The following is a 71,422-nucleotide window of genomic DNA, read 5'->3' as shown; positions in this document are numbered from 1 at the left end:
CTTGTCTCGTGACTGCTAAATTCCGACATGTTAAAGCCCACCAGCTTGAAAACAACCTCACTGTGTGACTAATGGACTTTATATCGTTTTAAACTTTATTGCCTGCTAGCAGTCAACGTAAGTGGGGCAATGGAACTTTTTCAAGGTTAATGCTCATTATCAGCAGCGTTCACCATATACACTTACCTGTTCCAATATGAACTAGTGCCTGATGCTCCTCTCTCCGGGAACTGCAAGAAGAAATCTATTAAATCCACTTGGGCTAATGACCCTTGGCCAGTGTCTAAATGAATGCTGACCATTTTAATAATCCTCCATTCCAGGTCAATCCTCCAACCAGTGGCTTGTGAGCAAAGTGCTGCTCTCCACTCCCATTGATATTGTGCCCAGTGGCCTCATAGTAAATATGGAATTCCTGATTTAAATTAAAGTGTAGGAGGCATGAAGTTGAAGGTTTCCTCCAACAAAGCCTCCTGAAGGCTAGCAACCAACATGGGGTCACCAATAAGCCTATCACAGCCCTTATTTGCTATCCCCAAGGAATTTTGTCTTGCTTATGTGGCTCCCAGTTTTTATATTTGAGTGTGGCTCAGGGGTAAAAGGTTGTGGATCCCTGGTCTATATCAATAATAATGTCTCTTAAAAGACCAATGGTGGATGGCAGTTGAGATGCACCATAGAGCATTTAGGTTGCTTCCATTTTATGGAGATTTAGAAATATAAATTAGGGTTCTGCCCTATGTAGCGTACCCCCAGAGAGGTTACCTGCAGAAATGCTCTGAATTGTTATGAATACACAGCAGTTGGTCTCCTAAATCCTCATTATCCTCCACCTATGGTCTCCAGGCACCTTCTTGGGAAGCCAATTTGGGTGCTAGCTTAATAAAACTGAACTAAATAATCTACATGGTCTCAGAGGCTTCATGATATGAGGCATGGCATTGTTGTTTCATCTAGAAATAAAAAAAAAGGAACCAGTATTTCAGCTTCAATATTAATAAATAGAAATGTAGAAGTCAAAAACACTTTCTGAGCAGAATAACCAACGCCTGTGTGTTTTACTGAACATTTACAGAAAGACAAAACAACAACAGATCCTGTTAATAAATTGGGTATATTGGGTGTAAAGCCGAACACTTTATTCTGTATCGATGAAATATTTGCCTGTTTGTGAAAATGCAGCCAATGTAGTTTAAGATTACAGGTATGGGGTCCCTTATCCAGAAAGCTCCGAATTACAGGAAGACACCATTTTAATCAAATCATTCCAATTTTTACAAATGATTTCCTTTTTCTGTGTAATAATAAAACAGTCGCTTGAACTTGACCCCAACTAAGATATAATTAATCCTTATTGGAGGCAAAACCAGCCTATTGGGTCATATTTAAATGATATTTTAGTAGACTTAAAGGTATGGAGATACAAATACCTTATCCAGAAAACCCCAGGTCTCAAACATTCTGGATAAAAGGTCCCATACCTTTACTTTTCTGAAGACCCTTGTTGTGTCATTGAGGTTCTCTAAGATATCTGAAGCTATGGTGCTGACTGATGTTGAAATGCAGCTGAAGTCAGGACTCAAGCTCGGGAAAACTATTTGGCAGATGGCTGTTGTTGCAGCGCAGTTTACTCAGGCCTCTCTAGCCTACGTGTAATGTTTGGCAGGCTGCTGCTGTTGTTGAAATTCAGTTCAGTCTGGGCTCTGTAGGCCCTAGATACAGCTGGCCTTCAAACTACTATTATTAAAATGCAGTCAAGGCTCTAATGCTTGAACTGTGGTGCTCTCATCCCCAGTATGGTTTCCAGGTCCATAATGATGAAATAAAATGTCTCCTGGCATGTCACGGGTACTTGTTGATGATTGCTGTTGTCCATGTGTTGGACATTGTAGTTCTTAAATGGTGTAGAATAATAAGCAGGTTTAATGTTGACTTTTTACAGATGTGTTCTTGAGATGCCTTCACGTCACTGAAGGTGGAGTGAACTTCCCTGTAGTGCTATAGTTCACATCAACTTTCCTCCAGTGGAAACGGGGAGTGGAACAGTTCAGGCCTGAGTGTGGCCCAGGATAAGAATGAAATGATGGGTCTGCTTGTGTCGTTGAGTTCACTGCAGGGATTTGGTGAGATTTCCTTAGTGGGGGGGACCTGCCTCCCATCCGGAATGCAGTTTCAATTCTCTTATGGCTCTATTTCCATAAAGTTGTCCTTCTCAAGTCCTGGTGAGGGTTCCACCTCCCTATATATAGCCGGGCTGTGATTTTGGAACTTCATTGTAGCCCACTGGTGGGGACGATACTGCAAAGAAAATGTGAGTCATCACCAAGAACACGCTGTTTCTTAAAACATTTGTAGTCGAAAACAACCTTAAAAAACTATTTTAGGTCATGACAAGTAAAATGTTTTGCTGTTGCAAGGGAAGAAACTTATGAGACGGGTGTTTTTTTTTTTTTACGTTTTTATAGATGGAGTTATGAAGTGGAACCTTATCTCTGGAATGTAAAGCCTTCCATACACTTAAAGATCTGGATCATTGCCCGATTTTTAGCGAGGTCTCCGAAAGAGCAGATCTGGGTCTGATTTGGCCACCCATGCTCAGGGCCATATTGGGTTGATCTGATGAGATCATATACTGGGGCCTACACAAGCCAATGTGGCATGCACAATTTTATCCAATGTGCCTCTTAGATACTCCACTCACATTGTCCTCATTGATGATTCCTACTGGCAAGATGCATTGTAAAGGTGACACTTGATAGGTCAGAGCTGATGTGTGACTGGTCATGTGACCAGTGTGTTGTTGATTCCTAGTGCAGACCTATGGGGTATTTATCACCAAAGACACTATAGTTAATGGCACTGGAGAGCACACAATGACACACGTCAGCTGTGATACATAGAAGTCATGCCCCTGTGCCAAGTGCTTGTGCAGCATTTTTGAATTTACCTCCCCTTTGTGTCTCGGAAGAGTCTTCCATTGCCATGTTGTTCTCACCTGGGCACAGCAACGTCGCCCTTGTTTGCCTGAGTGACGGCTGATGTAAATCACAGCCAGAATGATAACGGCGATGAGCAACACGGCCAGTACAATACCCACTATTGTCCCTGAATGTACGGTGGAGGCTGGATGCATGGAGAGCTCCGGTCGCTCATCTGGAATAAGAAACCTGTGTTTAATTGTCTGTACTAACAAGATCCATCCCAGCCCAAGTCCTACAAACTCACCTTCTCCTAGACAAAGAGTCAATTTAGTGTCATCTGCAAAAGAAGAAATCAATCACTGAAGGTTTGGGTCTACAACAACCAAACAACAGAATACATTCCAGGCAGCGGCTAATGCTGTAGTACACAGAGTATGTTGCTGAGACCCTCATACGATGAGTAGGTCTGTAACTAGGGTTAGGCAGAAGAAGCATGTGCCTAGGGTGCAACAGTAGAGTGCTAGGCACGTACCTCCTTTATCTGCATACCCCTAGTCTTGGCCCTCAAGTTCTGTGGACTGTCCACCACCCAAACCCCTGCTCGTCAGGGGATAAGGCTGGTGTTGCCTAAGGCACTTGCCCACCTTGGCCCGGCCCTACTCCCCAATGGATAATCCAATTGATGGCCTTGGATCCAACAACTGGATCAGCTTTATTTGACTTGAATCTGGCCGTGTATGGCCACCTTCGTCTAATTTGTCTTTTTACTATATTTTAAAATACCACCGTTTAGATCTTCTGTTATTCTTTACTTCTAAAGGAGCAATCACAATATCTGAAGCTAAAAACATCTGAATTAGAACACATGCCCCCCTTCTAAAAAGAAAAGGCATTACAAACTTTAATGGAGAGCCATCTATGGGTAGCCTCAGCAAACAAAAATATCACTCCTCTCCCCTGAATCCCCTCTCTGCCTACCTTCAGTGGTAAGAACCTCAGAAAAAGTAGAGGGTGTTGGAGTCCATTGCTCCCCTTCTGAGGAGGTGGGTGGAGGGGACGCATTGGTCGGAGTATAAGGGTCCGGAAAGACCTCACATGATGTGGACTGGGACTTGCGGGAAATAATGAAAAACAAAACATTATTCTGAGTCATCATGTCAATAAAGAAGAAAATGAAGACTTGGCTAGTCCTCACCTGCTGAGCACAATCGTATGTGAGCCAGTCCTGTCGGTACCGATCAAATCCACTAGAACATCTGCACATAAAGAATTAACAGGCGCTGAAACCAATTAGTGATTAGTCAGCCAGAATATGAGTAATAGGGGGTGGCATTAACATTTGGATCTAATATTTGAGGCTCTCTCCCTTTTCTTAGAATTTGTAGGTTATAAGTAACTTCAAAGGAACAAGAGCTCATCCCAGGTATAAAAAAAAACTTATTCCCATGGAAATCACTTGAATCAGTGGCATAAATCTTATTCTCCCTGAAAGTCTGGAAAGAGACATTCCTCCAGCAAGTCTTCTTCTCCTTCCACCCACCACTGCCAAAGCCATTATGTCTCTGAAATCTTCTTCTGCTTGTTCGTTTTCTTGTCATCCCTCTCCCACAAGTGGGTTTCAGGATATCTCACTGCCCAAAACACACAGACATTTTCTTGATATGAACCTTTACTGTTCGTCTATCCAACTGGGATTTTCTCCAAAATGTCCACCTTTTTCCCAATCCACTTACATCTCTTACCACTGCCCATTATTCAGTGTATCACTTATGAATCCTCCCTTTCATATCACTTTAGTCAGTTGCATCTCCATACATCTCAGCCCTTATCTCTCCATACGTTTGTCTCTTCTCTGATCTTCTCATAATGATGGATTTGTGGTTCCTCGTACTTCCATCCTTCCCTCACACCTAATAGATCTGGAATTCCTTTTCACCTGCATCAGAACAGGTTCCCAATTAGATAGATGAAATGCAGGACTGTTCATCTGGAGGTTCATGGGCTTGATGTGTCCTTCTAAGGTATTTTTAAGGCCTCCAACTTGTACATCATTCTTTCCCGAAAATCCAGTCCATAAAATCGGGTATTTCATACAATCTGCCCACAACATCAAAGAAATTGGAGATCTCTATATTGGAGATCATGGTGGTAAAATGTTACACCTCCTCTTCCCTAGTGTGGAGCTCCTAATGGAACTATACCAACATTCATTCAGGTGTAATTTTAATAGCCCTGCCTACGAAGGTGTTCCATGACCATATAGTTGTTTGGATAAGGAAGGAATGACTTACCGGTTCAATACATGGCACCAACTGCAGTTGAAACTTGGCACAGAGCTCACACATTGCTCACAAGAGGTCTGCTGCAGGCAAGCTGTAAGAGGGATAAAACATCATTAAACATTTATCTCTGATCATAGAATTATTCCTTCATCTGCTTTGTACTCAGTAAGACAGTGCATCTAATCATTTTCCTTAGGGAACCCAAATTAATTGGGAACATCAGCAGCATGACCCAAATATTGGTTTAGAACTAGTTTTGCAGTTTGTATTCATTTCTATTATAAAGTAGGAGGCACTTTCAACTATTTGCAGGGTCGGGCTGGTCTGGTGGGACACTGGGAAAAAACCGGATGGGCTACAACCCCAATCTGCTTCCCACCAGCCCAGGTCCGCTCCTTGTTGGGATCTGAAGGTGCTCCCCCAGATCACAGCTGCTTGTAAGGAGGAGGGAAGAAGTAAAATGTACATGGTGCCAGGAGGGGGCGTGCTGGAGATCATGGGCAGGAGTTTGTGAGGGGTTGGTGGTAGTAGTTGACCCTTGAGATGGCAGCCCTGGTGGGCCTCAGTCCAACACTGTCATGACCCAACCTAAACAGCACCAGTACTGTTTTCGCATCCCTATCCAAAAGTTTATATAATTCCAAGTTTATATAATTCCAAGTTTAAATAATTCAGTTACTTCTGGTTTGTGTGGGCCCCACATGGTGGACTATACTTCCTTTCTGAGAATTTACAGAACTAAACATAAGAATTCCACCTTGAGGCTTTACAGGAACAAAACCATCACAAAACGTCATATAAAAATGCAATTTATCCAGACTATTTCTAAGAGGCCGTCATTTTCGTAAACAAAGTCTCATTCTTCGAGTGGGTTGGGCCCCTGATTGTTTGCATAGACTTTGACAACTGGCAATAACATCATGTCCAGGTCTTCATGAAACTTGTGAAATAGACATAAAGCCTGTTCAAACCACAGCTACCGCAGCATTTCGATTTGGCTTGGCTTGGACTTTTTGCTAGATTTAGCCCAATTTGAACCAATCATCTTATGAGAATAGAGGTGAGAAGTTGTTGTCTACCATGACACCGTGCTCAGATTCAGATATTTCAATTCATACTTGAATGGGGTTTGGTATTTGACGGCATCTTTTGCAAGGAATTTGGCTAAAAAATTATACACTTTGTGTTTCTAACTTGAACCAGTGTGACTTTAGACCCTAGTTTTATGGAAAGCCTATGGCTGTTGGGGTTGTAATAGTTCAACAAGGGATTGAACAGGCAACCCGGATATGCATCCCGTCTAATGTGATTTCCAGTGCTTTCTATTACTTGGCACAGGGATGAATTCCACGGCAGTCTGGCTACGGATCCTGCTAAGGTCCAGCTGCACCTTGTGATACTCATAAATGGCTCTTCTTCTGGATTCTGTGAACAGGAGACAGAGATTAATAGAGATGAACTCATTTACAGATCATCAGTAGAACAAATACAAATCTTCAAACGCACATACTCTACTCCCTACTTCCTACAAACATTTATCTGTTGTCTTCTGCTCTGCCAATTGTTTTGCCACCGTAAAATATTATACTTCTCTATTTACTTTCATATTAATATTTGGTCAATTACTACAGTCTTTTGAGCACCTAGGAGTAAGAGTCCAGTCTTTTCATTCATGTTTTTTTAAGATTTTAAGACATTTTTGAGGTTCATAATTCACTATGCTAGTGGGAGAAGCTCTTAACCGATGGTGACTTCTCTTAACTATTTACCATATAGAAAGTATCGTAATCTTTTTCAAGCAGAACGGTGGATTTACCAAAGTTTTGAGAGGTAAGGTTCCTGAGCGCTTACATTTTTTCATTTGGAAAATGATAATTATTTAACAATTTCCCGTTTGTCTCAGTCTTTGAAAAGCAAGCCGGTAAGTCTGAGAGTCAAATTTGGTTTCAAATTGATAATGTTTTCTTTATTTCATTGTCCTTTCTGTGGTTAAAGGATAAGTGAGCCTTTTTATTTTAAAATCCATAAAATGAGTATAAACAGCCCCAAACATGATACAACCTTTCTCCTGAGGCTGATGTCTGAGACATAAGGGATTTTTAAAATAAAATGTTTTTTATTCTTTAAGGGGATCAAGAAGACCACAAAGCATATCAAAACAAGAACCTTCCAAGAAGGGTTCACCTATGTAAAGATCTCCATAGAGAATTAAAATCCCATTTGAGATATTCAGTAACTTCAACAGTCTGACTCTAATGGGCAATGTATTGTTTAATAAATGTCCATCAAGAACCCAACTTGGAAGTAAAGGGCCATTCCTCTCCATATTTGCTTAACTATTTGACCCATTTTGATTTTCCATTCCCTACCTGGAACATCGGGGCTACTGTTCAATAACATAAAAGCATCGGAAAGACCAGCTTTCACTGGGTGCTGAGCGGAGCTAATGTTCTGGACCGGCAGAGGGATCTAAACAAGGAGCAAAAGTCCCATTATTTCTATGGCTTAAATGTTTAGCACAAGCATCTAATGACACAGCACATTATACAGTTCTTATTTGTGCCTGGAAGCAGTGATTTTCTAATGAGGAGGTAGAATAAATTGCTCTATGTTTGTAATATAATCTCATTTAAGGAGTGGGCTGCATGGATCCCTTATAAAACATTATCTCTCCACTAAAAGGCCTCAGTGTGAAAAGGCTATAAATCTCCTTGACTTTATGAATGGCAGACGGTGGAGCCAGTTGTAGTGGTGGAGAACAGCTCCTGGTACGAGGGGGTTGGTGGCAAAGGCAGCGCCAGTATCCGGCCCTGGTGAGTAATGTGCAACTACGTGAACAGCCTCATTCCTTGGCGCCAGGGATGACAGCAAACTCATTTATTGCATTGTAAAAAGGCTTAGAATTCTGACTGGTGTGGGGCATGGAAAGTTTTTTGGCACGGACAAGAAGCAATAGCTTTGTGATGGGAATGGCCCTACCATTGCTCAGACACCCACCTCCTTGTACCCAAACACAATGCGGCCATCTTTATGCAGGGCAGTCTGGAATGTGAATCCTCCGGCGTCCTCCTTCTCATGTAGAGGGACCTTGTCCCACTGAACAACGAACGACGTGCCTGTGGGTCACATTCATGGACAAGTTTGCTTTGTATGTGATCATTCCATTGATTGCATGCGTGTATATACCATATAGACGTTATGCATACGTGATTCTATATAGCAATATGTACCGTTGTCTCTGTAGCTGATTGTAGAATTCTTGGAGTAACTGGGGTTAAAGTTGGCCATTAAGGGGGCCACGTACTGCGTTGCTGTCAGCATGCGATGAAGAACATCCCCCATGAAGATAAACCCTGTGTGGGACACGTTAAAATCCTAATTATTTCAAAATCATGATGAAAAAAACAAAGACATTTCTGAAGTCAAGGATCTAACTAGCCGTACTGGCCTGACCTCCAGAACCTCTAATAATTATATGCAGGCAGTGCCAAATAGTATACATATGATAAAAATAAGAAAGGGTTGATGAAAAGTATCCTACATAGGAGCTCACTATGGCCTGGGCCCACCAAGAATCGTATGGCAGGTCCATTTGACCCTGACTATGGCATATTTAATTCAAATGTATAAAAAGTTGGAGAGCAACATAAACATGTATAAAGTTCCTGGGGAGGCTAAATATGTAATTGACTGTTGGTAGCCCCTATGTGGCCGGCAGCCTACAGGAGGCTCTGTTTGACAGTACATCTGGTTTTTATACAACCAAAACTTGCCTCCAAGCCTGGAATTGAAAAATAAGCACCTGCTATGAGGCCACTAACAGCAACATTCAGGGGTTTGGGAGGAACTGGTTGGAGATCCCAAAGCATTGACCCACTGTAGACTTCAAAGGGCAAACCAGGTGACATTTTTTAATAATTATCAATAATGGTGATATGGCCCTTAAGGACTCACCCCCCCCCCCAGCTTTCAGACTTACCTCCTGTGGCTACTGTGACCTGACGTAACGGATGTCCATAGAACGGGAAATCGAAGGATAGGATCAGTCTCTGTAAGTAAAGTAGAGAAAGGGGGTCATAAAATAGAGAAGGCAAAGGATAATAGTGAGCATGTAAAATGAGGGGAAGACATTCTGGGTGATACAGTAAAGTGCACTGTATAAATCCAGACAAGAAAGAAGAATATACAAGAGGAAACTGAAGAAGAGGTTGGAAGGAAGGTTGAGCTCCAGATGTCATGAAGACAAAGGAGAAGATAGAAAAGGAGAGAGCATGAGGAAGCTAGAAGGGAAAACATTATATAAGACCTTACATATTATACATTATATAAAAGCACAGGAATTAGTCTACAAAAAGAGGCACAGGAAACCTCTTTCTTTATAAACCATGGAAATGTAGTCATTTAAGAATTAGGAAACCTCATCCTGGCCTCATAACACATAGAAGTGACAGAACCGAGAAGGAAAATACCAGTCACAACATAACCAGAACATGCCAAAGGGTCAGATTCTCTTAATTCCCAAGCAACAAACAACACTGACTTCCAAAATGCTGCAATTGAGCAATAAAAAAAACCTTCAGCCCATCAGAACTGAAAGAATCCCTGGCCCAGGGGTCGGTCTCATAGGAAAAAAACATAAAACAACCTCATCCCAAGTCAACCGGTGATCAATAAAACAAACTCTTCCTGGGGAACTTACATCACAAAATGCCTTTGGAATGTAACAGCAGATCATACGCCCTGTCCTTTTTAATTATCAACATCTAAAGAAGAACCATGCCAGAGCCACGGCCTGACTTAGAGGTTCTACCACATGCTCCAATAAAAAGCCTCTCCTACATGTTTCCATTTCTGCTCCAGGAGATGCTTTGTTGGCACATAGAGTTCATGAATTTAATAGGCTGGCCCATAGGATGCCTCATGTCAACACTCTGGTCATTTGAGGACACATAGACTGATTCAATGATAAGGTTTGGTCTTTAAGGGGGTCATTCTCTCTCCCAGCACAGAGGAGGTCTCACCGAAGCTTGCCTGTGTGTGTTGGAGAGGATGCTGTGCACTCTGGTCTTATTGCCCTTCTCCCGATGTAAATCAACCCACAACTCCGTACCACCATGCTCCGACGGGCCAAACACCCTAGATGTGTAGTAACTGTAACTGTCCTCCTGTAGATGAGACAAAAAAAGGTCCATTATTGAAGGATGAGTAAATATCTCTCTTCCCTTTTAAGAATTCACCCAGTGTACCCATGTTTTTTCCATCAAGTTATTATTCTTATTATTAGTATCTCTTTAGACAATGATATAACCTCAGTCAACATGGTGGAAGAGCGAGCAACACAGTTGACTGTGGGCGATGAAAATACTGCAGGGAGGCAATCACCGTCCCATCAGTCTCCATGTTGACATGAATATGGATCCATATCACTTTCTAAAGCCTGTTGATAAGGGGAAAAAAGTATACTTTTATAAAGAGCTTCTTTTAAGTAGATTTAAGGTATGGTCATTCAAAGTAGGGAAAGATTCCTTATCCAGAAAACCTCAGCTCCCAAGCATTCCAGATTTATCATAACAGAAGAACATATCCAAGATCTGGTATATCATTGGACCCAAGAACATGGATTTCTATGGTACTATGATAAAGAGTCTATTCTTAGTGAATTTATTTACTTCTTTGTCTACTCTGCTACCTCCAATGTGTCCTTAAAGGGCAGAATTACCCACATTTTGTCTCTCTGTCTTCTTTAAACTAGACCTTGAAGAAGCAATAAGGAAACAAATGTGGGGCCGGTCCATACAAGAGCCGGGACAAGCTCTCCTGTTATACTTAAGGACAAATAAACCCTGGTTCCGATGGAAGCCTTCGGGAGAATAATTCCAAGTGAGTATGATGTCCTAATCACCATCAGCTCATAACACATTCATGTCTGAGGTCACAGAAACAATGGAAATGTAACATAAATCTGAAAACGCTCACCCAATCTTTTTTTTCCTTACATCAGTGTTTTTCCCATAAATGGAGACATTTAGGTTTCCAGAACATCTTTGCTTACCTTAGTTAATGCTTAGTAGTAATATGTCTTGCCGAGTGATGAGTGTTTTGTCCACAAGGCAAAACTCGCCGCTAGGAAATGGTTATTCAAATGCCTCGTTCTCCAACAAAAATATTTGTTGGCAAGAGACAATAACAATGGCAATATGAGATATATCAACTTGATACAATGAAGCTGAAGAGCAAAAGTCCGTTTTAGAAAGGGGAACTTTTATTTTTAATGATGGAGCACCACTACATCTTTACCTATGGTAGACACCAGTGGTCCTCTTGAAGCCATTGGATTGGGGTTAAAAGTACATTTCCATACCTGCATATCTTGGGAAAGGTTCCAGACTGAAATATCAAATAGACCCTGCCATTATAGGTACACTGAGGTCCAATCGCCCAATAAATAGTGTGTACTAGTCTGGAGATTTAGAGCCTGGAGTAGCTTATCTCTGTCTGACACCACAAGATGCTCATCATTCATGAGGACTTCCTTTCATCTAGTATCATCTAGATGAAAGGAAATCTAGGGTCATCTAGACCCGATGGCTTGGAGGAAAACTCTTGCAGTTCCAGTATTTAAAAAAGGGCTTATGGCCACAACCTGACAATGATAGGCCTGGAAGTTGGGGAGGTATTTGAAGGTTTGTTAAGAGATTAAATGAATCTTATGTTCTGAAGGACACAAGGAACGTCTTCTGAAGAAGTGAGATGGGTTTTACAGTGAGAGCTGAGAGATGGTTGATATATTAGAAGGAAATAGAAAGCTGCTTAATGGTTTAGTTATAAGAATTCTTTATGGAAGTCCTTGGAATTAACAAGACGTTAAGGGGCTGACCAGTCGGAGACTGAAGATGTTCTTCAAAAGGTTTTTATGGGCTTTAGCCAAAATTCATCCAAAAAAATCCCATATACTCACTACAACTTGGGTCTGGTTATCTGGCAGGGTGTCAATAGACAGGCTGTCCCCTCCCATGTCCTGACTGACGTGGGTGCCATTGTGTCCCTTGATGTCACGCTGCGACCTCAGAAAGTGCCTGTCCCATCGTCTTTGCCTAAGGGCAACTGGACCTGAAAATATTCTACAGTCAATAATGCCTCCGATTCGCACTGTTTATTGGCCCATATCCCTTTAATTCTCTGCAGCTTGCCGAATTCGTTTTTATTTGTGTTCCCAGCTCTCCAAGTTGCGATTCAATCCTGGTTGCTAGGATCCAATTCACCCTAGCAACCAGGCAGCGGTTCGAGTGACAACTTGGAAAACGAAAACGGAGAGGATGCAGAAAGTAGAAAGTGATACAAGATATTAAACTACTCTTAGAAGTAAAATGTGTGGGGGTCAGAAACAACCGTCAAGCATTTTACATTTACAATAAAGAAATTTAAAAACAAAGACCAAATATCATATCAATATGTTCATTTTAAAGGGATACTGTCATGGGAAAAAATTTTTTCAAAATGAATCAGTTAATAGTGCTGCTCCAGCAGAATTCTGCACTGAAATCCATTTCTCAAAAGAGCAAACAGATATTTTTATATTCAATTTTGAAATCTGACATGGGGCTAGACATATTGTCAATTTCCCAGCTGCCTCCAGTCATGTGACTTGTGCTCTGATAAACTTAAATCACTCTTTACTGCTGTACTGCAAATTGAATATAACATAATCTGTTTGCCCTTCTGCTTCATTGTTTCAGTAGTCAGAACCGCCAGTGCAGAGCCTAGCAATTACATTCACAAATGACTCACGGACACGTCCACATAAATATAAATATTTGATCGGACTGATATTTTCTTTTCGGTGGGAGGTTGATATCCCCTTGGAAACATAGGGTGCGCCTAATTTTGGGTCGAGAAGATTGTGCGGGGGGGATAGACGCAGTGCAGAAGAATATCTATCCAAAATGACTTTGCGGATCCTGTTCCAAAATAAAAAATAAATCCCATTTGCATAATATCAGCAATGGGAGAAATTGAATTTGTAGAAAAACTAAAAAACCCCACATCCCATCGGTCCCACTCGCTCCGGAGGGTAATTAGGTGAGCGGTGATGTCATCAATCATCTCAGACTAATTACTGTTACTATAAATACTGCAAGTTCTGCATCACCCGTCCCATATGCCAACCTGTACCCGCAGGGCCCACAACATTCACCCACGGCAACAGGAACTATTTCTGCTTCTTTTTTACATTGAAACCAATGTTTGTCACTGATTGGCCATAATGTGCTGCCATTACTGGGGGGACACAGGGAACTCTGCCGGGGGTCCTAAGTATCTCCTAAGGGAGTTAAAGGATAAGTAAACCTTTAAAATAAGAGAAGGTTAAATTCTATGCAATTTTAAATTTTAAATAGCTCTGAGAGCAGGGGACTTAATGCCTCATTCACATGTATGGGAACAGCTGCACTCAACCACCGGGCAGTTGTCACCAGCTACACCTGTAGCAAAATAAATAGGCCTTTGGTCTGTGTCTTAGGCTTACAGATCAGGAAGAGTTCATTATACGGGATATTGAACTAAGGGCATCCCTACCTGTCCTCAGAATGGCTCCTTTTTTGTTCTTTTGGTAGAGGTTGGGTTTGGGGTTTGGGGCCAGGTCCTTATACCTTATAGATGAGGGGACACTGCTTCTGAGCTGGTCATTTGGGTGGTGAGTAGCTGTGGGGTAGGATGGAGTTTAGTAGCTGTGGGGTTAGAGTGGTAGTGAGTAGCTGTGGGTTAGGGTGGAGGTGAGTAGCTGTGGGGTTAGAGTGGTAGTGAGTAGTTGTGTGTTAGAGTGGTAGTGAGTAGCTGTAGGGTTAGAGTGGTAGTGAGTAGTTGTGGGTTAGAGTGGTAGTGAGTAGTTGTGGGTTAGGGTGGAGGTGAGTAGCTGTGGGGTTAGAGTGGTAGTGAGTAGTTGTAGGTTAGAGTGGTAGTGAGTAGTTGTAGGTTAGAGTGGAAGTGAGTAGTTGTGGGTTAGGGTGGTAGTGAGTAGCTGTGGGTTAGGGTGGTAGTGAGTAGCTGTGGGGTTAGGGTGGTGGGTGGAAGACAAGGGACAGTCTGGCCTAGGGGCATAAAGGTTTTCAACCAGTTGTGCATTTCCACCCTGAGATTATCTACTAGAAACAATGGTTACTACTACTTATACTACTACTACTACTACTACTACTAATAATTATTTCTCTGAGCCCACCAGTGACCTAAGCACTATGGCAGCTAGAGACACATAAGTACAAATACTATTTACATATACAGACACATATACATTATATACAGACACATATACACTATACACATACACATTAGATACAGATACAGTATCCTGAGTAATTGAGGGCAGATGTGCGGGGAGCTTGCACTTTATATGGATCTGTGCCCTGAGATACAAATCAGATATAGTCACATGACTTTGTTGTTTCTCCTCATTATCGGGGGCATTTGAGGTTATCCTGGTCGTTTATTATAGATCTGGCAAAACTGCTCCATAGGGAAAGTCTGTTTTGGAGTTTAAGGGAAAACATTCCGTATGTGTATAATGTGTATAATGTGTAGGTGTATAATGTGTAGGTGTATAATGTATAGGTGTATAATGTATAGGTGTATAATGTATAGGTGTATAATGTGTATAATGTATAATGTGTATAATGTATAGGTGTATAATATCTAGCTGTATAATGTATAATGTATAGGTGTATAATGTATAGGTGTATAATGTATAGGTGTATAATGTATAATGTGTATAATGTATAGGTGTATAATGTCTAGTTGTATAATGTGTATAATGTATAATGTATAGGTGTATAATGTATAGGTGTATAATGTATAGGTGTATAATGTGTAATGTGTATAATGTATAGGTGTATAATGTCTAGGTGTATAATGTATAGGTGTATAATGTATAGGTGTATAATGTGTATAATGTATAGGTGTATAATAATGAGAGGCAGTAATGAAACAACAATGTGGACCCCAAAAGGGCAAATGGGGGGTCCAGAGCCAAGGAGAAATCTCATAGACAGGTATTAGTGAAATCTGGGCTCGGTCCCTCCTTTCACATGAAAGTGCCGGAGTGTTGCATGCTGGGAGCTGGGGTGCACGTGGGAATCTGGGCCATAGTGACAGGTAACTGCCCAAATTAAACTCTCTCTGGTGTATGGGGGGGGGGGGGCAGTGCAAGGGAGGGTCGGGTTGGGAAAGTATAAAACTGCTCCCTAAATAATGACTTCAATTAATCAAGTCTTACCCCAGGCAGCAATGATACATCTACACAGCATTTAATTTATATATATATATATTTGGCTTTATGTATGTGTTAAAGGTTTCAAATAGGGGTCGCCGACCCTGTCTAAAAAAACCAATCACTCTGTAAGGCTACAAATGTATTGTTATTGTTACTTTTTATTCCTCATCTTTCTATTCAGGCCCCTCCTATTCATATTCCAGTCTCTTATTCAAATGAGTGCATGGTTGCTAGGGTTAATTGGACCCTAGCAACCAGACGGCTGAAATTACAAACTAGAGAGCTGCTGAATAAAAACAAATAATAAAAAATTAAAACCAATTGCAAATTGTCTCAGAATATCCCTCTCTACATCATAATAGCTAACTTATTAACTCAAATGAGAGCAACCTCTTTAAAGGGGAAAGTAAACCCACAAGTGGAATTCTGAGCAACTTCCCAATGTACATTCATTACAAAACTGGTTTTAAGCGGTTCGAAAATATAAATTTGCCATGGAAAGCGGCATCTGCCTGTCCCTATCTATTTGTCTGCCCGGGCAGTTCTGACTGTTGAACCAATGTAGGAAAAGTCAGATTCTGCATAATGAACTCTTCCTTATCTGTAAGCCTAAGACACACAGCTGGGTTAGGGTCTGTAGCTGCTCGACAGAGGATCAAGCTTGGGGAATAAACACGCAGAGCCCCCCATTATTAATTCCCACTGCTGATCCATCCACATAGGAGGGTTACAGTCATGTACAGCAGTGACAATTAAATCAATAGAGGCAGAATGAGATAATTACCCCAGGTGAGGGGCAAAGGGACTTACCTGAGTTACGTAAGGGGTCCCAGATCCCGTCTGTCCCCTGTGAGAGTGAGTAAAGGAAGAGTAGAAGGACGCACACCCAACGCATGATCCCCTATCAAGACACTTCTCCAACTACAACTCACTCCTGCACCCCTTGTGCTATAGGCAACTTCCCCGACTCAGAGACCTCCCTTTGGGGGAGGCAGAGGGGCTGTTTTTAGAAAAAGGGGGATATGTCCTGTTCCCTCCCTGGGCATCTGAAGGAGGTGAATTCAGCAAAGTGTGGGATGAAGTGTAAGAAAGCAATTAGATTTGCACAAGACACACTGGGGTACTGACAACACTGACATCTAGTGGTTAATCTCTGTCATTACACCTGCTGTTCTCTTATTAACCCTTCCCTTCTCCAGCTGCTGCTCTGCCTTTATTCTTTCTGCTTTGTGCCTTTAATGGGATCAATGCATTGCACATGGGGAGATTTGTAGCTCTAGGTGCAGGCGACTAAAGGCCCCATTCACTTGTCTTGGGCCTACAGATAAGGAGGAGTTCATTATACAGCACGTGGAAAAGTGTCTCTTTTTCCTCTCTGAAGACCCAATGAAGTTGGAGAAGGAGCACTTTCAATGTCACTGTTCTGCACTAGTCAATGAAAGAAATCCTGGTACATGCGATTTGTGTCTTAGTCTTACAGATAAGGAAGAGTTCATTATACAGGATGTTGAACTGTAGCTAAAGTGCCTCTCTTTCCTCCCTGAAGACCCAATGAAGATGGAGAATAAGCACTTTCAGTGTCACTGTTCTGCCCTGATTAGGGAAAGCCTGGGAGCTGGAATTTGTGTCTTAGTCTTACAGATAAGGAAGAGTTCATTATACAGCATGTGGAACTGTAGCTAAAGTGTCTCTTTTTCCTCCCTGAAGACCCAATGAAGCTGTAGAATGAGCACTTTCAATGTCACTGTTCTGCACTAGTCAATGCCTGGGACCTGGGATTCGTGTCTTAGTCTTACAGATAAGGAAGAGTTCATTATACAGGATTTTGAACTGTAGCTAAAGTGCCTCCTTCTCCTCTCTGAAGAACTAAGAAAGATGGAAAATGAGTACTTTCAGTGTCACCGTTTTGCCCTAATCAATGAAAGAAAGCCTGGGACGTGGGATTTGTGTCTTAGTCTTACAGATAAGGAGGAGTTCATTATACAGGATGTGCAACTGTGGCTAAAGTGCCTCCTTTTCCTCCCTGAAGACCCAATGACATTGGAGAATGAGAACTTTCAATGTCACTGTTCTGACCTGATTAGTGAAAGCCTTGGACCTGGGATTTGTGTCTTAGTCTTACAGATAAGGAAGAGTTCATTCTGCCCTGATTAGTGAAAGCCTTGGACCTCAGTGTCCAGTCCCGCTGTATGTGAATAAGGGGCCCATTTGGAACTGTATAAGGAGGGGCCCGTTTGGATCTGACCTCTATTCCTTTGTGTCCCTTATTTGAGTTTATTATTGTGTTAGTGTGGGAGCGTTTCTGCTCCCCCTGTTGTGCAGTGAGCTGGAGGGTTGCTATGTAATTATATATAAACCATTCAATAGCTCTGAATAATTGGACGAAGATTTGCAGCATAAGGAGCGGCTCTGTAGCAGTGAATGTGCCCACGCTGCCCCCACAATCCTGTCGTTCATTATACTGGAGATAAACAACACGTGCCCCCATCTACTTCCATATCATATGTGATCTGTGTTAATTGGTGCATACAATTAGTAATTAATACAGATTCTCATTACACGGCAGCTCTAAAATCAGTTCATTCGGAAGAGTCAGGCTAATCAGCCCCACGGCCAGAGCCCACTGAGCATGTGCAGAGCCACTGACTCTCTACAGATGGAGGGACAGGGCATTACTGTGTTAGCAGTGGCGCCCCCTGTCTGTCAGCGGTGGTATAATCCTAGTGTATATTGATGAGATGTGGATATTGCACTTTCCTCACACCACAGGGTCAACAGTGAGGGGGGGAAGCAGAGTAAACATTGTGTTAGCGGCTCATTAGTGGAACAAGCAGGAGCAGGAGACAGACAAACCTAATCCCCTGGACAAACAGACCCAGGGACATGTGCCTAATCCTCGCTCTGCCAGAGACACCCGAACACCCTCCTTTTGCAGAGCATCACCCCTAGATTCCCAGTGGCACATCCCTATAGTGCAGAGCATCACCCCTAGACTCCCAGTGGCACATCCCTATAGTGCAGAGCATCACCCCTAGACTCCCAATGGAACATCCCTATAGTGCCAGTGTATAAAGAGCAGGAGCCAAGCATGCAGGGAGTTGCACATGGGTTCTACTTATTAAAGTCATACTTATTGGCCTAGATGTTGCAATACACACACAGACACACAGACACACACAATCCGTTGCCATAGCCACTTGCAAACTGACACAACAGAACCTCCCTGGAGACGCCGGCACATATAGACCCTGCCACTGGCACTTACCTGTTCACCCACCTATTCCCTGCCATGAACTCTTGCCCAGCAAGTGACAGTTGCACAAGCGCTCCCCATTTAACACCCCTGCTCACCCCTGTCCTTCCAGAGACCCTTATCCAGCTCCAGGAACCTCTACCCTTCAAGAGATCTTGCACAACTGCATCTATAAAAGTATTTTTTTATCTAGTTTACATAGCTATAAATGGCTTTTATGAAATATATAAATATATACAAAGCTGGGCCAAGGAGCTTTGGCACCCAAGTACCCAGAGCAACAGCGACGTAACTACTCACTGGCAGGCCCTGGTATAGGATGAGCACCTGGGCCTCCCTGTCGGGCCCTCCCCCGTATGAATTGCGTGCGCTGTAAAATCTCCCCCTGCCCAACCATCCACGATATCTATTATCGTGGCTCTGGTGGGCCCCAAGAGGGTGCGGACCCAGGTGCCATCGCACCCCCTGCACCCCTGGTAGTTACGCCACTGCAGAGCAAGGGTGAGTTGTTGGGGTTCACACTGGGCCTCCCAACAAAAAATCTGCCATCCAGGACCCACTGTCACAAGAATTAGCAGGAGACAGTGCCAAATGGAATAGAGATTATACTGGTCAGTGTCGGACTTGGGTGTCCAGAGCCCATGGAGGCCACCACCTTAAGGACTGACCACCAGTGTGGGACTGGCCCATTGGGATACCAGGAAAACTCCCGTTGGGCCCAGATGTCAGTGGCCTCTTGTTTCTAAACATTTGGCCTATTTCATGGTCATTTCTTATTTCTTCATGAGGAAAAATGCTTAATAAAGGGAGAATATAGTAAGTAGATATGAAAGACTAGGAGAATAAAGAGGCGAGGAGGAATAATAGTTTGGAAAGGTTTTTTCTGGTGGGTTTACAGTTTTAGGTTTTCTGGTGGGCCCAAGGTCTAAGGCTTTCTGGTGGGCCCCTGGCATCCCAGTCCGACACTGCTGACCACCCCCCCCCCAGTTATGAGCTCAGCTCCCGCACTCCGTCCAGCCCAGTCCAACTCTGATATTGGATTATGATAGAGAAAAGAAAGAAGCCAAACTGGAGCCCACTAATTGCATGGAGCCAATGACTGATTAAGAGACAGTGATGGAAGGAGACAAGAGAGACAGTGATGGAACCTGCTCAAAACCGTGTGTACCCCAATAAAACAGAGGTCTCCTCCAATTTTCCCAAAACCGTAGCCCTTCCCCTAGACGGGTTCCTCTGGCACCGGCTCTTAATGATGTCCCTGTATATAAGAATTATTAGGTGCCATTCTCATGCCCCTTCTTATTACACGGGACTATTTGTTATTGCTCAGGCCTATGAGAAGAATATTAATTGCAGGTGTAACTGTCGCTATTATAAGTAATGATACCCGCCCACTCTCATGTCTGTATTCATTCAGCATCATTAGCAGTGTAATAATAATAATAATAATAATTCAGTAGAAGGGGACATAACCCGAGTTGGTTTCTCTACTCTCCATATTATTATGGGACTTAGTAAATGGGGCTAAAAAAAAAGACAAAGCCCAAGTGACTAATGGGAAAGTTTTCTATTTGCCAAACGCCTATAATGCAGCCCCCAGACCCCCCGCCGAGTTTGCTCTTCACTGTTTATATGACACACACTGCCCAGTGGGATCTCGTCTCCAGGAGGGTCTGACGAGATGTATCACTCAATTAATGATCCCGTCACTAATTAGCCGTGATGCTGGCGGGGGCTTCAGCTTCCTGGAGACCAACTGCAGGGGGGCCGTGTGTCTCTACACTGGCGTCAGCCTTTCCCTGTACATTGGAGAGGATTTTGGAAATGCATCCTACAAAAATCTCCAAAAATGTCGGAACTTGGGGCCCAGTACAAGGGTTAAAGAGATGCCCCTCCTGGGAATACCCAGAATGCTTCATTCATAACTGCCCCCATAGAAGAAGCACAGGATGTTTTTATTTCCTCTTTACTGAACCTGGAAACAAACAGGAAGAGCCATAGGAAACGTCTGTAGTGTCTGGAGGTCAACCCCATGCCCAAAATATGAACCAAAATACCTTTATTCCATTACAGACAATGGGAATCCTTGCATGCCACCCCTTACAGCTATGAGACCTGTTATCCAGAATGCTCAGGACCTGGGGTTTCCGGATAAGGGGTCTTTTCTAATTTGGATCTCCATATCTAATGTAATAAAAGGCACTGAATTTGCCCAGTAATCCATAACAACCAATTAGCAGGTAGCATTTACTAGTCACCTGTTTCAATGCAAAAATCTTATTGGTTGTCATAGGTTACTGCTCCTGGGCAAATTTAGTGCCTTATATTACATATGGGGGTAAGTCTACTAAATAATCATTTAAACATGAAATAAACCCAATAGGGGTTTTATGGGGTATTATGGATAATGGATCTTTCCGTAATTTGGGTCTTCATACCTTGAGTCTTGTAGAAAATCCTGTAAACATAAAATAAACCCAATAGGATTGCTTTGCCCCCAATAAGGATTAATTATATTTTATATGTGATCAAGTACAAGATACAGGTATGGGACCTGTTATCCAGAATACTCAAGACCTGGGGGTTTCTGGATAAGGGATCTTTTTTTGTAATTTGGATCTTCATACCTTAAGGCTAGTAAAAAAATCATATAAACGTTAAATGAACCCAATAGGCTTCCAATAAGGATTACTTATATTTCAGGTGGGATCAAGTACAAGGTACAGGTATGGGACCTGTTATCCACAATGCTCAGGAACTGGGGGCTTCCGGATAACGGATCTTTCTGTACTTTGGATCTTCATACCTTAAATCTACTAGAAAATCATATAAACATGAAATAAACCCAATAGGCTGGTTTTGCCTCCAATAAGGATTAATTATATTTTAGTTGGGATCAAGTACAAGTGACTGTTTTATTATTACACAGAAAAAGGGAATCATTTTTAAACATTTGGATTATTTGGATAAATAATGGGAGACGGCTTTTCCGTAATTCTGAGATTTGTGGATAACGGGTTTCTGGATTACAGATCAGACACCTGTATTACAAAGACAAAGGAAACATATATTATGCAGCAATGCTGGCAATATTCCTAGTGCATTTACATGGGCTAGTTGCTATTGTAAATACTCAGCACACAGAGGGTTAATGTCAGTGGGTCCCCGGGAGGCTGCTGGGTAATTGGGTTTGTTTGTCTGTAGGTGGGAGATTGTTCCGGGGGCAATTAGGTTAAGCTGATAATTACTGATTGCCCCATTATGTAGGTAAACAGACAGCAGAGGGCAGTATGGGGGGGTGTCCCTTTATATAGAGCGTCAGCTCCTGGGTGTGAGTCACTTCTCGGTGCTACAATGAAGCTGTTGGTCTCCGTCTCTCTCCTGCCTTGTGCTCAGGCCTATATCTGGGCTTGGCTTCTCTCAATGCCCTATAACAACCCCCAGGATTCTGCCGGACTCACCCCCATCTCCAGCACCTCCAGAGGACCCACCGTAAGTCCTGACCCCCTTCATATTACCCCCCACTTCTCCATCCTGGATTCACTTACAGCTCAAACGGCTCATTTGTATTATATTATAGAATGGCAACTTTTCAATTGGTCTTCGTTTTTTCTTATTTATAGTTTTTAAGTTATTTCCCTTCTTCTTCTGATTCTTTCCAGCTTTCAAATGGGGGTCACTGACCCCATGTAAAAAACACATTTTCTGTAAGGCTATAAAAGTATTGTTATTGTTCCTTTTTTTCTTTTCTTTTTATTCTTTACTTTTTCTTATTTTATAGTTTTTTTTAATTCTTTGCCTTCTTCTGACTCTTTTCAGCTTTCAAATGGGGGTCGCTGACCCCATGTAAAAAAACACATTTTCTGTAAGGCTACAAATGTATTGTTATTGTTACTTTTTTCTTTTCTTTTTATTCTTTTTCTTATTTTATAGTTTTTTAAGTTATTTGCCTTCTTCTTCTGACTCTTTCCAGCTTTCAAATGGGGGTCGCTGACCCCATCTAAAAAACAAATGCTCTGTAAGGCTACAAATGTATTGTTATTGCTAATTTTTATTCCTCATCTTTTTATTCTTTACTTTTTTTTTTTTACTTTACTTTATTGTTACTTTTTTTAATTCTTTACTTTTTCTTATTTTATAGTTTTTGAGTTGTCTTCTTCTTCTGACTCTTTCCAGCTTACAAATAGGGGTCACTGACCCCATCTAAAATATAAATGCTTTGTAAGGCTACAAATGTATTGTTATTGCTACTTTTTATTCCTCATCTTTCTATTCAGGCCTCTCCTATTCACATTCCAGTCACTAATTCAGCTCAATGCATGGTTGCTAGGGGAATTTGGACCCTAACAACCAGATTGCCAAAACTGGAGAGCTGCTGAATAAAAAGCTAAATACATCAAAAACCACAAATTATACAAAATGAAAACCAATTGTAAATGGTCTCAGAATACCCCTCTCTGCATCATACTAACAGTTCATTTAAAGGGGAACAACCCCTTTAAATTGAATAGGCCCCAAATTCAGGTATTTCTGGGTAATGGGTTTCCGGATAGGAGTTCATTGTCAATAGAAACTGTAACATTGTTTAAAAACCTTTCCCTGTTTTTTTCCCTCCAGGTGCAGTGCGACCATGACCGCGGCTGTGGGCGGGGCCTATTCTGCGACCGGCATTTCGGTCTGTGCGTCGCTCTCCGACACGAGGGGCAATACTGCCGGAAGGATTCGCAGTGCGTCCGGGGGTTGGGCTGCATGTACGGCCGCTGCCAACGCATCATTCCAGGGGGACACGAGGGTAAGTGAAATGTCTGATTGGTTGCTATGGGTTACTGGACCAGGGAGAAACTTAACAACCAGCAGGAAGTCAAGGAAATAAAGGTTTTCCAAAGTAGAATTTAAATAACGTGTGTCATACATCGGATACTGAACGATAGCTTTATAGAAAGCTATTTGTGACTATTAATTAATCTATTTAATTGTGCCCTGTTGTCATTTCAACCTACCTCCTTCCTCATGGAAAGTACAGGTATGGGACCTGTTATCCACAATGCTCCGGATAACAGAGCTTCCCATAATTAGGATCTTCATACCTTATGGCTACTAGAAAATCATATAAACATGAAATAAACCCAATAGTCTGGTTTTGCCTCCAATAAGGATTAATTATATCTTAGTTGGGATCAAGTACAAGCTACTGTTTTATTATTACACAGAAAAAGGGAATTGTTTTTTAAAATATGGATAATTTGGATAAAACAGAGTCTATGGGCGAGGGCCTTCACAATAATTCAGATCTTTCTGGATAACGGGTTTTTCCGGATAACGAATCCCATACCTGTATTAACTCTCTATTGTACCCTGTTGTCATTCCAACCTACCTCCTTCCTCATGGAAAGTACAGGTATGGGAACCTGTTATCCACAATGCTTGGAACCTGGGTCCTTCTGGATAATGGATCTTTCTGTAATTTGGATCTTCATACCTTAATTCTACTAGAAAATCATATAAACATGAAATAAACCCAATAGGCTGGTTTTGCCTCCAATAAGGATTAATTATTACTTAGTTGGGATCAAGTACAAGCGACTGTTTTATTATTACACAGAACAAGGAAATTATTTTTATTATTTGATTATAATGGAGTCTATGGGAGATGGCTTTTTTGTAATTTGGAGCTTTCCAGATAACAGATCCTATACCTGTATAAGGGAAATATTTCACAGCCCCTTGGGATCGATATAGTAATGAGTTATGTGGTGCCCCCCATATGATGAGGGTGGGGGTGAGGGTGGAGCAGCTAGAGCAGGGGTCAAGTCCATGTATTTGCCGGTCTGTGGCAGAATTGCATGAGATCTCATCTGTTTGGGGGTCCCACATATGGAGATTTGATTGTACAACCTGATTGGGAGCACTTTGTGGCTTTTCCTCGTCTCACTGAATTTTTTGTCACTAGGGGCCCGATGCCGACAAGACAAAGACTGCTCCCCAAATATGTGCTGCGCCCGACACCACGGGGAGATGATCTGTAAGAGGAGACTCCCTCTGGGGGGCAGTTGCTTCGTTCCAGAGGGGGGTCTGGCCTTTAGTATCAATCAGCTTTGCCCCTGTGAGGAGGGTCTGATCTGCAGCGCTGCGCACCCCCAACGAGAGTAAGTAGCTCATTACTATACATTGTACCCCCGAGCGACAGTCGCATTTGCACCATAGACACAGTCAAGGCCACACTAACCCTCACTCTCTCTATTTCTACAGGAAGGAATTTATTTATAGTCCCGGCTCGGACTGGAAGTGCTCGGCCCCCTGAACCCCCACTTCCCTCCTGCACCTGCTTTGTAAATACCCTGTACATATCTGTATAATAAAGATCTTTATTCTCACATTCTCGTTTCATTTCCTACTAAATATTTCATATAATTTATATTTGTCATTTCATCAACACAAACGTTATTTGCAAGTGATCGCCGTCCTTTTCTATCCTCTGCACTGCTGGTTCTGACTGCCGGCACCATGGAAACAGCCAACACTCCATTACCCACAATGCTCTGCAAATATCACACCAGTGTGAGAAACGGAGTCAGAGCAGCAGTGTTTCAGGGACACGGACTATTTCCAACCGCAAATAATGCATTTCTGATGAATAATATAAAAAAAGGGTAAATTTTATTGTGTATTTTTTAGTTGTAATATTGGTGTGTAGGTGCATCTCAGGTCATTTTGCCTGGTCATGTGCTTTCAGAAAGAGCCAGCACTTTAGGATGGAACTGCTTTCTGGCAGCCTGTTGTTTCTCCTACTCAATGTAACTGAAGGAGTCTCAGTGGGACCTGGATTTTACTATTGAGTGTTGTTCTTAGATCTACCAGGCAGCTGTTATCTTGTGTTAGGGAGCTGCTATCTGGTTACCTTCCCATTGTTCTGTTGTTAGGCTGCTGGGGGAAATGGAGGGGGTGATATCACTCCAACTTGCAGTAAAGAGAGACTGAAGTTTATCAGAGCACAAGTCACATGACTGGGGGCAGCTGGGAAACTGACAATATGTCTAGCCCCATGTCAGATTTCAAAATTGAATATAAAAAACTCTGTTTGTTCTTTTGAGAAATGGATTTCAGTGCAGAATTCTGCTGGAGCAGCACTATTAACTGATGTGTTTTGAAAGAAATTTTTTTTTTCCCCATGACAGTATCCCTTTAAGTATTTCTACAAACACACTGCTACGCAATATGTTGGCGCTATATCAATACATGTTAATAATAAACTGAGACCCACTTGTAGTAACATGAAGTGTCCACAGAGTGGCACTGCTGCTTGCTAAGAATAATATTGGGTAAAGCATGCTGGGAGCTGTAGTCCACATACATCTAGGCATGAATATTGTGTATTGATTGAAGATCCTTTATAGAGAAAACCCCAGGACTTGAGCATTCTGGATAATAGATCTAACCGGTGTAGCTAAAGTGGAATTGGAAGGTGCTGATCCAAATAACAGAAAGATAATTTATGTGGGAAAACCCCAAGTTCTGAGCATTCTGGATAATAGATCCAACCTGTGTCGCTAAAGTGGAATTGGAAGGTTGATCCAAATTACAGAAAGATCCATTTTATGGAAAACCCCCAGGACCTGAGCATTCTGGATAATAGATCCAACTGGTGTAGCTAAAGTGACACAGACGCATCACAGACTGACAGTTTGTGGCCGGCAGTTACCCCTTGCCATTTAGCACAGCTGCATCTGATCACATGACCCGCACCCTCACCAACCACTTCCTTTTCCCCCTGGGTGCGAAACAACAGCTGCTGCTTCCCTTAAAGACACAGACACAAGTTTTTGAAAAATGAAAAAAAAAAAAACACAATTTTATTTCTGTAACAGCTAAAACTTTTTTTGCTATGACACCGCCTAGCCGACCGTGAAAAATCTCAATATTATACATATTTACATCGGGGGTTAAAAAGTAGAAATAAAAACAGGTGAATTGCGCCGACCCTTTTTTTTTTTTTTTTACATTGTATGTAGCACCAGTTACACTCCAGCTACACACACACACATATGTATATATACACACACACACACACACACACACACACACATATGTATACACACACACCTGATGGAGTTAAAGGCAAAGCGAACCCTATAAAAAAAATAAATAAACCTTGCATGTGGGATGTAGCCCTTATATATACACAATATAAAAACAGGAGAGTCTTCGCATAATTCATGCTAAATACATTTTAAAACAAATATATCGGCCCCTTTAACTTGTAAGGGCGCCTGTAACTTTAAGGGGACAGTCGGACCCTCCTCTGCCATAGAGAGAGCCCACAGCATGCTGGGTAGGAGGAAGTGAGGTAGTTATGTGCATAGATTTAAAGGAGCGGTGGGATGGCTTAGGGTAAGAAGCACACGCGAAGATTCAGGGAGATTTAGTCGCCCTGACTTCGGGCGACTTCGTAAAACTAAGCGGTCCAAGTGCCATCCCACTGGCGATTTAGATTCTAGCCTGCGGGAAGGCTTTTCGTGAAGATTAGTCGCCTGAAGAAGAGTTGATTTGTTGCCCGGGCGACTAAATCTCCCAAATCTTAGCATTTAAAGGGGAAGTTAATATAATCAAGCGTTGTTCTCTGCCAATAAGAATCCGTTACAGAATCCATATAAAACATACATTACATTATCTTAGGACTTTGGCACAAAATGACCTTATCTACATATTGGCATTAATAGATATAGGCGGGAGGTGCCATGTCGCTTGCTCTTTCAAAGAGCGACAAGAAGAATAATATATAGATATGAATACTTTATACACATAGGCTCCCGCTGATACCCTGACCCGTTAGTACTAGTGTTTCCATGGAGACAGGGCTCAGCAATGCGGAGGCCAAGCAGAAACTGGAACATCGTTGCAGTTGGTTTTCTGCGGGAAGTTCCTTCTCACTCAAGTCCGTGGAAAGTAAGAACCAGATCAGAACAGATCTGACGGGGCAGATGGGAGCGATCATGAGCAACTCGGTTATTTCCAGCACGGAAGGAGGCTCCGCCCACTCGAGGCCGAAACATCGAATTTCGCAATTTCACAGCAGCAACAACTTTGATCGTTATTACAAAAAGCATCCGACATGTTATAAAAAATACTTGAGTATAAAAAATAAGTGTCCAACACTGATGAAATAAATAAAGTCCTTTCCGGGGGCGTCAGTTGGCTGTGACGCGAGATTTCAACCAATCGAGTCCTGCCGGTAACCTGGAGAAGAGAGAGAGAAACAATATTTACTATACATGTCCCAACAACCAGGATACGACTCCGTTTCTTTATGCAATGGTTAAGGGTTTGCATAGGGTTAAAGAATGGCTAACTTTTCAATTGGTCTTCGTTAATGAGTTTTTTCATTACGGGGGTCACTGACCCCGTGTAAAAAAACAAATGTTCTGTAAGGCTACACATTTATTGTTATATTCCTCATCTTTCTATTCAGGCCTCTAATATTCATATTCCGGTCTCTTATTCAAATCAATGCATGGTTGCTAGGGGAATTTGGACCCTAGTAACTAGATTGCTAAAATTGCTGGAGAGCTGCCGAGTAAAGACCCTTTCCAGCTTTCAAATGGGGGTCACTGACCCCATATAAAAAACAAATGCTCTGTAAGGCTACAATTGTATTGTTAGTTACTTTTTATTCCTCATCTTTCTATTCAGGCCTCTCCTATTCATATTCCAGTCTCTTATTCATATCAGTGCATGGTTGCTAGGGGAATTTGGATCCTAGCAACCAGATGGCTGAAATTACAAACAGCTGAATAAAAAGCTAAATAACAAAAACAAAAATTAATAAAAAATGAAAACCAATTACAAATTGTCTCAGAATATCCCTCTCTACATCATACTAAGGGTTAATTTAAAGGGGAACAACCTCTTTAATGGACAGGGTGACTTCCCACTGACACTACAGAGCGTTCTAAGTCTGAATCAGACGTTTTGTATGAAGGTCAACAGGACGGGGGTTAATGTCAGTGTTGATGAGACTCACCCTTCCCCTGTGAGGGCACAGCAGCCCTGGATGTGCCAGGCTCGGTCCCTGATGGCCCCAAGTGCCAGACAAGTGGAAATTTCGGACGCCGTCATGGAGTCTTTGACATCTTGCTTGTTGGCAAAAATCAATATGGCTGCCTCTTTTAGCTCCTGCGGCACAAACATATACAGTTTGGGGGTGAGAAAGAGTTGCCCCCAGGGGGGACAGAGGGTGAAGGGCATTGTGGGTAATATCCAAGAAGATCGTCAGCTCACCTCGTGTGACAGCATCTTGTACAACTCCTCCCGGGTCTCGGGCAGCCGCTCCCGATCAGTGCTGTCTATCACCAATATGACAAACTGAAAGAGTTAAAACAAGGGGAGTCAACACCCCAAATTCTGCACGTACATTGCACAGGGGAGGATTGGCTGCTTCTCTCCTGCAAGTAACCAATGGCTGCACCTGGGGGCGGACCCTCCGGGCACAACAATTATTTGCAAATGAAATCAGTGTCCGTCATTTTCTATTCCCTGCACTGGGGGTTCTGACTACTTAAAGGGATGTAGTTCATCAGTTAATAGTGCTGCTCCAGCAGAATTCTGCACTGAAATCCATTTCTCAAAAGAGCAAACTTGATTTTTTTTATATTCAATTTTGAAATCTGACATGGGGCTAGACATATTGTCAATTTCCCAGCTGCCCCCGGTCATGTGATTTGTGCTCTGATAAACTTCAGCCTCTCTTTACTGCTGTACTGCAAGTTGGACTGATATCACCCTTCCCACCAGCAGCCTAACAACAGAACAATGGGAAGGTAACCAGATAGCAGCTCCCTAACACAAGATAACAGCTGCCTGGTAGATCTAGGAACAACACTCAATAGTAAAATCCAGGTCCCACTGAGACACATTCAGTTACATTGAGTAGGAGAAACAACAGGCTGCCAGAAAGCAGTTCCATCCTAAAGTGCTGGCTCTTTCTGAAATCACATGACCAGGCAAAATGAGCTGAGATGCACCTACACACCAATATTACAACTAAATACACTTGCTGCTTCAGGAATGACATTTTATATTGTACAGTGAATTGTTTAGTGTCATTTAGAAATTAAAACAACATCATAAAAATCATGACAGAATCCCTTTAACAACGTGCAGAATCCAGCGGATCTACAGACCATGAAAAAAGCATTCGCAGAAGAGTGCAAGGTCGACTTCTGCTACACTGTTCACGGAGTCAGAACCAGCAGTGCAGAAAGGGACTGGCCGATACAATTACCTTGTCACGGTTACATTTTCTTTGTTACGAATGTGTTTGTGTCGCTCACCTCGGTATTGGAGTAGTAACTGTTCCAGGTGGCCCTGAGAGTCTCCTGCCCCCCGATATCCCACATGAGGAAGTGCGTGTTCCTCGATATGATCTCCTCCACGTTGCTGCCGATGGTCGGGGCCGTGTGCACCACTTCATTCATGAGGCTGTTGGGGGGAGAAGAAAGTGCACAGTCACATCACAATCCCAACAATGGAACCCCCCAAAACAAATCCACCCAGCCCTTCCTCATCGGCCCCCCAAAACTCTACATACTTCTTTAAAGGGGTTCTACACCTTTGCGTTTTAGTATAATGTAGAGAGGGATATTCTGAGACAATTTGCAATTGATTTTCATGGTTTTTGGGGGGTTTTAGATTTTTATTCAGCAGCTGCAATTTCCGCAAGCTAGTTGCTAGGGTCCAAATCCCCCTAGCAACCATGCACTGATTTGAATGAGAGACTGGAATATGAATAGGAGAGGCCTGAATATAAAGGTGAGGAATAAAAAGTAGCAATAACAATACATTTGTAGCCTTACAGAGTATTTGTTTTTTTAGATGGGGGTCAGCGACCCCCATTTGAAAACGGCAACAAATTAAAAAAATAAACAATGAAGACTAATTGAAAGGTTTCTTAGAATTGATCATTCTGTAACATACTAAAAGTTAACTTTAAAGTGAACCACCCCCAAAATACAAAGTAGAACAATGATAAAGGAGCTGAGCTATTTCTCACTTCTCTATAGTAAAACAAACAATGTCTTTGTCTTTTTAAATGGCTTCCCATCTGTCAGTCTGTCCAACTGTCAGGGGAGGGAATACTCACAACTGATAAAGGATCGTGGTTTTCCCGGCATTGTCCAGTCCCACAATGATAACCTTGTGCTCTGGAAAATAAAAGAGAGGGAGTCAGAAATGTAGCGATGGCACCGACAGCAGCAGCGGCGCAGCACAAGAAACGGAATATTACGTGTGATCAACTGAACCCCCCCACACCTGCTGCGGCTGCACTGTTTGATGTTTAGTGTGAAATCCCCTCTAAAGGACTTTAGCCCACTGAGCTTACACTCTAATGCAGCCTTCTATGCATAGGAAACAGGAGCAAACACATGAAGTGAGGCTCCCTAGTCACCAACTGTCAATTCTTATTAAGATGTATCCTAATGCTTTAACAACTGTTTAACGTGAGCTCATCAGAAGCCTGGCAATTAAAGGGTTTCGCCGGCTCATTTACTAAATTACAATTAATCTCCGTGTCCTGTCCGACAATTCAATCAGCTCCAATTCTGGACTGAGACTGAGCCCTGGGGCTCAGACAGGAACACAGAGATTCTAGCTGCCCCCCAAGATCCCCTTAAAGGGGTTGTTCACATTTCAGTTAACTGTTAGTATGACGTAGAGAGGGTTATTCTGAGACAATTTGTAATTGGTTTTCATTTTTTATTATTTGTGGTTTTTGACTTATTTAGCTTTTTATTCAGCATCTCTAACGCGCATCTCTAACGCGCATCTCTAACGCGCATCTCTAACGCGCATCTCTAACGTGTGGGTTTTTATAGATGTGGGAATAAAGGAATGTATAATATGTGTATAAGGAGTGGAGAGTGGGGAGGAGAGAGGGATATGGAATAATAACCTGAGGGAGGAGCCCGGCTGAGCACAACATTAGCCCCAGTAGCAGATTGAGGGGACTGAGTCTCTCCAGGGCCCCGGGGGCAACAGGGAAGGGCAAATGGGCAGTTAATAAAGAGAGAGAAGGAAGAAACCAAAGAAAGGAAGATGGGGGGGGGGGGTCAGTAGGAAAAGGGGAAGGACAAGTGGTCTCTACCCTATCCCTTAGTACAACAACTCCCAGCATCCTCCGCAGAGTTATACTACAACTCCCAGCACCCTCCCCCAGTACTACAACTCCCAGCACCCTCCCCCAGTACTACAACTCCCAACACCCTCCCCCAGTACTACAACTCCCAACACCCTCCAGAGTTATACTACAACTCCCAGCACCCTCCACAGAGTTATACTACAACTCCCAGCACCCTCCGCAGAGTTATACTACAACTTCCAGCACCCTCCCCCAGTACTACAACTACCAACACCATCCGCAGAGTTATGATACAACTCCCAGCACCCTCAACCAGTACTAAAACTCCCAACACCCTCCACAGTTAAACTACAACTCCCAGCACCCTCCCCAGTACTACAACTCCCAGCAACCTCTGCAGTTATACTACAACTCCTACTACCCTACCCCAGTACTACAACTCCCAGCACCTTCCGCAGAGTTAAAGGGAGTCCCCAGAAGCTGCTGATCAGTAACAAGCCGAGGACACAGACATATATATATATAATGATCTATACACACAGATATACAGACACATAATAAATATACAGATATAGTAAATAATAAAGGGCTAGAGGGGGAGGAGTTACTGATCCTATGACTCACCCTGGTTGCCGAAAATACTCATAATCCTCGTCAAAATGTTCCCCATGTTGGATCCAAGCCGGGACTGATCCGTCGCGTTTATACAAATCTTCACTTTCTCGCTAAGACATTTAACTGGCCCGTGATGTCACGCAGGCTCCGCCTACAACTAGACGTCCGGGGAGGGAGTTCTCCGCTGACGTCAATGGCTTTGGTAGTAGAGCCACGCCTATCCTGGATACTTGTGACGTACGGAAAATGAAGGCTGGGCTGTCCGAATTGCGAGGGAGTTTCCGCCCAGTCAGTGTCGGTTTCGCCTCAGAATCTCTCCTTTGTATATGGAGTCTTGACTCAGCACTCAGCTGCTCCCCAGTGATAAAATGAATAATAATAAACAATATTTTATTCTCAGAACAACGTCTTTATGGTCCTTAATAAAGTGACACTGTAAGGAACAGGCGCCATGTTGTGACCAGGCCTAGTGACTTGTCTGAACCTCCAAACTCCTTTCAACCAAGAACTTTCTTCAGAAATGTTTAATTTCTCCCCATATTTGCTTTTTACTGAGACTCATATAATGTCCCCCAGGTGTAACTGTGAGGTAAACTGCACAACATCCATATAATTGTCCTGCGAATATCAACATAGACGTCAATTACCTGACAGAACAAGGCCTAGATTTGTGTCTGATGCTGCGCTAGGCCGAAGTACATGCTCCTACCTGGCCTCTGTTATACTGGTCTGACCGGTAAAAATGATGGTTGATCCCAATGTTATTAATAGGGAAATAAGATAAATATACAGGAAGGCCGGTATTTTTTCCAGAAAAGGTGGCAGCCCTAGCCCCTAGTCTGACGCTGGTCCACTCTCCAAACTATTTTGATTGGGATCAACCGTCATTTTTACCGGACGGCCAGACCAGTAAAATACCGGCCAGGTGGCAACCCTACTAGGGGCTCATGGACCACAGGACCTGCAGCCTCAGGGGCCCCACACAGTATCCCCCGGGCCCCCCAGTCACAAAGTCGTCAGTCTGTGCTCTCCTCCCCTCCTACATGCGAACCTTTCTCTCTAGTCCAGACCTGGAGGAGTGCAGAGACTGAGGACTTTCCAACCCTGGCCCGATCTCCAAACTATTTTCTTCCACACTCAATCTCTTTATTCTTATTATACTCTAAGTATTTTTTCTCACATTCTATACTCTATATCCAGCTGTTCAGCCTATTTTTCCCCTACAGAAACAAGGTATGACCAATAAATAAGACAAATGGCTACAAACAGGAGGGCTCACTGACACCTGGGCCCACCGGGAGTTTTCCCTGTATCCTGGTAGGCCAGACAGACATTTCCCATGTGCCCCTCACAAAAGAGAAGCTACAGCACCTGATTTAGCTGCAAGTATTTGATCCAGGGGGTATTTGTGTTTTTTTCTATATATAATATAGGTACCCATGGACTGCCCCCCTAAAGCTGCCCTCAGGCGCCTTTATAGAAATCATAACCCTGTGTGACACTAAATGCAAGTTGTACGGAGTGTTTTCAAGAATGCCTCATTTTGCAGCCATTTTAGACTTATATTTGTATATGTGCCAACCTGGACTGAAACCTGCCCCTGTAGGCCATACACAAACAATCACATCTCTCTGTATTACGACTTAATTAGTGTATAGCTGTATATTGTGCACATATCCTTTAGGGTCTGTCTGCAGCATTTGTGCTCTTTAGGGTCAGGGCACACACTGCTATTTCGGGAGATTAGTTGCCCAGCAACAAATGGATTCTTCTTCGGGCAACTAATCTCCCCGAACTGTCTTCCTGCCGGCTAGAATGTAAATCGCCGGCGGGTTGGCGGTCGGATTGCTTCGGCTATCCAAAGTCGCCCTAAGTTTCTTTGTGAGGCAACTTCGGAGTGATCTCAGTCGCCATCCTTTGCTGGTGATCACTCTCCTGTGCTTAGCACAAATGTACACATTCCACTGCCTTCCATTAGCTAGAAACCACCAGGCTTGTAAATAGAATGTAAGAAACAAAAGCCTTGACTTAGTCCTATTTACTAATAAAAGAGTGCAGTTAAACATTGCCAGTCCTGGTGGTTGGACATCAGATTTCCTATAATAGAAACATACATAAAGGTGTATTGTTGTAGTTACTCCATTTTGTCAATGCGCACTACAGTGGTCTAGGTCCAAATTCTTTTTACTGAAATACCTACAAATCGCAAAAATAATTTCAAATCTCAGACATTCTTCTATACTGAATGTTTATACTTCTATACTGAATGTTTAGCTTTTATTTCAGGAATTTGAAGCAAACAGCAAAAGCCTCTTCCCAACCTGCTTATGATGGTGAATACATAACAATAGAGAAGCTGCGGGGTTTAGTGCGCCCTGCAGGGATCTGACTGATATGTAATTACAGTATTCGGGATGCACATTATAATCTGATCATCTTTGTTGGGCCTTGAATGGGACTCAAGCTGGTTTCATTCATTGATGGGTGGGCATCAAAAAGTTACTTTGTGGCCTAGCTATGCCCCTGTAAGGAACCAAAACAAGACATTTTGAAACACAGAAAGTGGAAATCACCAAACTAGACTCCCGTTATCCAATCAGCCATTGAGTTTGATAAGCTAATTGCACTAAGGAAAGAATGCAACATTAAGGGCAGAGACACACGTGGAGATTCAGGGAGATTTAGCAACAGATCTCCTCTTCTTCGGGCGACTAATCTCCCCGAACTGTCTTCCCGCCAGAATCTAAATCGCCGGCAGGATGGCACTCGGAGCTCTTTGTTTTCCAGTGTCTCGAAGTTTCCTAGTAAGGGCAGAGACACACGTGGAGATTTGGGGACATAAATCGCAGGGCCGAATTTTAATAGTAGGTGCCCCTAGACCTGCAGCTGTTCATCGCCCCCCCCATCCCCTCCGATTCTAGAACCACAGGAAGTTTCTTTCAATCTTCTATTCTCCTGCAAACAATACAGACAATGGCTAGCAGCATGCCAAACTCAGCGGCACAATACACATGGAATGCTGATTTTAGTATTTAGGTGAGCTGAGCAATATCCATATTGTTTCTTCCATAGTCTGGAAAGTTGACTTTAGTCAAATAGGAGATGAATCCGATGTAAAATGACCTTCGTCAGGAAGGGTAACCTCTGACCTCAGCATTATGCGCAAGGATTTGGTGTGCTCTCACCTTGTTTGCATGGGTTTCCTCTGGGCACTCTGGATTCTTTCCACACTCCAAAAATAAACAAACAGCAACCACTAAGGGTCAGTCCACACCAGGCGATTCGGGGAGATTTAGTTGCCTGGTGACTAATCGCCTCTTCTTTGGGGCGACTAAACTCCCCGAACCGCTTCCTCTTGTCCTGCGCCGGCTTTAATGAGAAGTCACCTGCGTTATGACACATGCAGCGCTTCGTTTTCCGAAGTCCCCCGAAGTTGCCTCGTGAGGAAACTTCGGGCGACTTCGGAATATGCAGCGCAGGCGACATGTCATTATTACGAATGGGAAGACACGTGGAGGCAGTTCGGGGAGATTGTCGCCCAGAAGGAGAGGCGTTTAGTCGCCAGGCGACAAAATCTCCCCCCGAATCTCATGTGAACTAACCCTAAAGGAGAAAAGGCTCAGGTTACATAAAACAGCAGATAAGCTCTATAGACTATAATGGTGTTCTACAGAGCTTATTTATTATCTGCTATTTAACCCATGCCCATGTATTACAATAACCCCGATTGCTGCACAGCAGCTTGTTTACAACAGTACATAATATTATTATTTCCACTAGTCGCCTAATAAACACAGAGCAGTTTGAGTTTGTGCAGAACTGGCAGATGTGTTTGAAAACAGGATATTTCTGTCTTTTTTGCTTTAGAAAACCACCGCGAATGACCAAATAATATTTAATGTAGCGACACGTAAGTTCCTGTGTATGACTCAATTCAAGAAATTCCTTTCTGGGAATATTACTTGGTTCCTCTTTCATTTTCCCCAATGACACTGCATAATGTGTTTCCTGTTACCTGTAACTGCTCTGATTTATTATAAAAAAAAATAAAAAAATCCACCTGTCAGCCGGCTGAGGATTCTGCCAGTTGGGATTCAGCAAATGAAGTTTTGTAGGTGTTGAACCTGTTGGTCAGTTTCTATTTAAAGGGCAAATAACCTGCACATGAAAATCTGGCAATGAATCATTACCGGGCTTTTTGGTAGTCAGAAAGCAATGCTTGTGTTGTAGGAGGAGGTCATGGAAACTGTCTAAATATTAATCAGCACATTAACGCATTATAGAAACAAATTACCAAGAACACCACGTACGTCACACTCCTTGCTGCCTAGGTAGACTTGTTAAAACCAGAAGCCCAAATGCTTCTACGTTCTGAAGGTCACAGCTTAAAAAATGCTATTGCAATATTATAGGGTTTAATGTAGGGCATGAGACTGAATGGAATGGAAACTACGCACAGTGACAATGATGGCTGCTGTTCTGCTAAGTTATTCCCTCCAGCTTTCTGTAGTTTACAGGTGATTGGGAAGGTCGACTCGACTGTAGGACGATTCTTCATTCTTTTCTTTGAAAGACAAAGATAATAAAAGATGACATATCACATAGTAAAAGCTGGTTATACCTGTACCTCTAATAACACTTATAATGCACAAGGGACACGCATCACCTGTACAATGTACATACATATGTATATATGAAAGGTGCTCAGTGATGTCATATACCCTGTGATGTCACCTGTGCCACATGACATGAAGAATGTACACCTTGTTGTAAACTATGAGGAAGTGTAGGAGTTCCATGAGGCTTGCTGACTTATCATATCCTGATATCTTTCACAGAGGGTGCATTATTCTCTATATATCATTTTAAACAGATAGAGATATGGCTTCACAGTACAGAAAAACAAAGAACTGCTCTTTCAACCAGTCAGGTGGCTCTGCCCTCAAGGCCTGGGTACTAGTGAACAAGGCTAGCTTGAGGGAATCTAAATACACAGAATTTTATTCTCTCTCAGTAGGCTCCTCAGGCGAGTCCCACATACTGCACATGGTATTGCTTGTTTGTCACTAAATAAATGTATTTTGCGTATATTCATTGCGTACATTCTTTACTTACATACGACCTAAATTCCACTACATTTTTAGTAATGTTAAAGTGATGCAACTTACAGTCTTGGTGCATTTTCTTTCTTTCTTTTTCCTATAGGAAACATTATAGGGCTCGGATACAGTTGTTATATGCATCGCTAATAGCAAAGGTGCTTATTGCTTTACATCTCCCTTTCAACTACAGGTATCCAATTGTGTGCTTAAAATGTAGGAGATGTCCTTCCCATAATTCAAAGCCTTCTGGTTAACAGGTTTCTGGATAAGGGATCCCATACCTGTACAAGCCTTCGATGATTCTTCACTTCTATTCACTTCCATACAAATATGAATGTACTGTCGGTACCAAAGGGTATTTTCTACACCAAAAGTAAAAGTACTTAGAGCAGGGGTTCTGCAGAATCCAAATAACAATGCTGAGAAAGATTTAGAAAAACCCCAGGAATTTATCAGAAAGCCCCTGACTTTCTTTCTAGAGCGTTTATATCCCAGGGCTCTGTTTCATTGCTTGTTGCTGCTCGCGGAGTTGTTAAACCGGTTCTGAGAATCAAGGTCGTGATCACAGAACACGCTCTTTCCTAGACATGTGTACTTACTGTTTGGGTAAGGACTCAACCAATTATATTAACCCACAAAAGTCTTAGAGACGCATTTTACTGTTGTTTTATAGGTTCATTCATCACAGGGCATTAACATTAGAGATGGGAAATGTTAATGCCCTGTGAATGGACTAACCACATCCGACGTGTGCCAATACTTTTAAACAGGCAGAACTTCCAAGTTCTGCTCTTCAGAAGCCATGTTCCAATATCCTGCATGATGGCTGAGGGGTTCCCTACTACATTTTTATATATATATATGAAAGTGATAGAGAATAAAATTCTGTGTATGCAGATTCCTCCAGGATGGATACTGTTCTGAAGCTAACCTTGGTCACTAGTACCCTTGCCTTGAGGGCAGAGCCACATGAGTGGCTGTAAGAGCAGTTCTGTGCTGTGGAACGATATCTCTATGCCAAACTCTAGAACCCCTGAGGCCACTTCCATGCCGGAAGAAAAGTAGCTGTTATTTGTAACTGGTTAAAAATAGTGTTTATGTTTTTCTACATCACATGTAGCATTCTGTAATAGGAAACAATAAAGGTAGTTATAGTTACACCTGTCCCCGTATGACATAAGCCTCACAGACTTAATGATCCCGACGTGACTCATGTTCTATTATACAACTGCCTGGAATCTCTGTCACAGTCGGAACTGCAGTTTCATAACTGCCATTCCCAATTAATTCACACCTTTCAAATAGTGACAATTGGGAATGTTCTACTTGGTGAAATACCGAGCTTTGCTTTTACATTGAGGTCACAATCCACAGTTCCAGGTAAATGACAGGTGACGTCTGCTCACATGGAGGAGCCGTTATATAACAGCCGCTTTATTGGCTACTCATTATACCTGCAGTTAAATGCCAGCCCCGGGTATCTCGGGTGAGATTGGCCACCTAGTAACAGCACCACTATACATCATACAACAGCCATTATACCAGTCATTTTGGGTTACAAAGCTTTATCTGTGTGTCCAGTTTCCCTAACCCTAATGGTAAGATCCACTTGTTGGCAAGGTCACCAAACAAGCAGATCTTTACCCAATTTCATCCGGTCTTTTGGCCAAAGAATGGATCATAATTGGGGCCTACAGAGACCCTTTGGGAGAGGATTGTATCAACGTGCCCATGTGCTCCTGCCCAATCCATATCTGCTCCATTTTCAGCCAGAAATTCATCATCAGGACCTCCCAAGGGCCACAGGGTGCTAAACGGCCAACTCTTATATTTTTACTCTCTCCCAGAACGGACTAGTTTCAAGAGAAGATCCAGCACCAGCAGAACACTGTGCTCCTTTTAACTTTTCCAAGTTAGAGAGGTTGGTGGTGGGACTTTCCTAAAGTCCATCTGGAAGGTTCACCAATAAGTCACCTATCATTTCTTTCTTCTGCTCCTTATCCTTACAGATCTCACAGTCAGCCTCACTTGTCAGCCAAATAGTCCCGTATGAAATTCTGTTTGACTTTTGTGGTCAGTGGTGTTTATCGTTGGATAGACTATAGGCCTTTCTACGTGTCCTGAGCTAGATTAACTGGAATGCACTGAGCAAATATTTTGCACGGAAACCTGTTCTTGCAAACAGCGGCCTAGACCTTTCTTGACTTGGGAGATCAAGACTGGGCCTTTCAAGCAATTAGCATATCTCAATACAAATAATATTCCAATTGTGCCCGTGCTGTTGGAGCTCATTCCACGTGAACTTGACGTGACTACAGACTGTGGTTACGAACACGATCCAAGGTTGCGAAACGCGCTCCAGTTTCTCTCTGTTTATTTTGAAACAATCCCTGTTGTGAAACAAGAGGAAAGTTCTTTTTGCTTTTCTTGCAAGAGTCGTCCCATTGCCCAGGAGTGCTGCCACCTGTCATTCACCTCCCACGTGCCCCCGGGGCTGCAGGGAACGCTGGGACCTTTAAGAAAGAAATCCTAATGAATGTTTGTGCAGCGGCGACACATTTGCAGGAAGCGTGAGATTCTATAGATTTAACTCGCCCATTGTCTGCAATCCCCAGACAGTCCCAGGCACGTAGGATTCAGACGTTCATTATTTTCAACCCGTGCTCAAGAACAAAGTGAAAATACTGAGAATTTAATGCAAAGGTCCTGTGCTGTGTATAGTGTCATTGTGTGTGAGGATAAACCTGCTCTGATCGATAAAAGTGAACCCTAGTTAATCCTCTCCAATCAACGTCTGCCCAATTTTCGTCTAGATACCGGTTGGGCAGTTGGAGGGCCCCATACATGGGCCTTTTTGGCCCTTTTTTTGCTAAACCAAACAGCAACCAATCAGCAGGAAGCATTTACTGGTCACCTGAGTTGCTATGGGTTACTGCCCCCCCATTATTACCAGGGCCGGATTTACATAGAGGGCACCCCTAGGCCCACTGCCGTTCGTCGCCCCTGTCCCCTCCCCTTTATTCGTGCAAATTTTCCTCATCAATGGGAAAATTAAAAAAATTATCGTATCTCCAGCGCATCCCCAGTGTTTTTGAACCAATGTGGGTGTGGTTGGGCTACATGTCGCCCCCCTAAAATCCTGCCGCCCTAGGCCCGGGCCTAGGTGGCCTTTCCACAAATCGGGGCCTGTTTATTACACATGGAGATACAAGCTTCATTTGTCTTTATCTGGATTGGATGTCAACCAATTGTTGCTACCAATGAGAGATGAGCATGTTCATGACACTTGCAGGTCGGGACTAAGAATTAAAATAGGCCAGGGTCGGACTGGGGGGCCCACCAGGGCTGCTGTCCATGGCCCCCGTCTGGAACCCCCGTCCCCCTGCAACGCCGCCGCGTGTTCGTAGGCACGCATTTGCCAGAAACCACAGATTGCCAGTCCGGGCCTGGACACTTGCAGCAATGTAACTCTTGCCAACCTTACAAATGGCTGACGCTTCCTATCGGCATCGCATTATACAGTTTTCTATCTCTCGTGAGATTCAGTGATGTCATTTCAGGGTAAAGCGGTGAATTCTTGGAAGTGCCAAATACAAAAATGCATGTCAGCACATATGGGTAGCACGGCGTACTTATTTATTCAGTCTCTGACTTTCTGCTGATGTTTTTTTTGCAGCTGACTCTTTATCAGCCACTTAAACCGATTTCAAGTTTCCATTTCATCAGGGCAAAAGCAAAAAGAGGATGTTATGCTCATGAGCCAGAACTGCTGGTGGTTGTTAGCAGACAGACATCCCCTTTATAAATGTAGCATTCTGAAATCAATGTCTATTATTTATTTCATTTAATACTGATTATCCGGTGTCTCTTATCTTCCCATCCAAATACGCCATGATAATGCTCCTAGGGGTCTTCTGAACAGGATTCAGGTCTTTATAAACCCAGGCACAGCCCGCAAGTTGGGCCAATTACAATTACTGTATATTGAGCCTTTTAAAGACCAAGTAATGTAAAGGTTGCTTTGAATAGCACAGATTGTAAGCTCTAGGGCCTAGGGTACTGCAGCAGGTCAGGAACCCTGGAATACCCAAATAGTGGTTGGGATTTAGTCCCTCATGTCCTGACCATGCAAGCAGAACACAGGCACCCTTTAGGGGCAGGTGGGGAGTTGCAGGTGGCAGTTGGGTGGTGGGAAAAGGACAACTTACTGTGTCCTGCCGAAAACAGGGTGCTGGGTTATGACACTTCCGGCTCACGTGACGCTTACTAAGAGAGAGAGAGAAAATAGTGTGGGTAAGCAGGTAATCGGGTTTGGGTCAAGGTCGGACTTGAGCATCAGGACTACAACCAAAAGGGCCCTCCTGGCAGTCACCAGGGGCCCCCTCACGACTTTTTAAACAATGCTCCCCGCGCGAATGCGGGAACATGGCTGCACTAATCAGGGGAGCGGGTCTGGGCCCCACCAGGTTTTTCCCGCCAGCCCAGTCCGACCTGGTTTGAGTTGGGACTGGATCTTCAACAACAGACCCATGCAGGTCTCTACAGGACCCTCTGATCCCGTTTTTACTCTTTAAAACTTGAATTTGGTTATTGCAGACCCCTGTATGTTCTAAATAAATGCAACTTGCAGGGACTATATCAGGGCTAGAATTCGGGTCACCGGACATAGACTTCTTCTGCCTGTCTACCCCTACTTGGTGCCCTTGTGTAATTGCAAACAGCCTCAATGGTGATGAGCGGGTGGTTGTGTATGGGACGAGTCCCCTACTCATTTCCTTACTCGCTATGGGTGCTGTCCATTTGGGTGCCCTTAATATTTGGCCTGGCACTATTAGTAAGTGATGCCGATGATTTGGGTTGAAGATGTAACAGGACAAAAGCAAAATAAGCAGCAGAATAACTTTATTTTTTTACTCCAAGGGTCAAATTAGGTTCTGGCCGATCTAAATCCAGTTCTTCTTACTGGACAGAAAAGCAGATTAATGTGACATTATCAGAGGTTTCGGTCTGAGCAATGACCTCTCCAGAGACTCACTATCAAAGTTTCGTGTAGGGAGAAGTGATTGATAAAAGTCCTTTATGTGAAAGACATTGAAAGACAATGAACGAGGCCAGTGCTGGAGATAAGGAACCTAAACAAATTCAGGGGAAACTCAAGTGCCCCAAGCATTTACCCACCCTCCCCAGTTGTTTCCAATAAACAAGAGTCCAGATGTCAGATATCTGAAAATGTCTTTTATTCTCATGAATAACAATTAAAAGAGAAAAGCAATTTCCAAAGTGGAGGCCGAGAAACGCACGCAAGAAATCCGTGGCCCTTGGAGGGCGGAGCCGGCCTATTAAACCCTTTAACGCGGTCAGTGCGTCTATGTTCGGCGATAAAGGGGTTCAAGGACGGACCCGCCCCCGGCGACAACGCGTAATAACGTGGCGCTAATATGTCATGCATGAGGCAGCTTGGTTTGTACATCGGGGTAATAACAATAACCACTGCTGTACTGGGAGGGATTTGGCACTGGAGGGTTCTTTACTTTATTGGGGCGGCCTAGCGAAATCCATCATTAAATACCAATATTAAAGTATCCTTGTCCTGGAGGATATGACATTTCCTATCACTTACACTCACATCTAAGGCTTTGTTTGATCTGCTGCTACAAGTAGGGGGCTCAAAACACATTCAGGAGGGTCGTTCCACTAACAACAGGGAGTTCTGCAAGTTGATTGGACCCCTCATTTGCTGGGTCCTCTCTCAGCATTTTAAATTCTAGTGTGTCGTTGCCCTGTGCATGAGAATGGGAGCTGCCATACTCATTAACTGATCAGCAGTTACTGGAATACAAATGTATTGGCCACTAGGGGAGCTCTGAAGCCTCAATAAACATCTTAGTGATACAATGTGCTGAGAATACAATGATCGGAGGTTGAGCGCCCTCTCGTGTCAAACAAAATACTCAGCTATATCTCCTCTGTATAAAGATGTGCATTTATTATGGTCAGCCTATGGCACTCAACTTTTAAAGGGGAACTCCGCCCAACACCAGGGGCGTAACTATAGAGGAAGCAGACCCTGTGGTTGCAGGGGGGCCCAGGAGTGTAGGGGGCCCAGTGAGACCCTAATTAATTAGCAATTTTAATATATCTTGGTAAAATAGGCCAACTTATAAATATTTTGGGGCCCTAAATTGAATTTGCTATGGGGCCCAGTAACAACTAGTTACGCCACTGCCCAACACTGCTGGTTCTGTTTTTTGAAACATTGTAGAATGTCAGCCTTGCTTCTTCCCAGGACTGTTAATCCGCTGGCTTCTGCTACATTGTTTCATGAGTCGGAACCACCAGGGCACAGAGTAAAAAAGGAGAGGAAACTGTTTACTTTTTCTCTGTTAAACAGGACCCAGTTGTACACCAGCGACTCTGCAGAACCAGAACAACTGTCTTACCGGCTAAACTATCATTTTTTAAATTTTTTTTTTATAGTTTTAAAGATATTAGATAATTTCATGAATTTGGGACAATAGCGCCGCCTGCTGTTCATTTCGGCTGACTGTAGCAACTGTCGGCTGAAAATTCATTTGTGACAAAGACAGGGTCCTCTTTAAGTTCTTGTTTTTTTTTTTTACTGTTGTCTGTATGTTAATCAGTGTAATATGTTGGTGCTTTATCAATATGTGTTAATATAAGAATAAAATAACATATTGTGATGTTGCTCGGCTTAGAACTTAGAACTTCATTTTCTAAGAGCAGCATAACAAGACGTTGATTTTCTCACTAAATGACAGTACAGTCCTCCAAAATACAGTCCTCCAGGAGGTGGCGCCGTTGTTTAAAATTCATAATATTAGCGGTTTAAAAAGTGCTAATATCTTGACAACTAGAAGAAATAAGTAGTCTTGTATATATACACACACATATATAAGTATGTGAGTAGGTTTTAATTATGGCTGTATAAATATGTGTAATTTCATGTATAAATCTTTGAAGAGGCGTGTTTATACAATGGATACATTGGATTTGTGTTTATAAATATCTATATTCACATAAAGTACTGTAGATCAAGAGATATCCGAGGAAGGAAGGAATACACACATTTTGGGCACCTATATATATGTATATATCTTACTGGCAGTAAGTTCTGAGCCGGCACCAATATGAGCGGAGGCCTCTGAAGGTTCTACCACAAACAAGTCCAAAAGGAAAACGTTAACTCACAATGAAAAACGACAATCCTGGTCCTTTTGGAAAACGCTTGTGCTGGGAATACTCAGTGCCAAACCCTTTTGGTCGGTACAAATCGGGGGAACACAAACCAAGCAGGTATCGTTATGATGAAAGTCGAAAGGAACCGCAGGCAAAACAAATATGGACATATGCAGGCACGTGTATACATCAGGCATCTGGCAACTGCTGATAGTGGGGAGCAACGTCTCCAGATATGTGGGTTACCCGTCAGCTCTAAGAGAGGCTGTCCCTTCTGGCACAAAGTGGGTAATACATTCACAGGATGCATTCTTCTCTCCAGCAGTTGGGTTTATGGCACGTTGTTGAGTGGAGTGGTGGGATCTCATAACCCCCAAGAGGTCAGGCTGCAGGAGACCAGGTTCACGTTTGTATAAGGGGTGCAGGAGGAACTTGCAAGGTGGCTGAGAAGGGCTCAGGGCTGGTTCCTCTTCTCTAAATTAGGGAGCTGAGAGGGTAGTGCAAAGAGGGGTCTACAAGACACTGGGTTCTCAAGAGGACAGTGTTGTGCAAATGCCGGGCAGTGTGTGTTGTACAAGAGTGGGCTGAGGATAAGGATGGGGGGATGAGAAAGTAATGTCCGTACAATCAGTAGGCCTGTAGACATGGGACAGGAACTGGATTCCACGGCACCATTAGTGGACCAAAGAGAAGTGGCAAATGGACAAAGGGAAGAGAATGAAGAGAAGTCAGTGCAGAGTCGTGTCCAAGGGCAGTCAGTGCAGTTACTTTGTAAGAGGGCAGTGTTGGTGCAAAGTGAGTAGCATTGATAGTGCAACGAGAGACAGAGTCACAGGCTGACATTGAGCAGTGCAGCAGACAGGATCAGTCTCCAGAGGAGCAGTAGGAATGTCAGTAGATCGCAGGGCAGTGAGGGTTCAAGAGAACCAGGTGAAAGTGAAATGGCTACACGGAAGAGCCCTGAGGTGTAATGAGGAACTTCTTGGGTACATGTAATGCAAGATGGCCGGAATGATGAGGGAAATAGACGTGTACAGTAGGTTGAGGAGGCTAGTTGAATGTTAAGGGAAGTGTGTGTGTGAGTTATATGTTGACTTCATGCCCAGGCCTAACGGATACAAACATCTCTCCCCCAGCTGTCCAGCTGACCCCTGTTCCTGCCATCACCCTCATGCCAGTACTGCTCCCTGCCTTTCCCCTGCGACCTTGGAGATTCCCTCCTTCTCCTCTGCAGTAGGTTCTCTTGATCTGGACCCAGCTCCTCCCAAGAACCCTGACGCTGAAGCCTCCTGGCTTCTCCTCCTTGGCTCTTGGGCTCTGGGTCCTCGTAAGGGTCAGTCTCTATGTCCATACAGGAATCGCCTGGCTCTGTGTAGGCAGAGTCCCGACTGCCCTGTGTTTCCGACTCCAGTGTGTCATGCCGGGAAAGGATGCGAGAGCCCATCTGACCTCTCCGTAGTTGCCCCTCGTACATGCCCATCTGGTCAGCTTCATCCGGCCTCAGCTCCCCGTGTACCAAGTAGGACCCCTGGTTAGTAAGACAGACAAAGCGTGCAGAAACAGGAGCAGAAGGGTTACAAGCATGCACACACAAAAACAGGTTAGAACATTTCAAGCAGATATCTGGTTAGGATTAAATGCATTAAGTGAATACTTGCATGGTATTACTTAGTAGAACTATTATACACTTAATCAATAAAAGGTATATTGCAGCACTTGCGCCCCAAAAACTAAAAAGCAGTTACATTGGAATTCTGGGAAAAATGCTACATCGTGGCGGAAATATTTCGCAAATTGGGCCTGTTTTGTTACAGAAATAAGAAATATGATTGCTCATGATTTGTGGAAGGAATGTGCAGCCACAGGAAGAAGTATGGGTTGTTTGGAACAACAGCAGTAATTATGGGTGTTATGAGGAACAGCAGAAAAAAACATGGCATTATGTGTAACAAGAGGAGATAATATGGGGTTATGTGGAAGAAGAAGAGGAGTTAGGGGGATTAGTTAAAGGGACATTATGGAGATTGTATGGAGCACTAGCAGCAGTTATGGGGATTTCATGGAACATTAGATGATGTTATGGGGCTTCATGGAACAATAGAAGAAGTTATGGAGATTGCATGAGATACTAGGAGAATTTATCGGGATTTTATGAGATAATATAAAATGTTATGGGGCTGCATAAAGCAATGGAATAGAAGATGTTATGAGGCTTCATGGAACAATAAAAGATGTTATGGAGATTGCATGGGACTTCTAGGAGAAGTTATGGTGACCTCATGGAATGGAAGAAGAAGTTATAAGACTTCATGGAACAGTTGAAGGAGCTATGGAGATTGCATGGCACACTAGGAGAAATTATGGAGAATTCATGGATCAGAAGAAGTTATAGGGCTTCATGGAACAGTAAAATGAGTTATGGAGATCGCATGGAAGACTAGGAGAATTGATGGGGATCTTGTGAAAGGGAAGAAGTTATAGGGCTTCATGGAAACAATAGGAGGAGTTATGAAGATTGCATGGAACACTAGAGGGATTTATGGGGATTTCATGGAATAGAAAACATTGTAATGGTGTTAGTTGAGGTTATGGGGTGAAACAAAATAAGTTTTGGTAGATACAGTACATGGAATAACAAGATATGGAATGATGATATGCTAAACAATAACTAAGAGAATACAAGAATGTTAATGGGTCAGCAGATAGACTGGAACTTTTGTAACTGTTAGTTAGATAGAGGTTGAATGGAGCATGAGAAGAGTGTGATGGAAAGTGGACCTATATGTTTGTACCCACAACACGTGAAAACAGAAGAAAAGACACTGATTCTTTTTTCCATGATGAAACACTTTATAAATAAATATAAATATAAGCCTGCTGATCTTATTCAGCAACCCCACCATGTCTGGGTCAGCGTGTACAACACGAAAAGGTATCACATGATCACTGCCTTGGGCTTACTCACTCCACTCATTCTACATATTAAAATAGGGGTACTACTGTTTCTGGGAAATGTATTATTATTTAAAAGTTATTCCATTTTAAAAATGCAATTGCCTTCCATTACAACCACGGCAGCAAATTCATTAGCAGTAGACTGACTTTGAGCATCTAGAGATACATTTCCAGCGTTGAACAAGGAACAAAAATACCAGATATTGTGGGTTGCCCTCTATCATATAGAAAATGATGGAATATAACTATATTTCTGGGGTACAGACCAACCTAAAGGAAGAGATTGGTTTGATAAGTAGGTTGTTGAGAGTCTCCTGACCAATCTGTCAACAATGAAGAGGCCTATTGGGTGAATGTGAGAGTATGGGACAGAAGAGATGAAGAACAGAATGGCGGAGAGATGGTAGTATGGTTCTCAGTGAGATGCAGAGGGGCTTGGTATGTCTTGGGTAAACTAAATATATATATATGGTGGGGGGGGGGTCTTGAGCATTTAAAGGAAGGTAAAACGTAGGCCCTTTTATATGGCAGAGGTGGTCCCAAATGTTACCTTTGCATAGGGCCCCACTAAAAAGGTGGGGTTCTGGTGGCAGCTCTGTTTGAAAGATCTAAGGATATAACCAAGACAGAACCTCTTAGATGTAGCAGCATTTATAGAAAGATGTAGACATGCCACCATGAGGAAGAATGTCACATCACTCTGCAGCATTCTTTAAACTTCTGCTGACTGTCACTCCATTAACATCCTTCCTTATTTATTTATTACAATATTTCATTTGATAATCTATTGAAGGTTATAAGCTGATACTGGAGTGACTTTCAGGGTGCTCTCAATTGAGATATCTCCACTCTAATTCTCTGCAGATTACTATGGACCCAGGTTACAATGAGTGCTCCTCCACCCGAGGACCAGCTCCTGGTTCCCCATGCCCCCCCCAAAAGCCCAGGTTTTGCTTGAGCGAGGTGAGCACTTGCACCTGGAGGTTGGAGACAGGAGCGGGGCTGGAGGCCAGGGCTGCAGTGGCAAGGGTACGGTTAAGAAGTGGATTGGGTGGGTTGATGCTGGGTGGATGAGTGGCCTTCCAGTAGGCTTCCAGGTACTCTGCCAGGTGTTCACATGCGTCCTCTAGTTGGTTCTCATCCAGAATGATGTCAAACATTTCCTGCAGAGATAGGGTAGAGATCAACACTCAATACAAGGCTCAGTACTTGCTTAGATACAGCCACCAGCCTGAGATCCCCTTGTACAATTAGAAGGAACGTTGCTGAGACCTCAACCTTATAAAGGTTATTTAAGGTTGTTTAAAGATTCTTTCACTTTGCATGAGATTCTTTCCCAGTGAAAGTGAGAGTTTGCCAGATGAATATGCCTTTCAGCATTCCAGTGACTCACCGGAGGGCACTGTGCCAGTTTATCAGCTGCCACCATCTGTACATTCAAATGCTTTGCCTGGGACTTTCCTCTGGATTTTATCAGCCGGTGTAAAACCTGTAACGTCACAGGAAATAGGGACAGTGAAAAGGGTGAAGCAATGGAGAATTGTATCAGAAAGAAATACAGCAGGGTAAATAAAGTTAAAGAAGAAAGTTGGAAGAGGTAGAGATGAAAAGGAAAATGGAGGGACATTTTTAAAAATATAGTTGATTAAGAAGAGGAGAACAGAAGGAACAACAAACAATTAGAAGTTACAAATATACACAATGATTGGCTGTGTAGAAGACCATCAGGTTGCCCTATATGCACTGTTGGTGCAAAAAGTCAGGCCATATTACTTCTCTGCAACCCCCTGGCTCCCCTTAATCCACGCACCTTTGGAGAAGCAATCTTAATGTAGACAATAATTGGTGCCAAGGAGGTCTTAGCAAGTTGAGCCGGGTGGTTGATGGTGTCCGCGTCCAAGGCGACCAGCTGCAGGGTTCGAGCCAGCTCAAAGATGCGCTCAATCTCACTCTGTACCTCAGCTGTGTCCCAAGGAAGAGAGAAGGAACAAGTGAATGGAGTAAATGGACTAAACTTCGCTATCCAAGCAAGCAGCAACCCTATTGGTTGGGTTAAACATCTAAGTCAACAAATAATAACTTTACCCTGACTGGTTCTCATTGTCTCAATTGCCCGCTTTTATACCTAGTCCAGATCCCAAAGCTCAATTGGCTTTTCAGTTGGCTGCTGTAATTTTACCAATTCAGTCTGGATCCTTCTTTCTCAATTATACCCAGGCTTGGACCCCCAGTGACTATATCCAGGCTAGATCCCACCACCTGAATTTCCCATTGTGATTAAATCCAGGCTGGACTTCACCTCCCTGCTGTTCATTATACAAAGGCTGTATCCCCCACCACTGAGGTTCTCATTCATTGTCTAGACCTAACAGTCCCAGGGTCTTACCAAGACTGGAGCGTGTGTTGGACCTCTCCATTATATTGTGTTTGCTTGGGTTGTTCAGGACTGAGCGTTTGGCCAAAGAAATGTCAGCAGTAACCCGAGTAATGGAAATCCTGCATTAAACACAAATCATCATCATCATCATCATCATCTTTATAACTGCCCTATAATCTACTTTTTTACTTTTGCCTTATGTAGTTGAATTGCAGAAACCATAGTATCTGAGGTGTATATTTTGAAGGCCACTGCACCTCTTCTACTGATATGTATATACATAGGAGGCACCCAAGGAATAATTGTGGTGAACCTCAAAGGTTGGATTCCATATAAATTCACAATCGCACTCCTATGCAAGTATAATTACAAGATTTATACCTCCCGTCAAATCGGTGCTTCAAGAAATCAAACAAAGCTTTCTGCATCATATCTGTGACCTGCAGGAGAAGAACAGAGGCTTTAGAAAGAAAGAAGGACGGGTCTGACAAACAGTGATGCTTAAAGAGATGGAAATGGGGCAAAGAGAAGTGTTGAAGGTGTTCATACACACTAAGATATTATCATATTTTCCATTGTTCAATAAACACAAATTTAGGAAACTGGCCATGCGTTGGGAAAAAACATCCATTATTATTATTATTATCCATCATTATTATAATATTTGCTTTGGCCAAACCAAAGGAAACTTTCAAACCTAACATGGAGAAGTCTGTTCCAATCGTCCCTTGGAAATACATGAAACCCTGTGTCTATAGCAGTATCTCTACTAATATGGGCAAGAATAATATTCAAGCCCAAAGCTTTCCATCATGGCTCCATAATGGATACACAGTAGGTACCAGAGAGGTAGCAGATAGGATTGGGGCACATGATCACCTCGTATCCCTTTAATGATGGTCCCACTAGAATGATCGGCCTCATGGATGGAACAACATCATAGGGGGGGATGTGCTCCGTCTGTAAAAGAAAGGATGAATTATCTCACCTATGTTTACTTACATGGAATGTTCCAGTGTTTGAAAGGAACCTCCTACGCATATCGCTCCGTACATATATTATTATGATTATGATTGTTATATCATATAACAGCCAACACTACAACACCTCACTGCACCCAAAGCAGAAGTTCAGAGACAGCATGGCATGCATTATTCACTGGCACAGGACCCAAAACAATGCCATACATTGAGACTGAGAGGCACAGAGAGAGATAAAAGGGGGCAAGTTTACAGCGAGACCCCTGGAAAATTCTGGAAATGCTGAAAACTGAGGTTTTACAGGGTGAGACCCCCAGATGTGAATGCTAAGGATATACAATTATTATTATTAGTGTAACGATATGTTATTGACAAGGGGCCTCTCTGCTGTTGGTAGGACTTTCTGCCCCACCATCAAACCATCCCTGGACAGATAACGAGACAGAAGAAATGACACAGAGAGAAGAGACAAACACGTAATTACTTACTGACTTCTGCCTCTGCTTAGCTATGCCAGTTTGAGAAGGAATGGGAGAGGGGGGAATGGGACAGGTGTAGAGAAGGAGAAATGGTAGAGAGATGAGGATGTGGGTGGATAGAAGGACATGGAGATGAGGGGAATGGGGAATTTGCAGGAGGTGTAAGTGAGAAGGAGAAGAGAAATAGTGGAAAGGGTATGAGGCAAAGTAAGAAGTGAAGAAGAGATGAGTGAAGATGGGGAAGGTGTGAGTGGGAATAAACAAGTAACAGAATAGGTCAGGGGCAGATGGGTGGAACAAGGGAGGTTGGGAGGGATAAGGAAGCAAAGAGAAGAGGTAAAAAGAAAACCATGCGTGTTATTTTTTATACTCTCTGAGACATGTAGAAACAAGAGCACGCGTCTGTACAGAAACATGCGTGTTCATCTATCTACATACATAGTGATCTTCAACCACATGCAAAGCCCATGTTCTTTAACAAGTATGTTACTGTTCAGACACGCTACACTCATTCCCTCTCATGTTCATATATTCACAACTGGCACACAGCTGTATATTTTATACACTTGTACATGCATGTGTAGGAATACAAAGCATCTCCTCGCTAAAATGCACATTTCCAGTTATTATTTCCGTGCATCTCCACAGCACAGAGTGTAAGCTTTTAGGTCAAGTAGCAAAGCTTACAGAGGAAGCAGAGTTAGTGGCACACTAGGGGTTACCTTCTTAAAGAAAGGGGCCCGTTTGGTAGTGGATGGAGGGGTGGTTACGCTCCCCGTGCTGTTGAGGGGGGAGCGCTGAGCCCCTTGAGCTTCTGTGTCCTCATACTCTAAATCAACGTGATCTATATCATAAACTAACGGGGAGTCCAGAGGACCTGAATAGGAAGGGAATGTCCGATGACAAAAAAAAAAAAACAATGCGTACAAGGAAATAAGATATTAGGGAAAAGATGTTGGGGTGAGTTTAAAGGGAAAGAAAGATGAGAGGGTAATATAAAATATGACCATGTTTAATAACATAGGAAATACTGAACAAGTGGGAAGAAGGGAGGAGCTGGAGGGCCAAGCACTGGAGGAAATACATACAGAAAATATAAAAAGAGAAAGAAAGAGCAGTGGATGGACAGAGAGGTAACCAGGCAGCAAATGAATTGACAGGGGCCAACCCTTCTGCTATAGAGGACTGATGGGATAAAGGTCTTTACTGAACAGCCTGTCATGAATTTGTATCTTCTGCTCCATCTCCTCCATCATCCTCTCTATCACTTCCTTGTTCCCTTGCAGACATGATGCCTCCTCTGTCTCAAATGCAAGGACCAAGCTGATCCTGCCCAACCCACCTCACCCAACCATTATATGTGATACTACACAGGGGAGGAACAACCTACACTTGATAGATGTTGAATAAATGAGTGACAGATTGGAGGAGAGAGGTTTTCACCTGTAGCTGGAGGTGTAGGTCTGCGGGTCCCACTAACCACATCACCTAAACTGTTGGAATTACCGATGGATTTACTGTAAAAGACAAAAAATGGCATTACAGGAAGGGAGTCAAGACTTTCACATATTGTAGGGCCCTCTGATTGTCTCTAGCTTACAGATACAGGAGAGAGAGGGCTACCTTGAGCTTAGTCGGCTCTGTCGCATCTTCTGTTCCTGAAGAAGTCTCATGTGCTCTAACTTCACAGGACTAGGGATAAATCCAACCTCACAGCCTTCTCGAACAGCACGCCCAATCCACCAGTCATTGTTATATTTCTGAGGATGAGTGTGTGTAATAGAAAGGAGACCAAGACAAAACATGGAATTAAAAAAAAAGGCAGCAAAGAACAGGACAAGGAGAAATTATTAATGAAAAAATAAGATCAAAGGCAGATGACAAAGATGCCAATGGTGGCTTGGAAAGCTGTATGTAATCATGGGTCCCCAGTTATTTCATACTGTGTTCCCCATATTGCTGCTCACCTCTTTGATGTGAAGGAAGTCTTTGGGATCAAAGTGGATGGACATTCCCTGCACAGGCGCATCATCCCCGGGGGAAGGGCTGTATCCCACATTTGTCCGAACTGCAAAGGCCACCGGTTTTGTCTATTTGGGAATAAAACATGCATATACTATAGTTTAGGGGAACATATAATATTTTGTCATAGGATGACCAACCTGTGTTCTGCTAGCTAGGATTGTCCTTTAGCTCCAAAGTTGACTCAACATCAAGTGGACTTCTAGATAGGACCTGCCCGATCATTTTGGGACTGTTGGAGTATTGGGCATGTTTACGCAGGGGTTAAGTGGGTTTGGGCTTTACCTTTTTATATGACTGTGGGCTGGTGGTGAGCCCAAGATCTTCTCCATGATCCCATTCATGCCCAGCCCTCTCCAAAAAACTTTTGTTCACTTTGCTTTAGTTGACTATCCCCTTTTCTCACCTTCTCATACTACTAGAGCAATAATGGTGTAAAGCATTTGCACTGGGTTGAGAAGTCAATGACAGGCAGTAGGGGCAACTTCGGACCTGAAGTTTTACAAAATAAATGCACCTATTCCATTTTGCCCCATGGTCCAACCCCAGAATACCTTTGCTTTTTCCAGCTGTGCCAAAGCATGTCTCTCTGCATCCTTCCTCAAGGCTTCCCGATCCTCCTCAAGAGACACGTCCGAGTCTGATGGCCGACTGGTGTATGACTCTGCAGAACCCTGGGGGTGAGACATAGGAGGCTACTGAGAACCATGCCTTGCTCAGAATCAAACACATGCAGCAGCTGTTCTGGGAGCGGAGGATCCCATTCTTGGAATGGGTCAGAAGAGGGACAGGAAGACAAAACTTATAATAAATAAAATTGGGGACTGATGCAGGGAAATAGGGGTGAAAACAGAAAAGTAGTGGTTGCTACAAATGCTCTTCATATGGCAGGAAAGTGCCACTCACCTCATATTCCAGGCCATATAAGTACATTTCTGTTCCTCTAAACTCAGCTTTAGCTTTCTCCAAACTGCAGCTGTTTCCTTCCTCCCTATGAGCTGCCCTCTCCCAGTCTGCAAATGCCGCCTGCTCAACACTCACACTGATATATTTATATCTCTATATTCTCTCATATCTACAAAAAGTGTCAGGGTTGTTCATTATTACCAATTATACACACATGTTAATCCATGCAGCCACAAGGTAATGTTTGTCAACACCTGACCACTGTTCAATGGTGCTCACAAGTATTCACACAATGTGTCACATACACACCCAGACAAACAATGATAAAACGACTGCACTCTCACACAATCTTGCTATCCCACTTCCACTCTTAGCTTAGCTAGCATCAAATTCCAACTGTCAGATTCCTCCCCCCCACCCCAGTCTTCCCAGAGACCAAGCCCACTCTGAGGTCACAGTTATGTGACAGTTGGACTCAGGGCTGAGAACAGGTGACAGATACAGCCTCAGAGCGCTGCATAGAGAATAATGGTGACGGTCTGATTGATGAGGACATGTGTCTGTCGCCAACAACAAACCAACCTTTCCATGCTTGATCACTCCCACCTTCACCATCCTCACCACTTCCTACACCACCATCACCACACTCGCCGCCTTTCTCCATATTTGTCCAGGCACTTCAGTCCCATTACTCACTGCTACAAACATGAGGTCCAAACCACTTGCTCCTTCTAGGTTTCTCCACTTCAACCAGCCATCTCAGGTCTTGGCCAACACTAGGCCTCGGCTTTGAGCAGCTGCACATATTTCCACTTCCTCTACCGTCACAGACCAAAACAAACATTTCTGACTCCGACAGCTATAAATATATCTGCTGTCTCGATCAATTGTATATATTTACTGTGAGGCACCTCAACCCAATCTAACAGAGTCTCTCTATTAAATTACAGATAGCGGGATTATATTTTAAAGCTGGCCATAAACATTAAGATCCACTCATCTGCCAAAGTCACCACAGATTTGGCCACCTACACCTGTAGGGTCCACATTCCCTCAGCAACCATGAATTAATTTGAATAAGAGACTGGAAAATGAATAGGAGAGGCCTGAATAGAAAGAGGAGTCATAAAAAGTGTCAATAACAATACATTTGTTCCCTGACAGAACATTTGTTTTTTAGATAGAGTCAGTGACCCCCATTTAAAAGCTGGAAAGAGTCAGAAGAAGAAGGGAAATCATTCAAAAACTATAAAAAAAGAAAAAATGAAGGACAATTGAAAAGTGGCTAAGAATTGGCCATTCTAAGGTCAACCAACTTTCTGTATGTTTTTGGAGGCTACATGAATTGCACAGAGGCTAAATTAATTACACAGAGGCTAAATGCATTACACAGAGGTTACAAGGAGGAATCAAAGTTCCAGTGCTGACCATTGCAGCAAATACAGTTCCAACAGCAGGCAGGCTGCATTAGTCAGCTGTAAGTGATAGCAATCTCCTTTCAGCGGCATGACCTAACCCTACATATAACAGTCATATACTAATCTCTCTCCCCTACAGACTGGCTGGCACTTACAGGGTGATCCTGCAATAGGTAGAGGACCTCTGCTATGGGTTTTCAACAGTTCTGGTGCCGGCAGTTGCTTGCACAATGCTGATCCCCCAATGGGCCCCAGTCTAGAACACTTCCCATCAGTCCTTTCTTAATTTTCACCATATAACCTCAATGCCATGTACGGTTTTCATCTAATAGTTGTGAGAGATAGTTTTAGGCGTCAGGTTCTCTAGTCTAAAACTTCTCAACCCTGATGCCTCATCAAAGAAAACCACGTCTACTTGATTTAATATAGTATCAATTATTTACCACCCAGCCAACTCTGCTGCAACGAGTTCTCCTAAATCTTATAGTAGATGGGACTACGGTAAATAAAATCAATAGCCGTGGATATAATGGAAACCCACTGAGCACTCACTTGTCCTGCCAGGAGCCCGGGGTCAGTAGAAGAGAAAGAACACGGCTCGTGCCAAGCATGTTGGTTCAGAAGGTTGCATTTCTATTTCATTTATATTCCTCTCCCCTTTTCCAATGGCCAATTAGATCATTCCCGTAGTAATTATCTCCATGACACTATCTGACCCAGCTCTACACACTTCTACTCCAACCTTTCACACAACATTACATTGAATTTCTAAAGAAAACCTCATCCATTTCACCGATAGATAGAAACAAGAAACTCTACTGGGTAGAAACTCTACTAGGACCCCGTTTGGGCCGGCTGTTATGCTACTGGTTTATGGCCATGTCTGTCTTTTGTATCAATACAGTTTGTAACCGACCCAAGTCTAATACTAAGAAATATACGGCAAGTTACATAACACCTCTCGCTCACGAATAACTGCAAGTATGCAGAGAACGAATGTTCCAAGCACCCAGTAACGGCTGTCTTCACACCTTCTATTTAAAGGAATGGCAAACGGAACAATGTTGGGTTTCGGGAACTATAACATTTTTGTTGCTCCTCGCGGGAAGAAAGCAATGAAAGATTACCGATGTCAAATATTCTTTCATTTTGTAGAGATATTTGGCAACACTGTAGCTTCACTGATGGTGCAATTAGCCTCAATGTGTGGCCAGTCGTTCTTTTCCTATTATTTTAGCTTTCGTCCCTCCCTGTTACTAACCTTGGCTTTAAGCATCTTCTTCCTGACCAGACCAGACAGATGGCATCTCTATCTCCTGTGTATCTATTAATGATGAGATGATGAGCAAGGGCTAGTTGCACCCCAGTGCTCTTCATCGTTGTACCCCCTCACTATTGTGCCCTAGGCATGTGCCTATTCTGCCTACCCTAGCTCCGGCCCTGGTGGCAACATACAACATATCATGCCACAACTTCTAGCTGTTGGAATATGGGAATTAACTCATATAGACTAAAGGAGAAGACACAAGGGGCCATTTATGTACCACAAGAGCGTAAAGGGTAAAAAGAGCTTGCACTCCTAGGAGTTGCTAATCTCTGCACTAAGCAATGCGTGTGCAAATCACGGACAAGTTAGGGGCAGATAGGGCTGTTGGGGGACATCTACATGCCCCTCTTAGAAGGAGCCCTCACTATTGCAGTCTGTGCTTGATCCATGACATTCTTTATATGCCCCATATAAAAGGTAAACTCCTATTTATAGGTAGATTTAAAGATACTGTATGACAGTAGATGTCCAAGCCCAACTTGGCTCATAAAGGATACAGGTGTAGAAAAATATTGGTTTTAGCCATTCATTTTTAGACATTTTTAGACATTTTTACAAGAATATCTAGCACAGCAAGTCAGTGTTTGCCCCACATCTCACACTCATTTACCTTCAAGCTTTGCCTTCAAGTGTATATAATGACCAGTCTTCCCAGTTCTCGACCTACCTGGCAGTAAAGTTGGGACCCTCCACCTTTTAAGTATTTCCTCCTTCCCCTAAAAGAACCTTTTTTTCAACAACTTCAGCACAAATGTATAAAACAAACCCAAGATGCAATTGCACGCATATACAGGCTAAAGCAGATAAGAATGCAAGAATCCCATTGAGCAATAGCTTTAAAGGGAATCCCAGATTAAAAGACTGGGTCCCTTTTTAAAAATTAAAACTTCTACTTAGAGTCATGCGATGATGAAACAAGAGGGAGCTCTGATCTCCTAGCTGGGTGGACCTGCAGCCAATGGGAAGTGAGTAGGCGTTTTCCCGGGTCAACGAGTTTGGCAGGAACAGAAACGCCCACTCACTTTCCAATGGCCGCCGCTCTGCTCAGTAAACAGAAGTGCCACTGGCCCTCCCAGCAAGAGGACAGGAGGAAAAAAAAGAATGTTTATTTAAAGCTGATTTGTTTTGTTCTATATTAGCAAAAGCAGTTCACTTTTATTCTGACTACACTTTCCCTTTAACATGTGCTTGACAGGGGATCACTATATTTAATTCAGTAACAGTCATTTACTCAAATACCTGCTGTAGAGATTGCTGGGAATAACAGGCATGCCAGGAACTGCTGCTATATTAGAACCCAATTAAGACAAAATACCCTTGTTAGCTAGAACAGGCACCCTTAAATAGCACCCCAAAGATTAGCTTATGGCATGCAAATGCCTGGCCCACCACCTCTACTAATGTTATCTGACAGCTAAAAACATAAATGTACAGCATAGTCCCACGCTCATGTAGCGCACGGTATATGGTATAGCCATACTATCTATCCATCTATCTATCTCTATCTATCCATCCATCTATCTATATCTATTTATCCCTCTATCATCTATCTATTCATCCCTTTCTTGCTCTCTATATTCATCCATCCATCCTACTCTCTCTATCTACCCATTCATCCCTCTTTCTCTCTATCCATCCATCCCACTCTCTGTTGCCAGCCATACTTCTATCCATCCATCCCTCTCTCTCTCTATCCATCCATCCCCCTCTTTCTCTAGCCATCCCTCTCTCTCTCTATCCATCCATCCCTCTCTCTCTTTATTCATCCATCCATCCCACTCGATGTTGCTATCCATCCATCCCTCTATCTATCTATCTATCTATCTATCTATCTATCTATCTATCTATCTATCAATCATCTATCTATCTATCTATCTCTGTATTTATCTATCGCTCTATCTATCTTTCTTTCTTTCTATCATCTATCTATCTATCTATCTATCTATCTATCTATCATTATAATCTATCTATCTATCTATCATCTATCTATCCATCTTTCTTTCTATCATCTATCTCTGTATTTATCTATCGCTCTATCTTTCTTTCTATCTATCTATCTATCTATCTATCTATCTATCTATCTATCTATCTATCTATCTATCTATCTATCTATCTATCTATCTATCATTATAATCTATCTATCTATCTATCTATCTATCTATCATTCTTTCTTTCTTTCTATCATCTATCTCTGTATTTATCTATCGCTCTATCTTTCTTTCTATCATCTATCAATCTATACATCCATCTCTCCATCCATCCCTCTTTCTGTTGCTATCCATCCACCCCCTATCTATCTATCTATCTATCTGTCTGTCTGTCTGTCTGTCTGTCTGTCTGTCTGTCTATCTATCTATCTATCTCTCTATCTTTCTTTATTTCATGTATCTCTGTATTTATCTATCGCTCTTTCTTTCTTTCTTTCTTTCTTTCTTTCTTTCTTTCTTTCTTTCTTTCTTTCTTTCTTTCTTTCTTGCTTTCTTTCTTTCTTTCTTGCCTGGGACAGTAAAACATACAATGGGATGTCAAAATTATACAGCACACAATCACACACAATCAAATACAAGAAAGTCAGCTCCATTTACTCTTTTGGTACTTGCTGTAAGTAGCCTATTTGTGCCCCCCCTGTGACTGCTCAGCAGTAATAAGTATCACATTTTGCGGATGTGAATAGGACAGTTGTGTTCACCCAGTGGCGGTCATCACAAATAACAGCCTCACTTTACACACCCTAAAAACCCCACAAACAAATAATGGCAGAACCTTCATAGAAGAAACTGACGTGCGTAATGGCCCAGCAAAGCAGCACATATATATTATATATATATCAGAACTATAGAATTCTGAATTATTTGATTAAAATTGAGTCTGTAGGAGACTGACTTCAGAGTATTCTGAAAAATGGGTTTCCAGGTAACGGATCCCATACCTGTACAAGAAAAAAACTTGAATAAGAGGGATATTTCCCCCCAGCCCATGCTCACAGGCAGAATGCTTTGCTCCTGACACAGATCTGGTTTTCCCATGTAACAGATCTGCTACGACTAAACGCGTTATTCTGGGCACGCCAGATTTAGGGGGCAGATTTCTGTTCTGTTCTGGAGTTCGGCTGTTCAGTTTGGGGGTCTGCTGGTAAACTGCTGGGATTCCTCCGCTTCTCTTTTTATTATTATTATTATTTTTTCATAGATGGGAATCCGGCCTGTGATTCCCCTGCACGATCCTCCCATTCCCACACACGCACTGCTAATTGCACTGAGCTGGAATAAAAAGGGAAACTCTAAATATAACCCAACAAGTAACCAGAAACACAAGGAATCACAGGAGCAAGACCTCCCTGCGAGACTGACAGCAGACAATGGATAGAGAAGGGAGAGGGACATAGGGAAATAAAGGAAAAGGCAGAAATACGGTGACAGTGGAGTGAAGGGGTCGGGCAGCTCTTACCAAGACAAGTCGCTGGACTCTGGGTGGGGGTCTCGGGATGGAGGCAACCTCTGCTGGAGGCTCTGGAGCAGACATTCTGCTCCCCTCCTCGGAGAGGTCTCTGTGGAGCGTAAGGCTCAGGTTACAGGAATCCTGCAGCCTTTGCAACCTGGCAGGGTATATTTAGCTGTGTTTGAGGGATAGGAAGGGACACAAACATGACTGAGGGGCTGGAAAGGGACACGGCTGAATTGGTAGTGAGGGGAGGGTAACACTACAGTCCTTGATACTGCTCATCCCTTCATTTTATATCAATATCAGCTCATGAACCTCTCACTTTGTCACTCATAGACATTAGGATCCTAAAACAACTCCACCAACATCAATATCCATACCACTCACCTACCCCTAATACTCCTCAGCCAACATCAATATCCATACCACTCACCTACCCCTAATACTCCTCAGCCAACATCAATATCCATACCACTCACCTACCCCTAATACTCCTCAGCCAACATCAATATCCATACCACTCACCTACCCCTAATACTCCTCAGCCAACATCAATATCCATACCACTCACCTACCCCTAATACTCCTCAACCAACATCAATATCCATACCACTCACCTACCCCTAATACTCCTCCAACAACATCAATATCCATACCACTCACCTACCCCTAATACCCCTTCACCAACATCAATATCCATACCACTCACCTACCCCTAATACCCCTCCACCAACATCAATATCCATACCAAAAGCCTCCCTAAAACTTTATTATTCTCTGCATGTGAAACTTAACATCCAAACCCCTCCCTACCCCCCCAATACACAGAGCCTAATGGATATGTCTTCTCAATCTAAATCAGAGAACCAGAATATTCTACTAATTCGAACCCAGACACATCAGCATCTTTTCTCACTCAGTTGCACCCATTCTAAATATCATTTTGGTAATAATTGAGTAATATAAATGGAAATATCTTGACCTTTATCCCCGGCACAGCTGTTGGGATGTGGATTCATGTACAGACCTGGAAGCTTAAACAATCTATTTACTTTATCAAAAAAAATTTCCCATGCAGAGAAGAGTGTGAGCTCAGCACCTGGTACAACACACGGCAAATGCAGAGGTGCTGGATCACTAGATGACTAGACTGAATGACACTAGATGATACTATATGACATCATGGCACCGGATCACTAGATGACTAGACTGTATGACACTAGATGATACATTATGACATCATGGCACCGGATCACTAGATGACTAGACTGTATGACACTAGATGATACTATATGACATCATGGCACCGGATCACTAGATGACTAGACTGTATGACACTAGATGATACTATATGACGCCATGGCACCGGATCACTAGATGACTAGACTGTATGACACTAGATGATACTATATGACATCATGGCACCGGATCACTAGATGACTAGACTGTATGACACTAGATGATACTATATGACGCCATGGCACCGGATCACTAGATGACTAGACTGTATGACACTAGATGATACTATATGACATCATGGCACTGTCTCACTAGATGACTAAACTGTATGACACTAGATGATACTATATGACATCATGGCACCGGATCACTAGATGACTAGACTGTATGACACTAGATGATACTATATGACATCATGGCACTGTCTCACTAGATGACTAGAATGTATGACACTAGATGATACTATATGACATCATGGCACTGTCTCACTAGATGACTAGACTGTATGACACTAGATGATACATTATGACATTATGGCACCGGCTCAGTAGGAAGGAAGACATGTTTGCGGCAGATGAGGAGGTGGAAATGACGGGGGAACAAAGTGATGGGAATTATTTGGCTAAACAAATAGATATTTTAGCCTCCTTCTCTGGAGCTGAATCACACTGTTACTGGAAGGAGCCGTGATAATTACATGATGTTAATCAGAGCTGAAAATATCAGTATCTCTATTGCTATTCTGTCTTGAGCTCAGAGCTTACAATCTACATTTGCTGCCTGGGGTAACATGGGTTAAGGCCCCACAGGATTTGATTCCAAGTTCATTTTCTTAAAACACTTGGGGAAGCAATGTCACATACAGGTCCCCTAATAGTGACGACACAACCCACAACCACCTATCCACAAACACCACTACGTATGTACAATATATAGTGAATAAAGTAGCCCCTCTTGTAAAATATAAGGATATTATAAGTTACCGAGGAGTTTCATGACCATATAAAAGTACGAGGCCGAAGGCAGAGTGTTTTTATACAGGTCATGGAACTCTGAGGTAACTTCTAATATCCTCATATTTTACAACTGGGGGTACTTTATTTATTATAATACACAAGTTTCAGTGAGTCATGTGACAGAAATGACATCAGAACTCACCGTTTATAACTGATGACATCAGAACTCACCGTTTATAAGGATATAATTTACTAGATATTCATGGCTTTTGTGTATTTTATATATATATATATATATACCCCCACCACCCCAGCATAACATATGTACATCATCTCTACTCCCACACACACACACATTAGTTCAAAAAACAATATAGACCAACAGCTGTGACACACACACTATACAGTGATATATGAATACAACCCACCAGCTGAGACCACTACCCCCCCCTCCCCCACCACTGAACCTTAATGTATATGTACACAGCCCAAATAGTGTCACCTCTCCCCACCCCACAGCAACCTTACACCCACCAACACCCAAGAGATTCAGGAAGAAGGAGCCTGGATGAGAGACCATCCTGTTTGTGTTTCACATTAGTTGAAACTCACTTCTTGTGAGTATATAATACCGCCGGAAAGCAACAATCTGGATTTGTGTTGCTAAGCTCACTATCCCTTAGTTACGGACCCACCCACTGTCTGTTCTCTTTTCTTCCTGTTTAAAATAAGGGTGCAAAAGCTATAACTGAACACACATGGTGAATAAGTTAATTTATTATTCTTTTTGCATCACAGTAAAAAAGTGTTTTAGTAAGGGTTGGAGGACACTGTGGGTGTATTTTACTCAATATTGAAATTACTGCACTATATAAACTTTCTGTTATCTCCCCCCTCCTCTCTGAGGGATACAGCAACATCGTTTATTTCTGTGAACCCACCAACACCCGTCTGCACCATGGTGTATAGTAACACAATCAATAGTAGCACAATCAATAGTAACGCAATCAATAGTAACCGTCTTCATGCCCAGCAAGGAAAAGCAGTAATCACTTTTGCACCTTGTAATAACTAATAATACTGAACTCATCTCTAACATTTGTGTGGGTGAGGGGCATTTAGGGAATAGTGAATTCACCGAATTGTAGAGGCCGCACTCACAGGTCTTAGAAATGCAAAAAATACATTTTTATTTGTAGAAATAGCTGACGTTTCGGATGATACAACAGCCTTTCTCACTTTGTTGTATCAGCCGAAACGTCAGCTATTTCTACAAATACAAAAAATTATTTTTCGCATTTCTAAGACCTGTAAGTGCGGCCTCTACAATTCCTGTACATTCTCATCGTATAAGGACTGCACCCAGGCAATTTTGAACACTTTTTCGTGAGTGCCGGTTTCCTCCATTTTATATATATATATATATATATATATATATATATTGCCCTATGTATTATTTTTACTGCCCTATGTACTATATACTGCCCTATGTACTATATATATTGCCCTATGTACTATATACTGTCCTATGCACTATATATACTGTCCTATGTACTATATATACTGCCCTATGTACTATATATACTGCCCTATGTACTATATATACTGCCCTATGTACTTAATATACTGCCCTATGTACTTAATATACTGCCCTATGTACTTAATATACTGCCCTATGTACTACTGTCCTATGTACTATATATACTGTCCTATGTACTATATATACTGTCCTATGTACTATATATACTGCCCTATGTGCTATATATACTGCCCTATGTACTATATATACTGTCCTATGTACTATATATACTGCCCTATGTGCTATATATACTGCCCTATGTGCTATATATACTGCCCTATGTGCTATATATACTGCCCTATGTACTATATATACTGTCCTTTGTATAGCCCAGGAGTGCCCATACTACTTTTAGTGATGTCCCATTATAATCTACATCCATAAAATCATTGATAACATTCTGTTCCATGGAAAATATTACTTAAATATGGATTTATGAGAAAATGTATATTGTTATATTTAAACATCTATTTCTATGTAAACTTAACATAAAAAATATCTGAATGAAAAGCATGAATAGGAGGGGGGATATAGACAAGCAGTTTGTTAACAAGTGTCTTGAGATCTACTGATCCCCCGCTAAAGGTCTATTGGTACATCCCCATCTACCTTTTGGGCACCCCTGGTACAGCCCAATCCCATCAGTGACTCAGGCCTCACCTGCAATCCACACACTACTAGACTATAGATATATCACATACAGCAGCAGTAGCAACGTCTCGCCTGGTGCAACTCACAACCAGACAGTGGCAGTGATACCCTGTACACAATATATAATACAGATACAATATATAATAAACACTGGCAGGAAAATGACCAGTAATTTAATGATATATATAGATAAGATATATATACTGTATATATACGTATAATGCAGAAGAAAATGTCAGTGTATTTTGGGGGTCATTAGCTTGGCTTGCAAGTGGCATCATGGCCCTATAATACATAGAGTCCTGTGCAGCCAGCGGCAGGAAGAGCCTGTGCATCACATAAATCAGTCGTATACATGAACCTCACAGAAATACTCACACAATGAGCCTCTAACATTCTGTCTGGTTTTTGTCTCCTCGCCTCCCCCCCCCTTTATCTCATTGCACCCCCCCAGTGCACCCTCCCTTCCAGCCACTTAATTAGCGTTTGTCATTTCCATTTCCTGACGTAGGAGCATCTCTTCCCTGGCTCTGGTTGCCACGGTAACCAGGACCCTAACGAGGCCTGCGTGCTCTTCTTCCTCACACGCCAGGCCCGTCGCACAGCACATCACTGCCGAGTATCACTCTCACCTGCCGCACAAAGCTGTTGGAGGTGGTGTCGGAGCTGGTGCTGCCGTCCGAACGCTTAAACCGACTTTTCCTCTTGGCATATTTGGCCTGGGACATAAGAAATGAAGAGAGGGGGGTTATAAAGAGGGAGCAGAAATCAGGGATTGGGGGGCAGAGAAAAGTAAAGGGGGACACGGAGGAGAATAGATCAATACTGATATATTTCTATTATAAATAAAGCTTCCCTTTACTTTACCCTTCTGCCCCCAGCAGCAATTTCCCACGTCACAACTCCCTGCACCCCCTTCAATTACCTTCTATACCTGCCCCTATCATTCCCTGTTTCCCTCTGCGCAAGTAGGGGTGCAGCTACAGGGCCCCTCGATAAATAGATCTTTAGCACAGAAGCAAAACAAAGTCTGATATAAAGTGACAGACATCCCATGCCCAGGTATAGGCCGGATACCCTAGACAGTCACTATTTATTGGGGGGATGTAAGATGACAAAGACAGTCACTATTTATTGGGGGGATGTAATATGACATAGACACTCACTATTTATTGGGGGGATGTAAGATGATATAGACAGTCACTATTTATTGGGGGATGTAAGATGATATAGACACTCACTATTTATTGGGTGATGTAAGATGACATAGACAGTCACTATTTATTGGGGTGATGTAAGATGACATAGACAGTCACTATTTATTGGGGTGATGTAAGATGACATAGACAGTCACTATTTATTGGGGGGATGTAAGATGACATAGACAGTCACTATTTATTGGGGTGATGTAAGATGACATAGACAGTCACTATTTATTGGGGGGATGTAAGATGACATAGACAGTCACTATTTATTGGGGGATGTAAGATGATATAGACACTCACTATTTATTGGGGGGATGTAAGATGATATAGACACTCACTATTTATTGGGGGGATGTAAGATGATATAGACAGTCACTATTTATTGGGGGGATGTAAGATGACATAGACAGTCACTATTTATTGGGGGATGTAAGATGATATAGACACTCACTATTTATTGGGGGGATGTAAAATGACATAGACACTCACTATTTATTGGGGGGATGTAAGATGATATAGACACTCACTATTTATTGGGGGGATGTAAGATGACATAGACAGTCACTATTTATTGGGGGGATGTAAGATGATATAGACAGTCACTATTTATTGGGGGGATGTAAGATGATATAGACACTCACTATTTATTGGAGGATGTAAGATGACATAGACAGTCACTATTTATTGGGGGGATGTAAGATGACATAGACAGTCACTATTTATTGGGGGGATGTAAGATGATATAGACACTCACTATTTATTGGGGGATGTAAAATGACATAGACAGTCACTATTTATTGGGGGGATGTAAAATGACATAGACAGTCACTATTTATTGGGGGGATGTAAAATGACATAGACAGTCACTATTTATTGGGGGGATGTAAGATGACATAGACAGTCACTATTTATTGGGGGGATGTAAGATGATATAGACACTCACTATTTATTGGGGGATGTAAAATGACATAGACAGTCACTATTTATTGGGGGGATGTAAAATGACATAGACAGTCACTATTTATTGGGGGGATGTAAAATGACATAGACAGTCACTATTTATTGGGGGGATGTAAGATGACATAGACAGTCACTATTTATTGGGGGATGTAAGATGATATAGACACTCACTATTTATTGGGGGGATGTAAGATGATATAGACACTCACTATTTATTGGGGGGATGTAAAATGACATAGACAGTCACTATTTATTGGGGGGATGTAAGATGACATAGACAGTCACTATTTATTGGGGGATGTAAGATGATATAGACACTCACTATTTATTGGGGGGATGTAAGATGACATAGACAGTCACTATTTATATTGGGGGGATGTAAGATGACATAGACAGTCACTATTTATTGGGGGGATGTAAGATGACATAGACACTCAGTATTTATTGGGGGGATGTAAGATGATATAGACAGTCACTATTTATTGGGGGGATGTAAGATGACATAGACAGTCACTATTTATATTGGGGGGATGTAAGATGACATAGACAGTCACTATTTATTGGGGGGTGTAAGATGACATAGACACTCAAAGGTGGGGGGCTGTTTGGGCATCTGTGTAGTTGAAATGCCGGGGACTATACTCTGGACCTGCCTGGACCTCTAGAAATGCCCCGTTTTCCAGACCAGAAACCCAAATACATATGTATGTGTAACAGTCAGAAACAATAAGAATATTCTGCAGATACTCCCCGTAGCCATGACTTGGGGCACATGGGATGAGCAGACACATAAAGACTATAGATTAGTAACTTGCACCCCCTGCTCCCCAACATCTGTTTCCTTCTGTATTTATAGCTGCCCCTTATACTCTCATATTTCCCTATTATTCCTCTCAAGCTCTCTCTGTCTTTCTTTCTCCTGCAGCTGAGCCTCTCGACACTCTCACTCTCCTTTGTGACTGTCTCTATGTCACCGTTACGCTGCAGCTTTGTCCCTCGCTCCTCCATTTGTACCTGTTCTTTATATCCTATGAGCGCTGTCCTTGGTCCTGTCTCTCTCTCTCTATATCGATATATATCACAGCCCCATATATATATTAGACTGATGCAGATACATGTCACTCTAGCTGATCTTCTAAGTATAATAATAATAATAATAATAATGATGTGTATGTGTCTCACCTGTAGGCTGTGGCCCTCTAACACATCCATCTGGATCTCCTGAGTGGAGCTGGACGGGGTCCTGGCCATCCTGTTCTGCTGGACCATTGGTGAGTCTCCCCCCACATATTCCCCAAATCACACTCTACTCATCACATCCACATCCACCACTGCCAGGGATCCAGGAGAGAGAGAAGAAGAGGAAATAAGGAGGGGGACAAGGGCAGAACTGGGGAGGGGAGAAGAGAGGCAGGAGGCAAGGGGCACGGATGGAGAGAGAGAGAGAGGAGGAGGAGGAGGAGGAGGAGGAGGAGAGGGACGAGTGAGGAGGTGGAGCAAGTCGGAGACACAAGAGGTGATTTAATAGACTGGGAGTCCGACTCAGTACTAAATGTACAAGGAGAGAACAGAGAAAGGAGGGAATAAGACAAGAAGAGAGCGACACATTAGAGAGAGTGAAAGAGAGAGAGAGGAGAGATAGTTGGAAGAGATGGAGAAGGAGGGGCAGTAGCAGGAGGGATAATAATGGCAGACAACTGACTTCTTCCCAGTAACACTCCCTACAGCTCAGCTCCCTCATGCACCCCAACATCCCCACACTCACTTACACTCACTCACACTAACACATACACTCACTCACACTCACACCACCTGATCAGCACCAATGCATTTCTCTATCAGCACTGGGACCTATAGCTGTACAGAGTATCACACAGCACGGGCTATTATTATTATTATTATTATTATAAGGAGCCTGTGAACAACAAGCATGTTGGGAACCCCATTACTTACACATGAAGACTCTGTGCATCATATACAGACACCCCCAAACACACACACAGGGGCACCCACTTAAGGGCTGTTTGTTTGTGGGAGCCAATAATCAGTGCGGCAGGAAAAGGAATGAAGCTTAATATCCACTTCTCTTTTCTTTACAACGATGCTGTCACTGTTGGCTATAGAAATATATATATATATATATATGTTAACAATGTTTTCCTTATTCGCCAGAAGAGCTTACCATCTAAGGTTCCTAGCACACATACACAAGGTTGAGTTTCATTGGGAACCCGTCTCTATGTTTTTGGACGGAGGGAGTTAATGTTTAATATGTTATAGAACGGCTAATTCTAAGCAACTTTTTAATTGGCCTTCATTATTTATGGTTTTTCAAAGGTTTGCCTTTCCTAATTTCAAATGGGGGAGGGGGGGTCACTGACCCCATGTAAAAAACAAATGCTCTGTAAGGCTACATATGTATTGTTATTGCTACTTTTTATTCCTCATCTTTCTATTCAGGCCTCTCCTATTCATATTCCAGTCTCTTATTCAAATCAATGCATGGTTGCTAGGGGAATTTGGACCCTAGCAACCATATTCCTGACTCTTTCCAGCTTTTGAATGGGAGGGTCGCTGACCCCATCTTAAAAAGACAAACGCTCCACAAGGCTACCGTTTTTTTTGTTATTGTTACTTTTTATTCCTCCTCTTTCTATTAAGGCCTCTCCTATTCATATTCCAGTCTCTTATTCACATCAGTGCATGGTTGCTAGGGGGATTTGGACCCTAGCAACTAGCTTGCAGAAATTGCAGCTGCTGAATAAAAAGCTAAATAAGTCAAAAACCACAAATAATAAAAAATGAAAACCAATTGCAAATTTTCTCAGAATATCCCTCTCTACATCATACTGACAGTTCATTTAAAGGGGAACAACCCGTTTCAATAAAAAAGTAAAAGAGTAAACAATAGTCGCTGAGTAGTGTCGGTAACCCATAGCAACTGATCAGGGAGGAGCTTTATTTCAGGCAGCTGCAGGTAGAAAGATAAATAACAGATATGATTGGTTGGTTGCTATGGGTTACGGCCCAGGTACAAAGGCGAGTATTTTCTAAACAAACACTTACAATTGCCTTCAGTAACACAGAACACACCCCTTCATGGATATTAGCGCTGCAACTTCCCAGCGTTTCATCATTTTCCAACCCTTTTCCTTTGCGCTTTGCGCCTTCCTTACGCCCAGCCCCACCCACATGAGGCGCAAACTCCTCCCACCGGTCCCACCCCCTCAAAGTCGCCATTTTAGAGAGACTATAGCGCACAACCCACGTGGTTCATAGTCGATGACACCTCCCCGCGCATGCGCGCCTTGTCTGGATGAGACCATTATAGCGACTCAGGGGGTGAACGTTTCCAGTTTTGCTTCTGCCTGACCTAAATCTATGTTATTGTTTGGTTTGTAAGCCTGATACCGCGTCTAATTTATTCGGTTAGGGAAAATATAGCTGCTTTGAAAACCTAAGAGCCGGAGACTGCTGTCATTAACGCCCCCGTTTTGCAGTGGGATCACCCCTCCTGATAATGGTAGCGGCCAGACGTCTTCCTTTCCTTTCCGAGCTGAAGCAGAGCGGCCGCCATGAGGTGAGCGGCTTGGGGGCTTTGGAAAAATGGGTCAAATACATCGTTCGTGGCTCAGTATTGGGAATACGCGGAGTTTACAAGTAGCTGAAAGGGTCACGGTACTGGGGCGGCTCGCTGAGCTTTTATTCGTCACTTTGGAGCCTCATAATCGTAATGGCGGCGCCCAGGGCCTGTGACAGGCAGTTTCCCCTCACATAGGCCTTAGTATTAGTCTATGTATTTATATACTCACCTCAGCCGTGTCTTTATTGGGTCTCTATCTGCCTCATCTTCATTATACTTGGGCTACAGCCCTTTAGCCACAAGTTACTATTAAAGGGGAACTCACCCTCGCAACTGCCTTTTGCCTAAATTTCTAAATCCTAAGCTTCTGTTCAATACACTATATCTGTTATTCCCCTTTAAATTAACTGTCCGTCTGATGTGGAGAGAGATAGTCTGGCTTTTTATTCAGCAGTTCTCCAGTTTGCAATTTCAGCCATCTGGTTGCTAGGGTCCAAATTCCCCTAGCAACCATGCACTGATTTAAATAAGAGACTGGAATATGAATAGGAGAGGCCTGAATAGAAAGATGAGGAATAAAA

The 71,422-nt window shown here is 42.7% G+C and overlaps 4 protein-coding genes across 10 annotated transcripts; 1 reads left to right on the top strand and 3 right to left on the bottom strand.

The window, feature by feature from the left end:
- Window positions 1-1,117: 1,117 nt before the first annotated feature.
- LOC108700789 (plexin domain-containing protein 1) lies at window positions 1,118-16,540 on the bottom strand. 2 transcript variants are annotated; one of them, XM_041576479.1, is made up of 14 exons: window positions 16,275-16,540; window positions 12,162-12,313; window positions 10,225-10,368; window positions 9,183-9,252; window positions 8,434-8,556; window positions 8,201-8,319; window positions 7,573-7,672; window positions 6,533-6,628; window positions 5,213-5,294; window positions 4,117-4,177; window positions 3,900-4,032; window positions 3,226-3,258; window positions 2,948-3,153; window positions 1,118-2,298 (listed from the first exon to the last, which is right to left on the bottom strand). In XM_041576479.1, exons 1-14 carry the CDS (start codon window positions 16,357-16,359, stop codon window positions 2,182-2,184), a joined length of 1,521 nt encoding a protein of 506 aa, XP_041432413.1. In that variant the 5' UTR covers window positions 16,360-16,540; the 3' UTR covers window positions 1,118-2,181. The 2 variants fall into 2 exon arrangements, with proteins under 2 accessions (XP_041432413.1, XP_041432415.1); XM_041576481.1 differs by having other exon boundaries at window positions 2,996-3,153; window positions 16,275-16,538.
- A 5,507-nt stretch (window positions 16,541-22,047) lies between these two features.
- Window positions 22,048-25,091, top strand: LOC108700786 (dickkopf-related protein 3). The gene is made up of 4 exons (XM_018234741.2): window positions 22,048-22,209; window positions 23,335-23,509; window positions 24,668-24,863; window positions 24,967-25,091. The coding sequence occupies exons 1-4, from the start codon at window positions 22,072-22,074 to the stop codon at window positions 25,016-25,018; spliced, it is 561 nt and encodes a 186-aa protein (XP_018090230.1). The 5' UTR covers window positions 22,048-22,071; the 3' UTR covers window positions 25,019-25,091.
- A 1,443-nt stretch (window positions 25,092-26,534) lies between these two features.
- On the bottom strand, window positions 26,535-32,608 carry arl5c.L (ADP ribosylation factor like GTPase 5C L homeolog). Of its 2 annotated transcripts, NM_001087409.1 has the most exon segments (6): window positions 26,699-27,951; window positions 28,736-28,887; window positions 28,993-29,076; window positions 30,045-30,192; window positions 30,854-30,914; window positions 32,474-32,538. In NM_001087409.1, coding segments are annotated over 6 exon segments (540 nt in total). In that variant the 5' UTR covers window positions 32,520-32,538; the 3' UTR covers window positions 26,699-27,902.
- Window positions 32,609-42,786: 10,178 nt separating this feature from the next.
- On the bottom strand, window positions 42,787-70,452 carry cacnb1.L (calcium channel, voltage-dependent, beta 1 subunit L homeolog). Of its 5 annotated transcripts, XM_041577253.1 has the most exons (16): window positions 70,325-70,452; window positions 69,212-69,375; window positions 68,441-68,589; window positions 65,726-65,812; window positions 54,131-54,250; window positions 53,522-53,644; window positions 53,178-53,314; window positions 52,998-53,071; window positions 52,277-52,431; window positions 50,975-51,055; window positions 50,477-50,535; window positions 50,105-50,214; window positions 49,529-49,680; window positions 49,112-49,207; window positions 48,696-48,881; window positions 42,787-46,291 (listed from the first exon to the last, which is right to left on the bottom strand). In XM_041577253.1, exons 3-16 carry the CDS (start codon window positions 68,525-68,527, stop codon window positions 45,872-45,874), a joined length of 1,887 nt encoding a protein of 628 aa, XP_041433187.1. In that variant the 5' UTR covers window positions 68,528-68,589; window positions 69,212-69,375; window positions 70,325-70,452; the 3' UTR covers window positions 42,787-45,871. The 5 variants fall into 5 exon arrangements, with proteins under 5 accessions (XP_041433187.1, XP_041433188.1, XP_041433185.1 ...); XM_041577254.1 differs by lacking the exon at window positions 70,325-70,452 and having other exon boundaries at window positions 69,212-69,682; XM_041577251.1 differs by lacking the exons at window positions 69,212-69,375; window positions 70,325-70,452 and having other exon boundaries at window positions 68,441-69,170.
- Between the last annotated feature and the right edge of the window lie 970 nt (window positions 70,453-71,422).

Source organism: Xenopus laevis, chromosome 9_10L (genome assembly GCF_017654675.1).
Source record: "Xenopus laevis strain J_2021 chromosome 9_10L, Xenopus_laevis_v10.1, whole genome shotgun sequence".
Lineage (NCBI taxonomy): Eukaryota > Metazoa > Chordata > Amphibia > Anura > Pipidae > Xenopus > Xenopus laevis.
Note: the sequence above shows the minus strand (reverse complement) of the source record. Positions and strands in the feature narration are given on the sequence as shown.

Excerpts from the sequence above, each read along its gene's own strand:
- LOC108700789 (XM_041576479.1), bottom strand. The coding sequence starts at position 16,359 with ATGCGTTGGGTGTGCGTCCTTCTACTCTTCCTTTACTCACTCTCACAG. Across the intron at positions 8,557-9,182 it reads GGTCACAGTAGCCACAGGAG|GGTTTATCTTCATGGGGGAT; the intron begins GTAAGTCTGAAA and ends TGTCCCACACAG. Across the intron at positions 3,154-3,225 it reads GACTCTTTGTCTAGGAGAAG|ATGAGCGACCGGAGCTCTCC; the intron begins GTGAGTTTGTAG and ends TTCTTATTCCAG.
- LOC108700786 (XM_018234741.2), top strand. The coding sequence starts at position 22,072 with ATGAAGCTGTTGGTCTCCGTCTCTCTCCTGCCTTGTGCTCAGGCCTAT. Across the intron at positions 23,510-24,667 it reads CATTCCAGGGGGACACGAGG|GGGCCCGATGCCGACAAGAC; the intron begins GTAAGTGAAATG and ends TTTTGTCACTAG. Across the intron at positions 24,864-24,966 it reads GCTGCGCACCCCCAACGAGA|GAAGGAATTTATTTATAGTC; the intron begins GTAAGTAGCTCA and ends CTATTTCTACAG.
- arl5c.L (XM_018234116.2), bottom strand. The coding sequence starts at position 30,188 with ATGAATGAAGTGGTGCACACGGCCCCGACCATCGGCAGCAACGTGGAG. Across the intron at positions 29,077-30,044 it reads GTTACTACTCCAATACCGAG|TTTGTCATATTGGTGATAGA; the intron begins GTGAGCGACACA and ends TAACTCTTTCAG. Across the intron at positions 27,952-28,735 it reads TGTGCCCTCACAGGGGAAGG|GTTACCGGCAGGACTCGATT; the intron begins GTGAGTCTCATC and ends TCTCTTCTCCAG.
- cacnb1.L (XM_041577253.1), bottom strand. The coding sequence starts at position 68,527 with ATGGTCCAGCAGAACAGGATGGCCAGGACCCCGTCCAGCTCCACTCAG. Across the intron at positions 53,072-53,177 it reads CAGAGCCGACTAAGCTCAAG|TAAATCCATCGGTAATTCCA; the intron begins GTAGCCCTCTCT and ends TGTCTTTTACAG. Across the intron at positions 52,432-52,997 it reads ACCTACACCTCCAGCTACAG|GTCCTCTGGACTCCCCGTTA; the intron begins GTGAAAACCTCT and ends CTTCCTATTCAG.